Genomic DNA, 55597 nt, shown 5'->3' with positions numbered 1-55597 from the left:
CTGATGCTGTATGACGAAAAAACACGTACTCACCTCAGATGCGCCCCTCTGTGCTTCCATGGAATTCCAGACTTCTCTCTTAAATGACTCCCTTCACGCTATTTAAAAAAAAAAAAATCTGGTCAGGGACGGTGGCTCACCCCTGTAATCCCAGCACATTGGGAGGCCAAGGTGAGTGGATCACTTAGGGTGAGGAGTTCAAGAACAGGCTGGCCAACATGGTGAAACCCCATCTCTACTAAAAATACAAAAATTATCTGGGTGTAGTGGTGCATGCCTGTAATCCCAGCTACTCAGGAGCTGACGCAGTAGAATCGCTTGAGCACGGGAAGCGGAGGTTGCAGTGAGCTGAGATCGTGCCACTGCACTCTAGCCTGGGCAACAGAATGAGAGAGTCTGTCTCAAAAAAAGAAAAAGAAAAAAATTCTTAGGCTAAACTCCTAGAGGACAGGGACTATCAGGTATTCCCAGTCCCAGGAAATGCCTGGCGTTTCATAGTTGCTCCATAACTGTTTGTAGAGTGAACATCTGATTGGCAGTGCCAGGTGACGGTGGCTTGCCTCGGACCCTCTATCTGACAGTCTGATGGGACAAAGTATTGTAGATGCCCTCTGGGTTCTGAATGCAGACCTTAGTGTGCCTAGGATTGCCTGTAGAGCTTAAAACATAGATTTTTAAAACATAGATTTCCTGGCCCCACCCCCAGAGATTCTGATTCAAGAGGTCTGGGATGGGGCCTGAGACTCTGCATTTCCAGCGAGCTCCTAACCGCTGCTGATGTTACAGGCCCTTGACCACGCTTTGTGTAGCAGTGCTTGAGAGAACCCACAAAGGAAGCCCAGAGCATCGGGGAAGAGCCTTTTGCTGGCCAAGACTTGGGCTACCCTGCATGATCAAACAACCCTATTCAAAACCATGCTCCAGTGACTGCTCTATTAACCGAGCATGTTCAAACGGCCTTGCTGGACGGGGCTCGTAATGAAAGAAGTAGACTTTTCAGAACTATCCAGTAAAAGATTTATTCAATTAAAGTGATTCCGTTTTAAAAGATATTTGGCCTTTTGTGAAGGCAAAGCCATGCTTTTCTAATTAAAGGCTAATTGTGGGCTAATACGCAGATCTCACTGCTTTCAGCACAGCGAGGCAGAGGCAGAGGCAGAGGCAGAGGGAGAGTCTGACAGCTGTGCTGGAAACCTAAAGAGTAAAGAAAACATGCACAATTCTTCCACATCCTTCAGAGGCCCTGCAGGATGAAGCTTACAGCTAGTATCTTCATACATTCAACAAACATCTTAAGCATTTTAAAAGAGGTGTATAAAAACACATATATAAACCTGATCATGTCCCCTGCCTAAGACCCTTCAAAGTCTCCTGATTGCATAGGATGAAGAACACAATCTTTAATTAACATGGCCCATAAGTCTTGATCAGGCCCCTTCCTCACCTCTTCAGCCTCATCTCCTACGACCTGCTCCCTGACTTGGAGGCCAGCCACACCGGACTTGTCCCTGTCAGTTCCTCTGATGCACCATGTCTGACACAGACTGATCTATGCCCACCCCCTGCCAAATTCCTAACTGTCAATGTGACAGTATCTGGAGAAACAGTCTTTAGGAAGTGATTAAGGTTAAATGAAGGGCCTTAAGCCAATAGGACTGGTGCCCTTAGAAGAAAAGAAAAAGGCACCAGGGTACCCACTTAAGAGAAAAGGCCACGTGAGGACATAGTGAGAAGGTGGCCATCTGCAAGCCCAGGAGAGAAGGCTTCACAAGAAAGCAATGCTAGCATTTCAGCACTGCATGAATAAATGCTCACAGTGTTACCATTTTGTTCTGATACTGAAAATTAGTACTCTTTTGCTTGTAAGCGATAGGAAACCCAGCCCAAAACTGGCTTAGGATGCCATCCTATGGCACCTCGATCTTGGAGTCCCAGCCTCAAGAACTGTGAAAAATCAATGTCTGTTGCTTAAGCCACCTCGGCTGTGGTATTTGGTTATGTCAGCCCTTAAAGCAAAGCCCTCACACATGCTGTTCCCTTCTCCTGAAAGACCTTGCCACCCTGCCGCGCTCAGCCAGATTAATTCCTCTGCTCATCCTTCACACCTCAGCTGAAAGATCACCTCCTCACAGAGACCTTCCCGATCACTCCCCACTCAGTCTGTTTATCTCCTTTAGAGAACCCACCAATGAAACAGATTTTAGATTCCAGAAACATACTCAAATACAAGTGAAAAATAAAGCTCATGATCAACACAACCTTTCAAATCAGTAGAACAAAGGATATAGGATTCACTAAATGATATTAGGATAAACTGAGTCTCTAGTTAGAAAAAAACAAAAAGCTTCATCACAACTTTATTCTTTACCCCAAAATAAATTCCTGATGGAAGCAAGGTTAATGAACCTTGGAAGTTCATGAACTGAAAGAAGGTTTTACATTCTTGGAGTTGAAATAGGAAACCACACACCCACCCTGCACGGCCTTTTTTTTTCTTTTTTTTTTTTTTTTGAGACAAGGTCTCACTCTATCACCCAGGCTGGAGTACAGTGGTACGATCTTGGCTCACTGCAGCCTCAACTGTCTATGCTCAAGTGATTCTCCCACGTTAGCCTCCTGAGTAGCTGGGACCACAGGCATGTGCCACCATGCCCGGCTTACTTACTTACTTACTTACTTATTTATTTATTTATTTATTTATTTTGCAGAGACAAGGTCTTGCTCGCTATGTTGCCCAGGCTGGTCTTGACCTCTTGGACTCAAGCCATCCTCCCATGTAAGCCTCCCAAAGTGCTGGAATTACAGGCATGAGCCACCGAGCCCAGCCAGAAAGTCCTTTTAAAACATACAATACAAACCCAGAAACTCTAATAGAAAACATTGATTACACTGCTAATTTCACAAAAAGTTTTCTTTATGAAAAAAAATGATAGTTATAAGAACAGTAACAAATGGAGGGAAATATTTGCAACACATATTAAAGACAAAAGGCTAACTTCTATTATATATAAAGAGTGTCTACAAATCCATAAGATCAAGAGTCCAATAGGAAAATGTGGAAAAGATAAAATAGTTAACAGTAACTAAGATAAAAATGAATTTTTAAACACATAAAAGATTCACAAATTAAAATGAGATACGACTTTTACCTATTATGTTAGCCAAGTTGACAAAGCTTAATAACAGATTGTTAGCAAGAATGTGAAGAAACTGACACTCTCACTCATATGCACTCTCAATGCATGTGACCTTTATGGAGGCAATAAACCATAATATTTAAAACGTGCAGAGTCTTTAATCTAGCAATTGCAATTCCAGAAAATTATCCTATGGATAGGCTTGCACATACATGAAATGACATATGTATAAGAATATTCATTGTGGCATCGTTAAGAATCTAAAAGACTGGAAACAAATTATCCTTCAGTATCAGGCTGGTTACATAGATTGTGATACAGTCCATACAACTGAATATTATACAGCCTTTAAAATGAATGAGGCAGTTCTCCTGAACCGATAAGAGTGTACGCTAAGATATATTGTTATGTGGAAAGGCAAGTTATTGAAGAGGGTGTATATCATGCTAGAATGTGTTTAAAAATTTAAAAATATGCATGCATATACTTATATGTGCATTGATTAACTTTGGAAAGGAACGTAAGGGACTGGTAACCAAGGCCGCCTTCCAGGAAGGGAGCTGCAAGGGGAGGCACACTTCTTTTTCACTGCATAATCCTCTGTAACTTGAATTTTGTATGTACTATGTATCAAAATGAATTTCTGATTAAGAACAAATGAATTAAAAGCCATTTCACAGGAGGAAAATACCAAAAGGGGAAAAAAGCAAAAGCAAAATGTTACCAATGACTGCGTGGTGGTTCTAGGAATGCCTTTACTTTTTCTTTGTATTTTTCTATATTTAACTCTATTTCTTTAGTGAACATGTACTGATTTCAAACGGGGAAAAGAATCATTTTTTAAAAGCACTGTGAGAGTCACTAATCAGCATCTTTCCTGTTGAGCTGCATGTGTTCCCAGCTGGAGATGGCATGAAATCCCCCGACCACATCTGTTAATCCTGAGCCATCCCTGTAAAGACCCTCCGAGCCCCTGCATGTGACTTTAGGGAATCAAGTCATTGCAGCTGCTTCATTGGTCCTACTCCAAGCGGGCTGGTTCCAAGCGGGCTGGAGGCGGGACCTGTGCTTAAATGACAGCAGAGCTCCAACTCCAAGAGGAAGGGAAGAAGCACAGCGACCCCTGCAAACTTGGAAAAATCACACACACACACACACACACACACACACACACACACCAGCTAACATTTGAGCAGCACTCTAGAGTTTGCCAGGAGCATCTTATACATTTTATTTGATTCTCACAACTGCCATGAGATGTAGCTCTGAGGATTCTCCCCCTTTTGAAAGCTAATGGAACTGATTTGCTGAGAGGAAAACTGACTCATCCAAGCCTCCACAGCTACATGTTCTGGGGTCAGGAGTTCCATACAGATATTCTAGCTCCAGATGTTCAGTTCTCTCTTCTTCATTAAGTTGTTGTGGTGGACACTAAATAAGTTCAACAGAACTGAGTGTCTCCTTTTTCCTGGGCACACAACTAGATTATATTTCCCTCCCCCTCTTGCAATTCAGTGTGGTTATTGAATTAGTCATGGTTTTTTAGTATGATGTTTTGACATCCAAGACCTGGGGAAACTGCGCCTCCCAGAGTTGGCATATTTCTAGAGATAGTGACCTTCCCAAGAGTACAACTTCCAAACACAAATTACCCAATCCAAAGCCCACACCCTCAACGCCTGCCCTCATACTGTGGTACACGATTTCCCTGCCCTACTTACCCCAGGGCCAGCCATCAGACAACTAGGGGCAGCCCCTACCCCCTACTCCGCTACCCCAAGTCTCAAACTAGCCAATTCTCAACCTACTTACCCTGTCTTGGCTATTCCTTCCCCAGACAACCTCAGTGAAGGTTTTCCCACAGTTCCCCTCACTCCCTCTGCCTCCTTCCACATGTGGCCCTGCATGGCATGGCATGCCCCCTTCTTATTGGGAACTGTCAGTTAACAAATTCTCTTTTCAGTGGTAATTGCCTCCTGATCTGTTGGCCTCACTGTACATGAACAATCATAAAGCTTACATTTTAAAATAGTTATGAGGCTAAATTTCTAGCTAATTGAAGGTGAGCAGAATTTCAAGATGTCACCTTCAGGGCTGGCCCTTGAAAGCCTCCTGTACAGGTTTCTCTCTCTCTCTCTCTCTCTTTCTCTCCTTCTCTGTCTGTCATACACACACACACACACAACTGGCTGGATGTGCAGCATCCAGAAAAATATTTGCAGGTCCTAGGGATGATGGAACTACAAGGGAAAGGAACCTGAGTGCCCGAATTACCACATGGAAACCACCTGCCAAACACCCATATCACACTCATACCTGAACAAAAGGTAAATTTCTATTGTTTTAAGATATTGCAATCTTGAGTTTCTCTGCTACACCAATGGCACTACCCTGACTAATTCAGTTGCCAAAACATGGCTTTGGTGACTTCCCCCTCTTCCCATAGCCCTCTTTGTCTCTCAGACTTCTTTTCTTCCTTCTCCACTCCCCCAGGGCCTTGGGGCTCTACAGTTCTCCTAGATTGCCGAAGGCCCTCTAGAAGAGCGTCCTATTCTATCAAGTAGATTCCCCCAAATTCAATTCCACAAATGTCTCCGAAGTGCCTACCTTGTTGCAGGGCACTAAACAGGATATGAGATAAAAGTCCCAGGCCTGTGGGTGAGCTGGGTACCAGCTACTGGAGGTGAGAAGCTAGGCTGGTTCCAGGGACACAGGGATGAATCAGAGTATTTGCCACTTGTATTATAGACTCTCCCATTGCTAGGTATGCAGGTTTCAACATCAAAGAAAAGAAGGGGAAGGAGGAGAGACAGAATGAGATTGCAGTTAACTGAGACTCAAAGAACCAGGACAAGACAGATTAGGGGCCCCAAGGGGAACCAGGGAGTATCCTGAGAACCTGGGGTCAGGCAAAGAGGAGGCATAGGGACTCAAAAAGGGTAGGTAAGAATGCTGGAGACAGAGAGCAGTCATGTTCCACAGGGTTTTGAAGAAGACTCTAGAGCCACTGGCCTTCTGTTTCTGAAACTAAGCCTCCATTGTAAACACCCCAGAAACACCCACCAGTGGCTCACCCCTTCCCAGTGTTCCTCATCAGGTGAGACAGCATTTGTGTCTACAGCTCTGGGCCTGGGCCCTGGGCTCACTGGACTGCTGAATGTACCTCCATCACAGTCACACAGCCCCAAGGGGCACAGGTACACATTCAACAAACATGCAGGGCTTGCTGCAAGGACCTGGGGAGGCAGCACGGGTGAGACACTGTCTTAGTCAAGCATCACTCGGCTGCAAGAAACAGGGACACTGCTCCCCCTCACCCCTTCAAACTAGCTCAACTAATAAAGAGTTTTATTAAAGGGTTACCAGATAAACTCGAGGAGACACTGAGCACGAAGTGAAAGTAATTCTCACAGGAGCCGGAAAGGCATCTGTGCTTCCCTCTCCCTCTCTCCCGCCTCTTTCTGGGTAACACCATCATGTTTCCAGTTCTCTCTGTAGAAGGGCATCATCTAGGTGCTGTGGTTCTGTTCATCCATAACTTAGGCTTTCCGTGGCTTCCATGAGCCAGGCTCACGTGGCCTCAACTCCACAGGGCCCCCCAGCGCAGCCTTCCAGCTCACCAACTCATTCTCTCTCAGAGTCTTAATTTTGAATTCTTAAAAGAATTGATCTAATTAAGGAACTGATCAAACTAGATCATATGTCCACTCCCAGTCTCATCAGCGTGGAAGAGAGAGCTGCCCTTCCAGCTGCTGGGAGCCTTGTCAGATGAATAAGCAGAGTGTGTAGGCAGAGATACAAACTCACAGAGCCACTGCAGACCAGCTCTGGCTCTCTAAAACCTCATGGTCCAAACTCTGCGAGAGTGTGTCTTCCAGCAAACTCTAACAGGGAATGAAAATGAGACATCAATCCTATTTCCCAGGGAGGAACCATGAATCCAAGGGAGAATGACCTATGGTAGGTCAGGATTTCAACTGGGTCGCAATGGGAGCAATTGTCCTGATTTCACACAGATCCATCCTGTGCCTCCCACTGACCCAGACCATATACCAGCATTCTTGCTCCCTAGGCGCTTATACGCCAACATAGACCATGTGGGTCTAACAGGATCTGACGTATTGCAATGCAAAAATACAGAATGTAAACAAAACGTGTCCCATGGGTGCAAAAGAAACGCAGAGACCTGGTTGCTTATCCTGACCCTGAAACTAGCTTGCCAAGTGAAGGTGGACAAGCCACTTCCTCCTCCTGCACTAGATGACCTCAATTGTCTGCCCTTCAGCTCTGACCTTCCTTGCCTGAGGGACATCTCAGGTAGGGCCAGTGGGGTAGTATGTGAAAAGGAAGATGGTTCCTGCTTTTTTCTACTTAGTTAGAAAAGATTCTCTGGATAAGGCCAGAATTGCATAAAAGAGGGAAGGGAGAGGGCAGTAGACTACAATGGAAAGAGTTTTCAGGCCTGGTGCCACTTGGGAGAAAGGGCTGGGTCATTGTCATAAGACAGATACACCTGGCTGGGCAGAAGATTGGTGTCCTGTTAAAAGATGTTGGTCCTGATGTTGCTTCATGGTCTTCAGCAGGTATGAGTATGCATATGGAGGAGCTGGAGCAGTGTAGGGGCAGCCAGAAGGTAAAATACTTGCTTTCTGTGGTCTTCTCTACAGGGTCTCCAAGGAGCCTCTTGGGGGATTCTTCAGGGCACGCTGGTGTGAGTTATAAGCACTTCTGTCATAAGGGACAGAAACCCCAGCAAATCATCACAAGTCAAATGATAATTCAGTGCCACAGGCAGCTGAAAAGTTCAGAGGTAGGTCTGGCTTCAGGAATGGCTGGATACAGGTGCTCAAAGAGAATCACCAAAACCTGGTTCTTTATCTCTAAGGTCCACTTTCTCTGGATAGCATTCATTCTCAGGAAGACTCTCCTGGTATAACCACAAGATGACTGCAGCAGCTCCACCACATACCTCCAGGTTTAACTCCTATGAGGAAGTGTGAGTCCGCTTTCCTAGCACTTAAACAAACAAAAAACCTAGAATTGAATTTCACTGGCTCTGACTGGTCTCCCTTGAATTATGTCCCACTTCCTGAACCAATCACTGTGAACAGGAGAATAGAATGCTCTGGTTTTGTAAGTCTGAACCTTACTGTATAACCCATGGGCCAGGGGTGGATCCTATTCAACCACCTGGGCTGAGAAAGAGAGAGAGAGAGAGAGAGAGGTGGATTCTCAGATGCTATTACCAGGAAAATCAGGAATGGATGTTTGGAAAGCAAATCACCCACAATCACTATGGTAGGTTATCCTAAACTGGGACTATCGCTAAGAGGACATTCTCACTGCAGATGTCAATTCAGGTGGAAAAGACCTCCACTTCACTATATGCTGACATATCTTATCCTCCTAGGAGGGGAGAATTTGTTTTTTAAGTTCCGGGGTACATGTACAGAATGTGCAGGTTTGTTACATAGGTAAGTGTGTGCTATGGTAGTTTGCTGCACCTATCAACCCATCACCTAGGTATTAAGCCCAGCATGCATTAGCTATTTTTCCTGATCCCCTCTCTCCCCTACCACCCCTCGACAGGCCCCAGTGCGTGTTGTTCCCCTCCCTATGTCCATGTGCTCTCACTGTTCATCATTCTACCCCATGAAATGCCTAATACAGGGCCTCCCTGGTACACAGTAAGTGCTTAGTACCTGCTTCTTGAATTGAGTATCTGCAATGGAAAAAATCACAATGAGCACTGCATGCAGCATTTTATATAACTTACCAAGCACTTTTGTATCCATTTTCTAAATTCATCCTCCCAAAGCCCTATCAGAAAGGCATCATTAGCCTTATTTTACAGGTATGAAGATGGAAGATCAGTGAAACTAAGTAGCTTGTCAACTGGTAAGTGACTTGTCCAGTTGGTGAGTGTTGGAGCAGGGTCTCAAACCCAGGACTTCTCAACCTAAACTATGGGCTCTTTCCTCTCCACTGTGCCGCCAAGCAGTCAAGAAAGGAGAGGACACCAGCACCAGGGTTTGGGACCCTGCTACCCTAGCCCAGAGAGATTCAGCCACAATAAACTATTTCCCATCCACTAAGATGGCCAACAGGGTCTCTTTTCCTATGGATCTGGAGATAGTCCTGTTCCCACATCATGTGTCCTGGGGACAGAGCCTTGGGGGCAGGAATAAATGCTGAGATGAGCACTGTGGTGCCAAGCAACCTGACTGATCCTCTGCCAGAGCCCCCAGCCCCTGACACAGTCTGGTCCTCTACTAAGGCCGGGGCCAGGGCTGAGCTGAGTTCTGAACATCATTTATTGACACATAAAATCCAAAGGTTTGTGTCTCCAAGGTTCCGCTGAGCCTGCATTTTTAAAATAACTACTCCAACCACTGAAAACATGCCTGTCCTTTCAGTTACTGCCTTTGAAAGAATTGATATCTTTTGGAGCATTTGTTTACTTAATATTTTTAAATTGAATTTAGAATTTTTACAGCATTGCTATTAAATGTGTCAACCTATTTTGAACTGTATATAAAAGTGTTTATAAGAGCTGTGTGCATTTCCCAATATTTATTTAATCCTCTAAATTAACCTTTGAATGTCTGCGAAGTGCCTCATTAAGCATGTCACTTTTTTCTCTTAACACAGTGCATAAAAATATTCATAAGAATTGCATTGTTTTTGAGCATTAATTCACTTAATCAGAAATAGGTGTGTGGTTGTGTTCATTTATTTAATTAATTGAGGATTTTAAATTTTCAAGAAGGGTAAAAATGGCCAATCAAATGTAAGGTATCTGAGAAGCCACAAAGGAACTGCTTACCCAACCTTAGAGAAACAATCAAATAAACTCTAAAGCTGACATGAAACAGACACACTAAACATGGGCAGAGGCTCGAGGGTGGAGAAAAAAGACTAGAAGTTGGAGGAAAGAAAATGCTGCAACTAACTGGACAAAGAGAAGTTCCAGATATGCAGCACCAACGAGCTATAATGAGCATGATCTGGCCCAACGTAGGAAGTCTGTAACCAAGACAAGCGTCCCAGTGAACTGGAATATTATTTACCTCTCACTCCCCACGTTGCCCTCTATACTCAGAGGAACAAGTTATTGTTTTTTTCAGTGATCAGCTACAAGCCCCAGAGGAAATCTTTTGACAGAACTTCAAATCCTAGAGAATGATACACTCTCTCAAGAGTCTGATTATTGGGCTCATTATAGGTTTTATTTGAGAAGAATAAGATTAACTGTTCACAACAAAATGGATGAAAAAATACAATTTTATTAATAGTAGGTAAGATCGGTTGAAATCAAGTGTGTTGCACTATGTATACCTCATTTCCCATCAGGTCCTGCTGATTTGCTGCCTTTTAGGTACTTTTTCGAGCTGTTTACTACCTGTTGGGTTATCTGACATCATGATTGACACCTCAGGCTCTCACTGGACTTGGAGAAAGGGCAGCTTGGCATAACATCCAGAGCACTGGGGTTATGTACTATGTTGACCTTGGTAATTTAGACTCCTAGAATGATTAGTTTCTTTAAGTTCATGTACACACACACGCACACACACACACACACACAACCCTGGCAGCCTCAGGGTTCATTCTTTCTCTTTTCCCCACCAGGAGATCCCATTCTCTTTGCACTCAAGGTAAGACTTACTACGATCCAAGAACTGGACTTAAGTAGTTAGAGGGCTGTCAACTATGAGCACCAACGGCCTTAGCAAGCTGCTTGTTTGTTTGATTGTTTGGTTGTTTGTAGAGATGGAGTCCACTATGTTGCCCAGGCTGCCTTGAACTGGGCTCAAGCAATCCGTCCACCTCAGACTTCCAAGTAGCTGGGACTCGCATCCGACTTATCCAGCAGATTCTTAACATTTTCCCCTATCACAACACTTGTGAAAGATGTGAAAAACTCAAGCATGGCATGCTCTCTTCATACAGGCAGATCTTAACAAAAACTTCTAATCATTTTTCAAGGAAGAAAAATATTATAATTATCATCAATAATCGTAAATTATTTTTTTACTAAGGGCCACAAACTTATGGCCAATGGGCTAAAAGCAGCCTATCCCACAGAAGCATTTCCTTTGGTCTGCATAATATTTCTTAAATATTTGACTCCTTTTGCTATCTTGAAAATGGGATTATTTTACACTAAAAGAACAGTGATCTGGGCTTCTAGTTAGTATACACAAGGTCATGAAAGACAGTTACTCCCACTATAACACTGAGAAAACATCAGATAAACTGTAAAATCATGTTTTGTAAACCCACCAGAGAGCTGAGGATTCAGAGAAATCTAAATAAACTAAATCTTAGAGAGAGAGAACCCTTTCATAATAGAATAAAGATCTATGGCTGCTTTTATTCTTGGGATATGCGCAGATAGAGACACACACCTGCAATAGACTGGAGTGCTCTGCTGAATTAAAGAGAGCTAAGAATGACAGACTGGAGTTTGATTGAGCCCTCAAAGTAGATGGTACTCACTAGCCACCAGTTCTCCCCCATGGGACTTCTATTGAGTATGCAGTAACTTATGGACCTGGGCTGGAAACCAGAGCAAGAGCTCTCCCACAGAATAGGAATCTGGGGGCAGGCAGGAAATCAAAGAGGGAGAGAGAGAGAGGTCATATAATCAGTTACTATTTAGATCCCAAGGGTAAGACCTGATCCCATCCACAAAACATTTTTGAAACCAATGAAACCATTATTTTTGCTGCTAAAAGAAGAAAAGACATGACTTTTCTGTAAGTAAATATTACCTACTTCAGTTTCTACCCTGCTTTTGTATATAATGTCTAGCTTGTGATCCAAAGTTCTAATAAATGCAAAGAATTACAACTGTAATCAAGAGAAAAAGTCAGTAGTAGCATACCTACAGATGACCCAGATAATGAAATTAACAGGCAAGAAATTTAAAACAACAATTACAAATATTTTAAGTTATTGGGAAGTAAGAATATAATGAGTAAAAAGATAATTTCATCAGAGAAGCAGAAACTTTAAAGAAGAATCAAATGGAAATTTCAGACCTAAAAAAGTAAATATCTAAAATGAAGAAGTGACTTAATAATGAGCTGGACAAAGCAAGGATCAGTAAGCTCAAAACCAGACCAATAAAAAAAAAAATAGCAAAACTGAAGCACAAACAGAAAAAAATAATTCTTAAAAACCCAGAACATGCCATCAGAGTACTGTGGGGAAAAAAATCAAACGGTATAATATAAACACGACTGAAGTCCAAAAAGAAGAGAAAGATAATTAAAGCAAGATAAACATTTGAAAGGATAATGACCCAGAATTTTCTAAATTTTGTGAAACATATCAACCCACAGATTCAAGAAGCTCAGTGAATCTCAAGTCAGATAAATACATCTAAGCATATTTTAGCTAAATCACCAAAAACCAAAGATGACGAAAAAAATCTTCAAAGCAGAGAAAAAAGAGACATTAAATCTAGAGGAATAACCATGAGATTTACAGATTTATAGCAAACTTCTCAACAGAATCAATGGAATTCAGAAAATAATAGAGTTATATTGTTGAGATCCTAAAAGGGAAATAACTGTCACTCTATAATTCTATATAGTATGAAAACATAATTCAAATATAAAGCAAAATAAAGACATTTTCAGAAAAACAAAAGAAGAGAATCATCACCACCAGCATACTAAACTAAAAGAAACACTGAAGGAAGCTCCTCAAGCTGATGAACATTATGGAGGCCAAAACTTGCAGGAAGGAATAAAGAGCACAGGAAAGGGGTATTGCAAATACATATACATATACCTACTATTTAAAGCAAAAAAAAAATTGAAGTGTTAAGCTAATATCATGTCTAGAAGTAAAATGTATGAAAAATAGTACAAATGGTTGGAGAGGAAATAAAAGGAATCATATTTTGTCAGATTCACAAATTGTTGAATTGTATTACGGTAATTAATACTAATTATATGATTTATTAAATGTGAAAAGTTAAGATGCATATTATAATTTCTATAATATACATTTAAAATAACATACAGAAGTGCAGCTTCAAAGCCGACAAAGGAATAAAGTATCATAATAAAAAATGCCTGGTTAATTCAAAAGAAGGCCAGAAACAAGGAACAAATATATAAAAAGAGATGGGACACACAGTAAGAGTGCAAACTTAAACCCAACCATATCCCTAATTATACTAACTGTGAATACACCAGACACTTAAATTTTTTAAAAAAGAGGTTTTCTGTTTGGATAAAGAAACAAGCTCAAATTATGCTGTTTGCAAGAGACATACTTGAACTATAAGGACACAGTTTGAAAGTAAACAGATTGAGAAAAAACATACCATATAAATGTTAATCAGAAGAAAGTTGATGTGGCTATATTCATTTATATAAGAGACAAATAGACTTCGAGATAAGGAGTGTTACCAGAAACAACGGACATGCTATAATGATAAAAGGATCAATTCATCAGGAAGACCTAACACTCATAAATGCGTATGCACATAACAACAGAGCTTCAAAGTACATGAAGCAAAAACTAACATAAGGGAGAACCTAACAAATCCACAGCCACGGCTGAGGATTTTAACACAGCCCCTCAGTAATGAATAGAACAAGTAATCAAAACACAAGTATGCAGAAGATTTGAACACTATCAACTACCTTGACCTAATTGATATTCATAGAAAACAATATTCAACAACTTCAAAGCATACTTGTTGTTAAATTCACATGGAACAGTCACCAACATAGTCTATATGCTGGGACATAAAGCAAGTCTTCATAAATCTCAAAAGAATGTGTTCTCTGGCTACAACGGATTAAAACAGAAATCATCAGCAAAACATAACCCAAATAAAACATATCTATAATACACAGATATAAAATATAACAGAATAAAATTCACTTCAATTAAAAAGGAAAAAGAAGGGCAAGGAATTTAAAAGGAACTTTATAAAAGAAGATACTGAATGGCCAATAAATATATGGAAAGATGCTCAATCTTAGTATTCATCAGTGAAATGCAAATTAAAACCACAGTGAGGTACCACTACATACCCACTAGAATGGCCAAAAGTGCTCATGAGGATGTAGAGGCACTAGAACTCTCATATATTGCTAGTGAGAATACAAACTGATACAACCTTTATGAAAAATTGTCAGTTTCTAATGAAGTTTCATATACGTATCCTATAGCCCAGCAATACTAGTCATATATATGTATCCAAGAGGAGTGAGTGCATGTATCCACAAAAAAGGCTCATACATGACGGTTTGTAACAGCTTTTTTTCCAGTAGCCGAAAAGTGAAAACAATCCAAATATTCTTCAATAAGAGCATAGGTAAACAAATTGTGATATTTGCTATTACTCAACAATAAAAAGGAATAAACTGCGAACACATGCAACATGGAAAACTCTCAAAAGTATACTGAACAAGGGAAACCAGACACAAAAGAATATAGACTGTAAGATTTTATTAATAGGAAGTTGAAGATCAGAAAAAGCTAATTTATGGCTATAGAAATCTGTGGTTACATGTCCAGGCACAGTGGCTCATGCCTGTAATCCCAGCACTTTGGAGGGCCAAGATGGCTGGGTCACTTGAGGTCAGGAGTTCGAGACCAGCTTGGCAAACATGGTAAAACACTGTCTCTACTAAAAATACAAAAAATAGCCAGGCATCATGGTGCATGCTTGTAATCCCAGTGACTCGGGAGGCTGAGGCAGGAGAATCGCTTGAACCCAGCAGGCAGAAGCTGCAGTGAGCTGAGATCACGCCACTGCACTCCAGCCTGGGTGACAGAGCAAGACTCTATCTCAAAAAAAGAAAAAAGAAATCAGTGGTTACCTTTGTGGGAGGGGGCTAACTGTTGACTGGGAAAGAAACACAAAGGAACTTTGTGGGTGGTGGAATGTTCCATTTCTTTATTACGGATGGTGGTTACACATATAAAATGTATACTTGTGTAAAGATGCATTAAGATTTGTATGCTTTATTGTATGTAAATTATGCCTCAAAAATAAAACCCTATACATATCTGGTTTCTTTGGAAAACATGAGAAAATCAGCCAACAGAGGGCTCACACTCCCACATGGCCACAGTTGGCTAGAGGAAGGTACATGTCACTTCAACACAGACCCCACCATTCTCTATTGCCCACTCCCAGCCTATCACACTCATTTCTACTCCCTGCCTGGCTCCATACTGCCCAGGTCCAACCACCCTGGCACATTGGTCAGGCTGGGAGTCCTGAATGAGAGTACCACAGGAGCCACCCAACTCAGACTGCCAGCTAATGGACTAATCAGACTCTTGTTTTCTGGCTCACATTTGGAAACTGTTCTTCCTTCATACTAAGCCAACAATAATTCAGTGGGGCAGAAGCCTTAAAAGAGAGAGCTTGAACTTCTGAATCATAAAGACTACTCAAGCAATTAATTGGAAAAACTAAAAGAAACGAGATGGTATTTGCATTCCAAGCTGGTGAAGTAGGTCATATTGATTACATTTTTTTAATCATTTGAGTAAATCATGTGCAAACTCTATTTTAACAGTGGTAGACACCTTTTTGTCTCAGTTTAGAGTCCAGTTACAGGGCTTTACCTTTGTCTCGTGGCTGGGCTGGGTGACAATACAGGGAGGGAATCTCACAGAGTAGCTGAGAGTGGTATGCCAGGCATCACACCCACAAGCCAGGGCCACTCAGCTTCCTGACCTGGAACCTTTGGGGCTGCAGACTTGTGATATTCATACAACTTATCTGCTGGTCTGGCACAGCCTTGACCTATCAGAACTGCTACTGGCCAAATCATGGAGCAGATTCCTCATAACTCTCTCAGTTAATGGACCAGTGGGAAGTCTGGGAAGATCACTAGGGGAGAAGCCATGACTAGCAAAGTAGTAGGAGGACTCTTAAGGCATTGACCAGCCAGAATGAACATTTTCAACACTGATTATGCAACCTCATCACACCAGTGGGTGCTGGGCCAGAGCTCTGTTGGAATCAGCTCACCCCAACTCTTGAGAGCCAATTGTGCACACTTCTTCCGAATTCTGCATTTAGTGACACCATAATGGTGGCTGAAAACTCAGCCATGGTGGGAATATTTGCACCACGGAGATGGACAAGTAAGTGCTACAAAAACAACACCCCACCCCACCCCCACACTTCCAAGAGCCTGTTTACCTGTACACAGCTAGTAATGACTCAATTATCAGCTGCACCCACTCACACTCAGGACAGTCTCTACACTCAGGAACACTGGCGACAGGCAATCCTCTAAGGGCTTTAAATATAAACACTCATTTAACCTTTACAGCAACCCCACATGGTACATCCTATTAGTATTCTCATTTTACTGATGAGGAATTGAGGTACAGAAAGATCAACTGACTTGCCCAAAGTCACACAGCTACTAAGTGGCAGAGCTGAATCCAAACTTGACCCTGGAGCCCGAATCCACATGCTTCACCCCACACAGTGCTGCCTTTCTTCTCTTCTTCCCCTTTCAAAAGCTTCAGTGGGTCATGAATGCAGAGCCCAAATTACCAGCTACAGAAAACCTGATTTCCCTTTTCTCAGAACCACGGAAGGCCCAGGGCTTCAGAAACACACTCCATTGCTCAAGCCTCACTTCTTCAAGAGAATGGGCGATGTGTGCATTTAATCTTGAGAAAAATTCCCCTCCCAACACCCTCACCCCAGAAATGTGCCTAATGATGTCTTTTAAAACGCAAGGTTATGTTTTCATTAACATGTGGACTGTCCACATGTAGAATTATTGGTAACTGATGGTTTCCTGCCTCCTGGCTCTAGCTCCTGGCTCTAGCTGCCTGGCCCTGCCCTGCCGTCTGCTCCCTGATACTGGGGGTATAAACCCTCTTGGCCTTCCAGGCCCCTTGGAAAATGCTCGCCTGGCTCCAGGTATCAAAAGCACATCCGGCCCTTGCCCCAACCCTGCACGGGCGCCTGAGCAGACCTCTGGGAGATCCTGGCTAGAGGCATCAAGACCAGATGGCCAGGGAGATTACTACAATTTGATTTCCACATAATCCATGAACTTGGACGAGCAAATGTCTCTTCATATGCATTATCTTGTAATCCCAGGGAGGGCTGTGCAAAGCAAAGAGCCTGGTTCTTCCGCCTCCGCAGGCCCAGCATGCTGGGTAATCCCTGCTCTACTGGACAGGGCTTCTGAAAGCCAAGTAGCTCTGCCAGGAGGCTAAGGAGATGCTGACCCCAGGGTAGCGCTGGCTCCTCGGAAGCCTGGTATTTGAGCACAGGGCTCCCGGTGGCTCCCAGAAAGCATCGGGGATTTGAAACGCTGGGGCTAGGCAGACCCCACATGGCATGTGGGCAAAAGCCCAGGCTTGGAATCAGGACTCCTGGAGTCTCCTGCCTTTGCTTCCACTCTGTGTGAGGTCTAAGACAGGTGACTCCCTGTCTCTAGGCCTGGTTATCCCCAAATGTAAAGCAAGAAGGTAGAGGCAGGTGATTTAAAGAGTCCACCTTGCTTTGCATGTAGCCATGTGTGAGCACACAAGCCCTGGATTGCCTCCCTGTCACACGTCAGGAGCTGCTGACCCAAGACCCTCCTGAGGCAGGTGCCCCACCCTACTGGCTATCTCCAGTACCCAGAAGTGCCCTTCATGAGCCTGGGTCCCTGGCTCACGAGGACTAGATTTAAGTCCCAGCTCTGCCACTCACGAGTGAGGCAAGGCCATGCACATCCCTTCCGCAGCTCCACACCACCCTTACTCCTAGCGAGGTTTATACAACCCTGCTTTCCTCCAGTGTCTTTTGAGGGTTACAAAAATTAGGATGCCAGACTACAGAGAGAATCTAGCCTCTCAGTCTACTCAAAGCAAAAGTACGTTAAACCGAATACATGGGAAAACGATAGGATGTTGCTATCACTACCTTTTTTCCTGGCTCTGTCTACCCTTTCACATTTCACCTCTCCTGAATTCCCACACCCTCTTCATGACTCTGCTTAATCCCATTAGCTCACCCTAATGTGTTAATGACTTGGTTGGTGACTTCTGCCTCCCAATATAGCAGCATGTTTGCAGTGGCCTTCAACGCCTTCACTCAATTTGTAATAGGCAGATGGCCACTCAGTGGTGCTCACATGCCAGGAGGTGTGAGGGAAGGGGGAACGTGGGCTTCAGGACCCGCAGCACAGCTTTCGACTTGGATGGTCTGCGACATGTATACATTTGTGTGTGGTGCCTCCCTGTGGACACCACAGGTATTGCCTGGGACCGACCCTGATTGCCAACATCTATCAGCCCCTGGCAGTCCCCACCAGGATTGTGGATGCAACTTTCTTACATTGTCAGTGAAAAACCTGAGGCCCACATGGGGGTGGATAACTTGTTCAAGATCAAACAGTTCCTTAGGCATTCTGCAAACAGGGATAAGTGATCTGTAATAGCACCTCATAATTCTATAAGCATAAATGCTGAGGCAGAGAGCAGCTTGCCTAAGTCAGTTTCAAAGATAGAAATTTAGATTTGAGGACCAATCCTCAGACCATACATGCACCTAATCTTTTAGGGAGAGAGACGACCTCATTCTTTCCTGTTTATCCCAGGCAGTGATAGTCCCCTTGCTTCTAAGACCACATGTGGTCTACTATTGCAAAATCTGCTTATGGCTGATGCCCCTTGAAGTCTCCACAAGGGCCTGACTCAGCTGAAGGTTCACCGTCCACTCTCCAAATGGGCTCTGCCCAAGACGGCCAGAGTCGTCACTGTTGTCATTTGTAATCCATCTGGAGAGGGATGAAGATGTCCCGGAGCCACTCAGTTCATGGACTCAGGGATGCAACAAGCTCTATCTAGAAAAATCCTGGAAGTGGGGACTGGTGGTGGGTGGGCGGGGGTTGTCACTGTACTCATTCATTCAACAAATACTGAAAACTCTGTACCAGGATTTGGTCCAATAACAATCTGATCACAGCTGGAGGAAAGGCTATAGGTCAGAGTTGAGAAAATTATAAGGTGAGCTGTGGGCGTTGGCTGAGCATCAGTCAGGGTCCAATTAGGAAAAATTTGGCCATGCCAGGTAGTTCAGAAGAGGGAGTTTAATATAAGGAACTAGTTACAAAGGTGTTGGAAAGACTGAAAAATAAAAACGGAGGATGGTGGGACACCCCAGAGATTAGGAAGTTAGAAGTCACTGCCATTCCCAGGGCTGGGGGAAGACATGGTGCTCCCAGGAACCTCGACTACCTGCAGAAATTTGAATCATGAAGGCAGCTGCCAGCAGAGCTGGGCCCAGAGTAGATGAGGAGAAATACCTGGCTGCTCCTCCTTTCAGTCTCTTGTTGGTACCTCTTATGGCCAAATCCAGCTGGAATTCAATTGGCAAAAAAGTTTAAGAAATGTAATTTGCAGTGGTTAGCACCCTCCCCAACATGCACACACACACATACGCACTGCAAAATACAACAGGGAAAGGCTAGGGAATGGATCTGAGAGCAACAGGCAAATGCCCCAGTGTGTGAGGTGCATGTTCAAGCCTATATGTGATGTGAATGCTCAAGAATAAGCATGTGTATTAGCCTCAAAGGTATGTCTGCAGAGTGTGCTTGTGTGTGTTTTAGTGTGACCGTTCAAGGGTATGTATGTATCAGATGGATAACAAGCTTTATACCTGTGTGTGACAGGAACGAACACCCAAGTGTTTTTGTGTGATGCGAACATTCAAGGCTATGTGTGCATGTGATGAGAATATTTAAAGCTCTTGGGGGACGTGTGTGTGCGTGCTGTGAATGTTCAGGAGGTGTGTGTGTAATGTGAATGTTCAGAGCCGTGTGATGTGATATTCATCCAAGGGGTGTGTGTGTCAGGGAGTGTGTGTGTGTGACAGTGTGTGTGTGTGTATGAGAGACAGAGAGAGAGAGAGAGAGAGAGAGAGAGAGAGTGTGGTGAGAAGACATAGGGATGGAAGAAGAGTGCAGAGAAATGTTCCCTATTTCCATGGAAGGAAATGTGGCCATTTGTCTTCGTTGGGGACAGAAATGTATACTAAACTTATCCCTAATAGACAGACTTTTTCATCCAAATGAGTTTCAAAGTAGCCACCTTAAGAAGTTAAATTCTTACTGTATTGATGCAGCCATGGCCCAGCAAAATTTTGGGGTCTGATTTAATAGTCCATCTATGTGCCCAACAAAAAGTCTACAATCATTACTCATAATCACATATTCTTATTCGCTGAGGCTAGAATGACCCAACTTAATCACTTAATCATTCATCATTCCCATTATTGGCTTAACAACTTCTCCAAAACCCAAATCTCTCTCCTTTTAAGAAAAAAAAAAAGGAAATTTGTCCATCCTTGAGGCTAAGCTTCCCTTGCATGCATGCGTTAAAATACAAGCTTCATTGCTGGATAATTAGCTGTTGTGGATGGCAGTGTGCAGGGTGCTACAGAAACTACTAGGAACCAAAGGAATACTATGGAGTCTACAGAATTCCATCATATACACATTTGATTTTTATAAATTCAAACTATTACAGAAGGAATTTTAAAGGTGAGACAAACAATACTGTAAACAGTGCAGGCATTTTTATCCACTATCTTCTTTCGTGGGCTCCTGCTCTGGAGTTAGCCTGGGATGGATAAGGCGACTCCATCTAGGACTCTGAATGTCTGTCTTTGTGCGAACATCTCGCATTTGGTGAAATTCAGAATCCTTTTCATATTCTCCCAAACCGCTCCATTCAAGCCTCTGAGGGATGGGGCACAGACCTGCAGTCAACTGCCCTTCAGGGACAGGGACAGGAATCTTGGTATTTTCTACACCATGGCCCCTGAACACAAGCCAACTGGTTAATCTTGTGCTCATCCAAATAAATCATGATTGGTTCCACCTCTAGAAGAAACACTGGCCATGTTGGATTCCCGGAGAGGCCTGGCCAGTCACCAATGTGTTACATTTCTAAAGGATATTTCCGTGGTAACTTTAGTCATAGATGATTTGTGACCTATACAGTGACTTTAGAATCCACCCCTCAGGTAAGATGTGATTCTGCACAAGACATCATGGAACTCATTCTCTTGCCTTCAGACAAAACTACTCTTGAGCTGTCTTGGACAGTTAAGAACTTACAACACTGTAAAGTAATTCCCATGTGCACTGCACTCCAGCCCCACCGAGTTTCTTCTAGGCTTCTCTGGGCTTTGTGCATGTGATTCCTACTCTCCTCTATTCCCTGACTCCCTCCCCTCTCTTCTGAGGCCTGCTCTGAGGCCCTCACAGGGCTGGAGCACAGCGCAGCTCCCTTTGGCTTGTTGACAGGCGTGGTTCCACCCCTACTCTCAGCACTAAACTGAAGATGTTGGCCAAGAGTATTTTGATCTCCATTTTATTCTGAGTGCTTGGCTGTAAAGCAACCTCCTCCACAAATATTTGTTGAAGGGTTAACCGGGATATTTCAAGAATTCTCTTTGAGATTTTTCCTTGTCATCAAGATGTACTATCTTGTAGAAAATGTGGTAAGGTGATTGACAAATGGAAAACGACTAATCTATGGGACTATTTAGAACTGACCTTATTTTTAATGACATTTGTTCTTTATTTTTAATACTCATGGAGATTCTCACCGACTGTTACCAATTAGCTTTCCCAAATTGAGCTTTAACTGTTGATTTTTGTACTAAGAAGTAGCATCTTCAAAAAAAATTCAGTTTAATATTTAATAATCCTAAATGTCAAGGAACTCTTCCCATGTGTAACTTCTCAAAATTCCTACTGTTGCAATTTAAAGCTTGCTTACTTCCTCTAATTCAGACCAAGATGACTAATCGACGTCCTCTGTATAAGTCATATACAGACTCAAAAACCATGACTCTCATCATTCTCTTCTCCAAGTTCAAATAATTTCAATCCCTTCAGCCTCACCGTTCTCCATGTCAATCCTCTTCGTGTTCTCACAAATCACCCCAGTTCAGGCTTTCCAAGGGGTCCACGAGCCTGCAGATTGCTCCTCCATGACCAGTTCAGGAATTCCATGATCCAAAGGCAGGGTCCAGGCAACATGGGACAATGGGTGGCTTTAGAATCACATAGCTCTGGGTTCAAATCCTGGCTCTGCCAAGCATTGACTGAGATCTTCACAGGATCTCCTCCCCTCCCCAAGTTTGTCTGCGGATCTAAAAATACCACACAGGACCAACATAATTCTTAGGTGAGTCAGATTATGTTGTGGACATGCAGGCCTAGCACAAGGCTACATTAAGTGGTCATAACACATGGCAGTCTGGGTCCCCTCCCCTTCCAAGGGCACAGCGTCTATCTGTGGCACTCCCTGGAGCTGATGCACGGAGGTGGATAGCCATGAGTGCCCCACATCTATCTTGGTTGGCTGCAAGCCAGCTCCGGGGACTCTGCTCAGCCTGAGATAAGAAGCTTCTCCAAGGGCAGCAGCCTAAGGCCAGGTGCCATGAAGGTTTCCAGAGACAGCCTACTTCCAGAAGAGCAGATGCCAGGCAAACCCTGCCACCTTGTGGTGCTCATGTGTATGAGCCTACTCCAGCTGTCCAGCTGCCTTCCACTCTGGACCCCCATCTGGTTTCTCAGTCTGGGGATATCCTCTCTCTCCTTTTCTCAGCCTGATCTACCCCAAGGCTTTCTGACCTGGAGGTGTGTCCCAAACCCCTTAGACCCAGGGCGTTCTCAACTTTGTCTATTAGCCCTGTCATCCCCAAAGGCCCTAGCCTCAGTGCCCTCATCTGACTGTATTAGGAAAGTTTTACCCTACTGGGCCAAAGGAGAACCTGGGAGTCTCTCTCCCCTACCCACCTTAGCCACTTAGCAGCTACCTGGGGCCTGGTATCTGACACTTGGGCAATCACTGCTCTGTTTGTACTGCCAAAGCCTCTGAATAAAACCTGGGGCCAGCTTCTCAAGCCCACTTCAGAGTGGCTTAGGTTAGGGTGGCTGGGATGTATGTGTGCACATGTGCACCTATGCCTTGCTCTAGGCTAGTAAGACCCTCCCTGGCGGTGCCTACCTCCTGACTTGCAGGGGACCTCCCAGCCCCAGCCCCTCAGCTACAGCAGTGATTCAGCTATCTGGACCTATCCCTGAGCCTTTAACAGCACCTATTCTGGCCACAGAGAGAACACTTTCCTCCTTCACTCCCTGTTTTAAGCACCGAATTGCCAAGGCAGGTGAAAGGTAACTGATAGCCTAAAGTGACTGGCCATAATCCAGGCTCTGTGGGCTTCTAGAAAATAAAGCGGAGAAGGGCAGAGGCTGAGGTTACCCTGAGATTTCAGGCAAACAGGCTTTATCTTGCTATGTGTGTTTGAAGCTTAGTGATCTGTGAGCTTTCAATAATTGGGTTGCTGACCTTTCAGCTGCACTCCTTTTCCTCTGTTGGGGTAATAGAACGGGTCAGCAAATCCATTGTTTTTAGTGCCCATAAGCCTGTGCTTAACAGTGGCTCTGGATTTCCTGGCCCAGGGTGGGACAGAGCTAACATGCCCAACCAGTTGGCTGCGGCTGGCTATGGGACTGACCTGCCACACATCCATTTTGAGATCAGCTGATGGAATCCATTAATGTCCAAATTACTCACATCCCTTTCCAAATAGGTCAGAAATACTTGGTTGCCACAATGTATAACCTAGAAAAGGTGAGAATGGGAGCTGTAAAAGCTAAAGATGTTACAGCTAAATGAAGAATTCAGGAGCCTAAGTATGTTGGAATGAGTGAAACATTTACTGAGTGTTTATAACAAGCGACACATGGTGCTAAGTACTCTCACATAACTTATCACATTACCTGAGTAGTATCATCTTCATTTTATAGATGAGAAAGGTAAGGTTAAGAACTACCTTTGGGCCGGGCGTGGTGGCTCAAGCCTGTAATCCCAGCACTTTGGAAGGCCGAGACAGGCGGATCACGAGGTCAGGAGATCAAGACCATCCTGGCTAACCCGGTGAAATCCCGTCTCTACTAAAAAATACAAAAAACTAGCCAGGCAAGGTGGCAGGCGCCTGTAGTCCCAGCTACTCGGGAGGCTGAGGCAGGAGAATGGCGTAAACCCGGGAGGCGGAGCTTGCAGTGAGCTGAGATCCGGCCACTGCACTCTAGCCTGGGCGACAGAGCAACACTCCGTCTCGGGGCGGGTGGGGGGTGGGGAAAAAAAAGAACCACCTTTGTATATTTGTATACAGGTGTAGGTTTGCATTCTGGCCATACTTCTTACTAGGAAGTAACTCTAAGTAAGCTAACTAACTTGAATTTATTTCTCATGTAGAAAATAGGGATAAAGATGCCTGCCCTGCTGGTTTAAATAACAACATAGGTTGTAAGTAAGGGTGCTCACACGGCTCTTGGCACTCAGGAGTCACTACACTGTCATCAACAGTAGCAGTAACTTAACTGAGGTCATAAAAATTCAAATCCAGGTTTTTTGACCCCCAAGTCTAGTGCTCATGGGGAAAGGAGCTAATTAGTACACAGTTTCTGAAGTCCAATAGGTACAGATGAACATTCCTAACCCCAAAATCCAAAATGCTCCAAACTCCAAAACTTTTTGAGGGCCTCAAAGACACCACAGGTGGAAAACTCCACACATCAAGTACTTAACACAAATCTGGTTTCATGCACAAAATTATTTAAAATATTGTAAAAAATTACCTTCAGCCTGTGTGTATAAGATGCATATAAAACATACATGAATTTCATGTTTAGATTTGGGTTCCATTCCCAAGATATCTCATTATGTACAACGCAAATATCCCAAAATCCAAAAAAACTTGAAACCTGAAACACTTCTGCTCCCAGGCATTTCAGATAAGGGATATTCAACCTTTATAAGAGCCAGATTAACAACTAATTATCCTATAAAGTGTTAAGTGTAGAAGCACATACAAGGCATGGAACTGGCCCAGCAGGAAGTAATCCTTAAAAATAAGTTACCATGAAAACAAGTTTGTAAGCAGGGCAGTAATTTTCTCTGTAGAACCAGCAAAGGTGAAAACCAGGAGACTGGAAATCATTTGTGAAAACGAGGACCAAGAGGTGGAGGCTAAACCTTAACAATGGAAGGATCCTTACAGTGAACTGGTTGGTCTGTTGTACATGTTACACACACACACACACACACACACACACACACACACACACAGAGTGGCATTTCTCCTCTTAGGTTGTACAAACACACTTCAAACTGGAACTCCTAATCCCCACAGCACCACACACATTACGCTCTCCTCCCACACTGAGAACATCGCCTCTTATTTTGTTCTCTGGCAATCTTCCCCCAAAGGATACACTAGAAACAATTTTTTGGTCATGTTTGGCAGCCAGTAGAAGATTCAAGCTGGCACTCGGCAAATATAGTTATTTATACTATAATGCTAAAAATCTTGCATTCTGCAATATCACACTCCAAAAATAACAGCAAAGGGGGTTGGGGCAGACCACTCAAAACCTATGGAATTCTGTAACCAGAGCAATAACAAAAGAGAATGAAACCTAATGATGATGCTAATGCAGTACCCCCACCACCTGTACACCAGTCCCCAGCAGCCTTATATCCTGGGGCTTATACTGCTTCCTGAGATGTAGGTCCTTTGAGATGTAATCTTAGCAGAGATGCATTCCATCAAAATTAAAACTGTGATCCAGGACAGGGCCTTCTTCATCAATTTTTTAAAACAAGGTGGGTGAGGTGTCTTCACAGCTTCTTCCATTCCACTCTCAGTTTCCCCTGAGAGCTGAACATCATGGAAAGGCTAGCAGTGCTTCTAGAAGCTACTAAACCAGTCCCTACTTGCAATAAAGGAAGGTGCTTCTAGAAAATTTTCAGCTTTTTTCTCAAGCTATTCAATTTTGTCCCTGATTATTTAAAAATATTAATGTTCGGCAGAAAATCTAACATAATTGTGGGTCATCCTGACACCATTTCCCAATTGCATATATGCTACTTCCCACCAAAAAAAACAATGTTGTTACAGACATGCGTGGTCACGAAAATAGTCACCACTTCACTCTGGTGATTCCTTCCCTTCTAGGTCAGAGGTGCCCGTGGCCCTAAGAATATGCAATACATTTCACACACACGTCACTCCAAAACCCAGAAAGTGCATCCCGGCCCTATGGCCGCACCCAGGCTTCACTCCAAAGGTGCCACTGCAGCTCACCACCAGTGCCTATGCCAGGGCACATCTCCCCTCAGTCACGTGGGGGAGAGAACACATGCAGGAGGAAAAAGATTAGCAGAGGAATATCAGAACTAGGCTCCTCAATTTTGATCACAGAAGGCAACTTCCCCGATCCTGGGCAAGAACATAAGGCTGCAGCTGATGCAGAGAAATCCCATTTCACATGCTCACAGCCTGTTTAACCCAGGCCGTCTGAAAGGAAACCAGGAAGCATCTCATGGGAATCCAGGACTGCAGACTAAAACCACTATTCTGGGCAGACAAAGGTATGCCTGAGGTCCCCATGCTCCTCCACTCACTTAACAAGTGTTTACTGAGTGCCTTGTATGTGCCAGGCACTGGGGACCAGTGAGGACCCAAGCAACACACTGAAGAGCCAAGAGCCCCAAAGAGGCGAGGGGCATGGGGTCAGCGTTCTCCTCTAGCACCAACAGGCACATGCAGTATGACTCTGGGCTAAGTCACAGCCTGGCCATGATTCCTCCATCTGTAGAACGGAGATAAACTAACCTTGCACATTTTACATGACTGTTTCCAAAAAGGTAAGACATGACTAAATTCTTTTTAAAATAAAATGTTTTTAGGAAAGGAGGGAAAGAAGGAAGGATTATTTCCCAGGCTAGATTAAAACACCTTCATATCAAGCACAGAGGGAAGGAAAAACAAACTGGAAATGGCTAAGAAACTACATAGAACTAGTGTTTTCACAAGGGCTTAGAGAAGCTTTCACAGAACTCAAGGCTTTGGGGAAGTCAATTCATTTCCTTCTGTTCTTTCTTCCTGGGCCCAGTAAGTCAGTGAGGCACTGTAATATAATCCAGTATTCAATCATCACCTTGGGGAAAAAAATGGAAAGACACCCTAAGACATAGCTCTCTTCACTGGACCATCAAAGGGCAAATCAGCTGAGACAAACACAGTAATAGACTCATTTATTTCTCAGAATTTAGTTTGCTGCTTGATATTACCTGCAAATGTGAGGCAATCACACAACGTTCTTGAGGCTCTAATCTCAGACTTGTCTGGGCACCGTCCACAGGCAGCTCAGCCCATCAGAGGTCCAAAAGAAACCTCCTAACTTGGGCCAGGTATTTTGGTTTCAAATAGTCACCCAGCTCGTCCTTAGTGACCCACACATGATGGCCCTTATTCCTGGCCTGGGAAAAGTCTCCAGTTAATAGCAGTGCTTTGAAGAAGAACACCTTGGCCCCGAGGTTACTCTCTGTCTGCACTGCCTGGGGGAACTTGAATTTGTAGTACCCACAGGGTGCATTTCCTAGGAACTTGGCTTCCATGTTGTTTTCTGAGGAGGGAGGAAAAGAAAAATCACAATTGGAAGGTAAGGATACAGACATCTGTTTACTCTGGCTCCCAAAGTTATAGGGGGTCTCTGCAAGATCTGGCCCTGAGGTAAAATCAATCCCTAGGAATAGGACTAGAGCCATTCCTGAAAAGAGCCTCCTCCCCTCTCAATCCAAATGCTTCCTGGCCCATGGAGCCCAGATTCGCTGGGTTCATTCCCATGTGCCAAGCTACTGTGTTTAGACTAAAAGTCAGCAGTGCAGTTACAATCACATCTGGGAGTCAGAGCACCTAGTTTCTACGTTCAGCCCAGCCACTATCTGTTGGTGAAGGACCAGGACATTTGGTCTGTAAAACAAAGTTCATCCACCTTTAAAACAAAGTTCATCCACCTTTAAAAAGGGTGTCACATGGAAAGCATTAAAAAGAACCCCAGTTTTAACTCCTACCAGGTGAAAAAAGTCATAAACAAAGTTAAAGACAAAAACAGATGAGTAGAAAATATCTGTAATCTATAACTAAGGGTTAATAACCCCAGCATTTCAAAGGATGGGAAAATGATGGACTGATTACTAAATGGCATCTGAAGAACTGACTAGCCAGACAGGAAAAACCAAGCTGGATCCCATGCTCAGTCCTCACATTAAAATTGATACCACATAGATCAAAGATTTAACAATAGACATTTTCACTTTTCATAAAAAATTTGTTCATTCTGGATGTTTATTTCATGGACATTTAATATTTTCCAATCTTTTCTGTATTTTTTTTTTTTCCCAAGACAGAGTCTCGCTTTGTCACCCAGGCTGGAGTGCAGTGGTGCAATCTTGGCTCACTACAACCTCTGCCTCCTGGGTTCAAAGGATTCTCATGCCTTAGCCTCCTGAGTAGCTGGGATTACAGGCATGTGCCACCATGCTCAGCTAATTTTTTTGTGTATATTTTTAGTACGGACGGGGTTTTGCCATGTTGGTCAGGCTGGTCTTGAACTTGTGGCCTCAAGTGATCCGCCTGCCTTGGCCTCCCAAAGTGCTGGGCGTATTTTCTAACTACAATAAAAACATATGAGCATTAAAAGAAAATGTAGGATGCTTTCTTAAACCTTAACATATTATTTGAGAGGGCAAGGCCTTTCTAAGAAAGAAACAAAATTTTTAAGCCCAAAAAACAAAAGATTTATATTTGTCTACATAAAAATTAAATCTTTCTGCAAGGAAAAACGAAGCACAAAAAAAGTCAAAGACAAAATGACAAACTAGGAAAAATATTTTCAACATATTCAACAAAGGAATATCTTAAGGTATAAGAAGCACTTAAAAATCAATGCAGATACTCAGAAAGCTGAGGTAGGAATTTAAGGCCAGCCTGGGCAACACAGCAAGATTCCATCTCTAAAAGAAAAAAAAAACAATGAGGAAAAAAAACAACAAATTAAAAAGAAAAATGAACCAAGCACATGAATAGTAAGCTTACATGAAAATAAATATCACTGGCCCATAAATACATTAAAAGGTGTTGAATCTTATTAACAATTTAAAGAAATAAACAACAGCATATATCATTATTAGTAGAAAGTTCAAAAACTGAGCTGTACACTGCTTGTGAAGGATAAGGAAAAAACCTGTACTTTCACACATATTTTGGAGGGGCTATAAATTAGTATAACTGCTATTAATTGGCAAGAGGTGTCAATTTAATTGCACATGTCCTTTGACCTAGCAACTCCACTTCTAGACTTTTATCCTACCAGATATACTAATTTGCCCATATGAGCAAAGATGAGTGTACAAGGATATTCACTGCAGCTTTGTTTGTAAAAACAGACTGGCTAAACAAACTGCAGTACATAAATATTATAAAACAGTATGCTGGTGTTAAAAAAGCTTCAGATAGGTCTTAATAGGCTGATCTGAAAAGATGTTTAAAAGCGTATATGAGAAAAAAGGAAGGCACATAACAGTGTACATACATGCTGCCGTTATATGGAAAGAAAGAAAACAAAACATTTATGCATTTGTATATGCATAGAGAATTTCTGAAGAGATACAGAAAAACACTATTAGTAGAGGTTGCCTCTGAAAAAGGAAAATTACATCTTACACTACATTTACTAGACACTGGTAATTTTTTTACCACATACGTGAATTGCTTTTCTCATATTAAAAAGTAAAAAAAAACACTACTAGCATTAGACAAAAAATGTATAGACAGTGTGAGCTCACATAAAATAAAAAATGTTAGCAGTGGGTATCTGTGAGTGGTGGAATTGTACTGGCATATTTCTTTACACTTCCCTGAATTTTCTAAACTTAATTCCATAAATGTATGTTACTTTTCTATAATCTGGAAGAGATGGATTAAAAATATAAACAAACTAAAAAGAAAAAAAACAGCTTATTACAAAGATGAGCAAACGATCTAAATAGGCAGTTCACAAAAGAAGTACAAACAACCAATAAACATATGAAAAGATAGTGAATCTCACTAGCAAACAGGAAAATGCTAATCTTAAAGAGAACATTTTGACTCACTAGATGGGCAAAATTTTAAAAGCAACTATTTCATACGTTGGTGAGGTTTACACAAAGAGGCACTCTCAGACACCACTCCTGGAAAACATCAATTGTTATATACATTCTGGAGGGCAACTGGGCTGCACTTACCAAAAACTGAAGTGTGCACACCTTTGAACCATTAATTCTACCTCTAGAAATTCCATCTCGCAGAAATACTGGAGCCAGTGGGGAGGAAAGGAGTGCACTTTCACTTTTTCAATATACAGTATATGCTCTTAAAGTGCTTGGGCTTTTCTTTGACATTTTATATTGTCAGATTAGTAAACGTGTAATAAGTCAATACACTATTTTATATGCATCTATTAAACATAAATACGTCTTTTAATATATTTGATATATTTCTTTTACTTTTTTTATTACAATGGCAATGTTTAAAGCAAAGCATAGTGCTCAGGCGGAACCCCTTTCCACATTGCAAACAGAAGGGGGCGCTGAGCAAGGATCAGTTGTGAATGTTCCACGGTAAGAGAGGCTGAGCACCTGAACACAATGATCCTTGCAAGAAACTCAGCTGCTGACTCCTATGTGATGGCTGAGGAGACAGCAGCAACCTCTCCTCCTACCATATTCCATTCTGTCTTGATGTCTCTCCTGCAGGCCACACAGGCCCCTTGGGAGTCAAGGGAACACACACTGGCTGCTGACATTTCGTTAGCAGGTACTTGTGCTGATGGGAGGGCAGGTAAAGTGGCTGTGCACCACAAAAATCCATTTAGTCAACATTCAACAAATGCCTATGTGCCAGGTATTTTGCTGAAAGCTATGATCAGAGCAAGGAACAGATACTGCCCATATGTTCAAGGAAGTCAAAATTCTGACTAGGGAGAAAAATGTGTTAGTAAACAATTACAGTGCAATGGCATAAGTGAAAGAACGTATTCTCCACTAGAACACAAGCTCCTAAGGAGTAGGGTAGTGTCCTGAGTAGGGTAGTGTCCTGTTATCACTGAGACCCTATATGTCTGTTGCATAAATGGAATAAGGACACACACCAGTGCTATGGGAGCTTAGAGAGGAGTAGCTCTGTCTTCCTGAAGGCTCAGGAAAGGTTTCACCATGTAACATATAATTTATAAGCTGTTTTAAAAACTGAGCAGTCAGGCCAGGAAGGAGTAAAGTATTTCATAAGGGACCAGCAGGCCCCAAAGCAGAGACACATGAAAAACCATATTATTCAAGGAATGCAAAAGGTTTGTTAAGTTTGAACTTGAATTTTACATTAATGAACAGCAAGACAGAAGACTGATGAGACTGGGATCAGGGCAAATAAGATTTGCAGGCCATGCTTGACACTTAGAATTTTTATGGGAAACCTTTTAAGAATTCTATGCAGAGAAGTGACAAGGGATTTGTGTTTCAGAAAGCTCATTTTGGCAGAATTGAAGGACACTCCACAAAACCAAGGTTAAACTTACTCGGCATCTAATTCAATCACTCAGTATAGTGCTTCTCAACCACTGTAATTTACTCCCGGGTAATATCTGGCCATGTCTAGAGATATTTTTGGTTGTTGCACTGGGGGTGGGGTTGGGGGATGAGGTAGTGCTACTGGCATCTAGTATGTAGAGGCCAGAGATACTGCTAAACATCCTGTAACGCAAAGAATAGCTCCCCAAACTTATCCGACCCCAAACACCAATAATGCCAAAGATGGGAAACCCTAGTCTAGTGAGAAGTGAAGAAGGTCACAGCTAAAGCTGTTAGAACAAAGAGAGGACTATTTAGAACAGATCACGAGGGACTCAAGGACTTATGGATGTAGGAATGAGGTCAAGGATAATTCTGAGGTTTCAAATTGAGTGAACAGACAAGCAGTGATGCCAATAAGCAGTGCTGCAAAGATAAGACAAGCAGGCTGAGAAAATGGTAGAAACATCAATTTTGAATATACTAAATTTTAAAATCTCAGTGGAACAAAGGATTCTCACCTGGTCTTCAAAAAAAAAAAAAAAAATCCTTACCTGGGTTTTTCTGCCTGAAATTTTCATAAACTTCAAAATTTCCATTAACCTTCCCACCCCCACCCTTAATCCAATTCCCCAGTCAGCCTGTAAATCCTCTGGCTGAGTCTGAAGTGAATTTTGCGGAATTTAGAGGAAGGCAGAAAACCCACCTGAGAGTGTTGCCAGGGTTCGTTCAGCTGTTCCTCGAAGGGTCTCCCCAGGCTGCCACTCTGCCTGGGGCAGTATCCAAACATCCTGGTCTCCAAGCTTCTCTCTGACTAACAGGACAAGGTTCCTGTCTAGCTTCCGGTTCAGGGATGTTCGGTCATTCTTTTCATCAGCTTCTACAGCAAAGGGGGTCAGAGGAGGTAAGAAGACTGTGATCTGCCAGAACCAAGAAGCCTGGAGTTTTACAATCTTCCTTTAAGATCTACAATCCTTGCCCTCAAAGAGCTTAGAACCAAATTACACCTCTGACCCAGCTCTCTAGCTCTGACCTCTTCCAGGGAAGAGTCTCACAATCCTGAGGAAACTAAAAGGTAAGAAATCAATAGGTAAACTTATTTGAATAGCAAACCATATTTTGAGTCTTCAAAAAAGAAACAATGATCATACTAATTCAAACACAACTACTTCATTGGTTTTTATACTATTACTGACTTAACTAGCCCCTACTCTCTCTGTTCTTCAGTCTTCATCTGTGAAACAAGGAAAATGGAACTCAATCTCCCGCTTTAAGAGGGATTTCACATAAAACACAGGAATTAGTGGAAAAAAGCTTCAATTGCCCCATTCTCAGTCTCAAACTTGGAGTTAAACACAGATAACATTCACAAAGTTTAACTGAGAGAAAAGTCTATTCCAATACCCTTACCTCTCACTCGAAAACAAGACAGACTTCTAAAGTCATATTATGGTAGATATGAGCAACAGAGAAAAGAATATGAAATTATTTGTTACTTAAAACACAAAGCAGGGGCTAAGCAACTGTCTTTTATTTGGGAACCCAAATACCCCTTTTCCCTTCCTTCTTGCTGGCCTAAAAGGATCACAACCTGTTATGCGAGCTCCAAGTTTGAACTGTAGAAATGTCTGCTCCCACGTGTCTTCCAAATCTTGCACCAGCAATATATCCTGTTCATCTTGTTCATCATAAAGGTCGGCTTTCTTCTTTGCCAATCGCTGGTTTTCATCAAGAGCACGAAGCTCATGGTCTGAATACACGCTTCTCTCTATCTCAATCTGGGAAAATTAAAAGGGCAAAAAACTACCTTAATCTGGCAAAACTAAAAGAAAAAAACAAACAGGAAGAATAAAATAAGAGATATGTCACACTTGGCAGGCCGAGAAGTTTATCACCCAACATAACTAGATATACAATCAAAACACCATGCAGAAAGGAAACAGAGGGAAAAAAAGGTCCTCTGAACTTTGGGCTTGAGTTACATTTGCCAAAAATGTTAGAATATCACTGGGGGTCAAGACTGCTACAAAAACAGATAGCTAGGTTGGGCAATGCCTGCTCACTTACCACAATCCAGTCATGTCAGTCTTTGATCAGAATCTCACTCACCAAGGACTTTCCTGTTCAGGGACCTTCAAGAGGCTGTTCCTTCTTCCTAGAATGTTTTTCCTCACATTCTTTCTTCTGGGAGAGTCCTACTCATCCTTCTGACTTCAATTTAAATAGGACTGTCTCAGAGAGATATTTCTCATATAGAGAAAAACCTGTATTCAGAAAGCCTGAAACATTCCTTGACACTCACCATAAAATCAAAATGTGATGTATTTGTTAAACACTCTTGTAGTGTCCTGTATTTTCCTTAACAACACTTATCAGGGTCTGCATTTCGTTGTATGACTATTTGCTTACTGACTGATCCTCTCACCCAACTAGACTGAAGTACTCTGAGAACCAGAGCTACTTCTGCCTTACTCATTACAGCATCTCTATCACTTAGCATACTCTCTGATGCACAGTATGGGCAGACTGAATATCTGTAGGGTGAGTAATGAATATTTGTCAAGCGAGCGAATAAATGAATAAATGAAGCAAAAAGCACAGAAGTTTATCGTTCTCAATAGACCAAGACAAAAACATCTCACCCTTCAATCACTTTCTGTAGCGACTTCACACCCTCACAGCCACTATACTGTTTTTGCCCATGCTTCCTCACTTGCCCCTCACACAGATAGCTCCATGAGGTAAAACAGAGCAGGCTTATCATAGGCATCTTACAGATGTGCCCACCGCCTCTTGTATTTCCTTCTTAACATTCATCACATCATAAACACTTTCTCCCTCCAGACTTGTAAACTCCTAGTGACAGGGACCGATTCTTCTTCACCACAGGATCCCTACTGTGTTGCATGAACAAGAAGTAACTCTCCAAAGAGTTGCCTAAAGTGACAATAAAGACGGCCAATGAAAAGAAACCACTTTTTGTTGAACATCTATGTATCAAACCAAGTCAGTAAGGTAGGTACTATTCTGCGAATAAGTACCGTATACTTAAGTTCAGAGAGGTGAAATTACTCGCTCAAAGTCACGCAGAATAAACGTCACTCTGAACCCTGCATCTCAGTCCCACCTGCTGCAGTAGAGACGCCATCTCTTCCTGCAATGGGGTCAACGGCTTGGAGACTAGAGGTGGCCGCTGCAGGCACAACGCGCCCAACAGGCGCCATGGGGATCCGTTGCTTGAGGATGCGGCCGCAAGAGCCAGGCTGCGAAAGTTTAGACTACCGGCCCAGAGCCTCTCGAACCGCCGCCAGCTCCCCGCCACCCCTAACAGCGTCCGCCTTACGGGCGCCGCCATCTTTCGATTTCCCACAATGCGCCGCGGCTCCCAGGGAGCCCTCAGCCGCGGGAGCGGCAAACTAGGGGAGAGTTCAGTCCCGGAACTGCTAGAACGAACCATTCGCATATGGAGTGATAAGCCCACATCTCAGAACATTAAAAAAGGGAAAGAATCCCCTAGTGAACCACAATGAAAGTCTTATTGAGCATTTAAATGGAAATAAAAAAATTCAGTGGACCTGATGAAGAGTATGATGACTTTCCCTTCTGTCTCCTCCCCGACACTCATGGTACCGGCGCCACCGGCGCCGGCGCAGCTATGACTGACGCTGCCAACGGAAGCTGACTGGGGTCAATTCAAGTCATGCAGGCTGTAAGAAACGTGCGGTCGTGGTTCTTGCGGTCCTGGACTTGGCCCCAGACAACCGGGTAACAAATGACTGCCCTCTCGAGCCCACCGCCACCTCCAGGGCTATGCTCCTACTCGTGTCCCTTGAGCCACCCGGGCCCCAGTGACCGTTAGTTAGGTCGTGGTCCTCACAGAGCTTTTCTTCCCGGCAGGGTCGTGGCCAGGACGCCAGCCCGGACAATCCACACAGACGCCCGGCAGCTCCAAGACGCTGTGGCCAAGCAGAAAGTTGAAGAGAAGGCGGCGGCTCCCAGCCACACCAGGTTCAGGTGAGCCTCACTTGGACCAGCCCTCTGGAGACCCGCAACCCCTGCCTCTTGCCCGACACCCTCCAGAGTCAGAACCAGTGAATTTTCAGCTCTGTCACTTGCTATCCGTGGGACCTTCTGCAAATAAATCTGAGCCTCAGCCTTCTCATCTAAAAATGCGGATAATGTTGAGAGAGGTGGTGAGAATCAGATGAGCCGTGGTACAGAGTAAACGTTCAGTGAACATTCGTTAAATCAATGAGTGAATGTGAGATGTCCATAACATGTATCAGCGTTCTTTCCTTCTGAGATGGAGATCTTTTCAGACTAACAACCTTCCCTGCCTCCAACACAAAATGGGGAGGTGGAGGGCGCTAGCGATGGAACAGATGCTCCTGCACATCTTACAGATGGTCCAGGGTGTGTTTTGTGCTCAGCCCTAGGAACTGGCATCTTGCTTCCCACCAGTGCCACCACCTCTGTGTGCTCTGTACACATCCACTTAACTTCACATCCATTTAACAAACATTTACCAAGAATCTACTATGAGTGAGACACCATGCTAGGTGCCGTGAATACAGATACAAAAGGTCATTCCTCCCCACAGGTAGTTCATAGTCTTTGAGGGAAGACATACATGCAAACATTTTCACCATAATTTGCTCAATAGTATAACAGAGGTAAGCATTCTTTGGAAGTATGAAAACGTAAGTGCCTAACTCCTGGCCGAGTGCAGTAGCTCATGCCTTTAATCCCAGCACTTTAGGAGACCGAGGTGGGCGAATCACTTGAGGTCGGGAGATCGAGATTAGCCTGGCCAACATGGCAAAACCCCATCTCCACTAAAAATACAAAAACTAGCCAGGCCTGATGGCTGGTACCTGTAATCCCAGCCACTCAGGAGGCTGAGGCAGGAGAATCGCATGAACCCGGGGGGCGGAGGTTGCAGTGAGTCAAGTACACGCCACTGTACTCCAGCCCACTGTACTCCAGCCTGGGTGACAGATTGAGACTCTGTCTCAAAGGAAAAAACCAAAAAAAACAGAATAAGTGTCTTATTCCTGAGGAAATCAGGCAAGACCATGGAGAAAAGAACATGGGAGCTCAGAAGCGAATGGGAGTTCATCTGGACAAGTTAAAGTGGGTCACTGGAGACAAAGGTAACCATCTGTGTAAAGGCATGTGGTATGAAAATCATGGTGTGGCCGGGCGCGGTGGCTCAAGCCTGTAATCCCAGCACTTTGGGAGGCCGAGACGGGCGGATCACGAGGTCAGGAGTTCGAGACCATGCTGGCTAACACGGTGAAACCCCGTCTCTACTAAAAAATACAAAAAGCTAGCCGGGCGAGGTGGCTGGCGCCTGTAGTCCCAGCTACTCAGGAGGCTGAGGCAGGAGAATGGCGTAAACCCGGGAGGCGGAGCTTGTAGTGAGCTGAGATCCAGCCACTGCACTCCAGCCTGGGTGACAGAGCAAGACTCCGTCTCAAAAAAAAAAAAAAAAAAAAAAATCATGGTGTGTTCAGGTGTGTATGTGATGGCAGATGAGGCCAACAAGACAAGAAGGAATCAGAATGTCAAGGGTCTTGTCTGTCACACTGGAGCTTTTACACTGTCTCCACTGAAGGCAGTGAGGAGCTGCTGAAAGGATCTAAACCAAGATTCTGTTGTAGTCATTTCTTAAACAATGCCAGGCACTGTTCAGAGTATTGGGGATATATCCCTGACCAAACAGACAAAAAGCCCTGCCCTCATAAAACTTAAATTCCAGTGGGTAGAAGACAGTAAATAGAAAACAAGTAAAATGTAGGAGTATAATGATTGGAAAGGGGAGATGGGGGTCCAGCAGGCCTGCATAGCCACATTCTGTAGGACCTTGTCGGCCACTGTGAGGACTTCAGCTTTTACTCTGAATGAGATGGGGGGCCAATGGAAATTGCTGAATAAAGGGTTGACATGATCTTGCTGACAAGATCTTGTAAGCCCTTTGGCTGCTGTGTTGATATTAAACCATAGGAGAGCAAGAATGGAAGCTGGGAAAAGTCCTCTAAGCAGTTAGAAGACTATTGAAATAATCCAGACAAGAAATGATGGTGGCTTGAACCATGGTTATTGCCATGGAGGTATTATAAATGGTCTGACATATTTTGAAGGTAGAACAAGCAGGATTTGTTAATATACAGTGTGAGAAAAAGAGAGGAGCGAAGGAAGACCCCAAAATTTTTTGGGCTAAACAACTGGAAAGATGGAGTTGTCATTAAGATGGGGAATACTGCAGGAGTTTGGATGGGGGTTGTTGAGATGCTTAATAAACATTCAAGTGGCGATACAATGTAGACCATTAGAAATGGAGCTCAAGGGCCGGGTGTGGTGGCTCACACCTGTAATCCCAGCACTTTGGGAGACTGAAGCAGGCACATCACCAGGTCAGGAGTTTGAGACCAGCCTGACCAACATGGTGAAACCCCGTCTCTCCTAAAAATACAAAAATTAGCCAGGTGTGGTGGCACAAGTCTGTAATCCCAACTACCCAGGACACTGAGGCAGGAGAATCGCTTGAACCTGGGAGGTGGAGGTTGCAGTGAGCCAAGATCGTGCCACTGCACTCCAACCTCGGCGAGACTCCATCTCAAAAAAAAAAAAAAAGAAAAGAAATGGAGTTCAAGGGACAGATTTTAGCTAGAGATATACAGTTGGGAGACATCATAGAGATATTTAAACCATGAGATGACAAAATAACATTAATAGCGTAAATGTAGATGAAGAGAAGAGGTTCAAGGATTGAACCCTGGAGCACTCTCACATTTAGAGATTTGGGAGACTAGGAAGAACCATCAGAAGAGACAAGGAACTTCCGGAGAGATAATAGGAAAACCAGGAGAGATCATTTGTTTTTTAATTTGGCTCAAAGTAGGGAGATCACTGTGTCAAATGCTGCTGATGTGATAGGTTGCTAGATCAATAACAGAATTGTGTATTGTATTTAGCAATGTGGAGTTAGTCGGATTAAAGCATTTTTGGTGGAATGGTAGGGGCTCATATCTGATTGAAATGGGTTCAGGGAGAATAGAGGCAGAGGACAGGAAGAAACAGTAAGTATAGTCAGTACCTTAAAGTTCCTTAAGAGGGCTCTGCTCTAAGGGAATAGAGAAATGGACGGTAGCTCCCAGGAGGTGGGTTCAAGAGGTTTGGAGGGTTGTTTTGTTATTTTTTCAGTTTGGAATATAACAATATGTTTTGCCATTGGGAGTAGTGCAGTATACAGGGGAAAAAACAAGTGATACTGGAGTGGGGACATTGTGGGAACAGTGTCCTTCAGGGGCTAATACACAAGTGGAGCACTGTAACAGGAGAGAGCACAACGGCTGTGGGCACAGATGTTCGGTAGCGGGAGTTGGAAGAAAGTCTGATTGCTTCTATTCACCCGTGGAGGTCATCCACTCAGCAGTGAGGAAGCAAGGAGTTGGAGGTTAGAGGAGACAAAAGAAGGTATAAAAGAGTCATCTAGGAGAATGGAAGGATAATTGAACTGGGGATGTGCTGTACGATTGCCAGGCAGTTCTAATCACTTATAAGGTCAAACCCACAGGAAAGAATATACTTGTAACCTTTGAATACCAGTGTGTTTTTGTTTTGCCTTTTAAAATACCTCTAGAAAAGCAGGTAGGGCTGGGGTGAGAGTAACCCTCAGATTATAATATAATTTCTAAAATGGAATCTATTGTATTTCAAGTGGCTGTGGTGGGTACAAACATGAATCTGATTTATGTGTGTAGGCCTAGTGGAACAGCAAGTTTATTTCCAGTTCCATTGCTGAAGGATGGTTGTGTGTGTTCAAATTTTAAAAATCACAGCTTTGGGAGGCTGAGGCAGGAGAATGGCGTAAACCCGGGAGGCGGAGCTTGCAGTGAGCTGAGATCCGGCCACTGCACTCCAGCCTGGGCGACAGAGCGAGACTCCGTCTCAAAAAAAAAAAAAAAAAAAAAAGTCACAGCTTGGTGAGGAAAGCTCTAGACTGAAACAGATCTCCTAGGTCCAAGACTTGGCTTCTCTTACTAACCCTATTTCCCTATTGGTACCTAATTTTTGCCATCTGAAAATAAAGAGTACTTTAGCTAGAAATAGCCAGAAAGCAGCTTGGACTAAGACAGTGGAAGATCTTGAATGCAAGACAATGTGTTCACATCTGATTCTATTGGGACATTAGAAACATTGATTTCCAGACCCCAATCAGAAGTCCAGGGTGAAGCTTAAACATCTGTATGCTTCACAGCTGACTGATGTTCAGCCTGCATTGAAAACCACTGGTCTAGGGTAGAGGTTGGCAAAGTGGTTCACTGGGCAAATCTGGCCAGTTGCCTGTTTTTCTAAGTAAAGTTTTATTGGAACACAGCCTATTAATTTACTGTTGTCTATACCTGTTTTGGGGATATAGTGGAAGAGTTTAGTAATTGGGACAGAGACCTGTTGGCCCGCAAAGCCTAATATATTTACTATCTGGCCCTTTACAGAAAAAGTTTGCTGTCCTTTATCCCAGGGGATTCTGGATTTTTTTTAATGGTAATGATATGAGTATTATTTTTGTCTCATTTTGTATAAAGTAGAGTCCAGATATTGTCGATGGTTGATGAAACAAGAAACAGGTTTGACTGTATTTTTTAAATTGTGAGAAGAGGAACCTACAAAAGATCTGAAAATAACGATATGGGTATACTAGCAGGGACAAGGAAGATGGGGAGTATGAATTAAAATCTCTTCTCATAGCAGAAAGTCCCTGGATGTGTCTGAAGTCAACAAGTCAAGAAACAGCCTCATAAGCACAGTAGTCACAGATGCAGTGGTGGCACCAGAAGGACTGAAAAGGAATGGTGGGGGCAGCCACTTCAGAAGCAGCAGGGGGCAGAGAGCTGTTGTTTTTTAACCATGTGTTGTATTTCTTTGACTTTTAAAAAGTTGAGACAATTTTAAATAAAATCTTTCTTCTAATTGCAGCATTTACCCTCCCATTCCAGGAGAGGAGAGCTCTCTGAGGTGGGCGGGAAAGAAATTTGAGGAGATCCCAATCGCACACATTAAAGCATCCTACAACAAGTAAGTGGGAAGGGAAACACTGGGCAGGTCTAGCATGAGATTCTTTCTGCTTCAAAGGGAAAGTCAAGCTTGGCCCTGAATACCCTGGGGTAGAAATGAGGGTGCTAAGTGCTGCATGATGGCACCAATGTAGAGCAGCATCTTCCTCCTCATTTGAGGAACCACCTGCTGTCTTTACAAAGCTTATTCAAGTTTTGTCAAAATGTGAAATAGGGTGGGCATTTCCTAGTTACAAGATTTCTTTGCTTTCCTTGAAAATAGTTTTGCTCAGTAGTTGGAAGAAGTGTATTAGGGGCATATGGTCCCACCATGAAGGTGTTTATTAAGTGTTGCTGATAGGGAATGGATGATATATAAATTAAAAGAAATATGATTCAAGATATTAATATGATTTATTAATACACTAACCAGAATCTAAACGTGTAAATAGATATTGTCCTTACTGTGGGCCACTGTGCACTGGCCTCTGCCTTGTAGAGCTAAATGTGGATGGTGAGTTTAAAGTGACAAGACTAGTGTTCTTGTGTGGCTTACAGACGGGGGCAGTGCCAAGGGAATTCCTAAACATATGTTGGCAACAGAAGCATTTCTGGTATTAGTGACAACTTTGCAGGTTGGCCCTCACTTGGAAATTAGATCAGTATTTGGTCACAGCCAACCCACCCAGCAATTTAGAGACCAGCACAAGAGACTAGAGTCATGGGCTAAAGTGTGTGGCACAGATGAAATGCTCTAGGATTCATTTCAGCATTTGTCAGGTAAACGTAAAGTGACAGCAATTGGATTTCCTTTTTTTCCCCCTTTCAGGCTAATAAGGACATAGGCTAACTCTGCATTTAAGTGTCTATGGTCTACTCTGTACAGCACTGTTTAGGCTGTCACAGAGACAAGCAATTATGCATCTATTCAGTATGGAAAACTCTAGAAACTCTGGTAGGGGGAATGGCAGAGCCATAGCCAGGATAACAAGCGGATGACCCAAGCTCAGGGCTGACTCCAGCGGGCCTCCCCTTTAGTCACTTCTCCTGCCTCCTTCTGTGAGCTCTCAGAGCTCTCCAGACCAGAAATAGGATGATGATGACTAAAGGGGAAATCGAAAGCATATCTGAGGATTTCTTAAGGCATAATCTTAATTGTATTAATAAGTTAACTTATTAGAGACGATTAGGAAAAAGCTGTGGGTGGATGCAGTGGCTCACACCTATAATCCCAGCCCTTTGGGAGGATCACTTGAGGCCAGGAATTTAAGACCAGCCTGGGGAACATAGTGAGACCCAGTCTCTACAAAAATACAAAAATTAGCTGGGCGTGGTGACATGCACCTGTAGTCCCAGCTACTTGGGAGGCTGAGGTGGGAGGATGGCTTGAACCCAGGAATTGGAGGCTGCAGTGACCTGTGATCATGCCACTGCACTTCCAGCCTGGGCGACAGAGTGAGACCCTGTCTCACAAAAAAAATAGAAAAAAAGAGAAAAGTTTTACTTGTTTAAAATAATTTTTGATCATGAAATACAGTGTCATAAGCATCAAAAGTATCCAATATGAGGCCAGGCACAGTGGCTCATGCCTGTAATCCCAGCACTTTGGGAGGCCAAGGCGGGGAGATCACCTAAGGTCGGGAGTTCAAGACCAGTCTGACCAACATGGAGAAACCCTGTCTCTAGTAAAAATACAAAATTAGCCGGGTGTGGTGGCACATGCCTGTAATCCCAGCTACTTTGGAGGCTGAGGCAGAAGAATCGCTTGAACCCGGGAGGCAGAGGTTGCTGTGAGCCAAGATCATGCCATTGCACTCCAGCCTGGGCAACAAGAGCAAAACTCCGTCTCAAAAAAAAAAAAAAAAATATGGTAGTGTTGCTAATATTTTTTTAAGAGTCCTTTTAGAGCTATACACTGAAATATTTACAGATGAAATGATAGGTCTGGGATTTACTTCAAAATAATCCATTGGTGAGGGGAGTGGGGTGGGAACAAGGTTTATAAATGAAACTGAATTGGATATGAGTTGACAATTGTTGAAGCTGGTTGATGGGTCCATCAGATTTCATAAGTTATTCTCTTCACTTTTGTGTATATTTAAAACTTTCCCCAATAAAGTCATTTTCTGGGTGATACTTATAACTACTCTCAGATTATGGAGCGCCCTTTAGATTATGTGACTTACCAGTTTTCAGTCAGGTTTAAGGGAGAATTCTGACCTTTCCTGATACTTCTTGTAGGAGTTCAAAACATGTTCATCTGATAAGCTCAAAGTAGAAGCAACTGAATTCCTTTTTCTTTCTCACCCAGGCTTCTAGGGGCATAGATTAGCTCTCTCTTATTTCCCTAAAGAAGAGTTGTATCCTGTGTGTTTCTTCTGCTTTTCTCAGCACACAGATCCAGGTAGTCTCTGCCAGTAATGAGCCCCTTGCCCGTGCTTCCTGTGGCACAGAGGGATTTAAGAATGCCAAGAAGGGCACAGGCATCGCAGCACAGACAGCAGGCATAGCCGCAGCGGCGGTAAGTGTGTGTTCCTTTGGCTTCCCTCTGTAGTGTGTGTTTACTTTCTGCATAGCTCATCACTGAGTGGAGAATCCTCATTATACTACCCATTCAGAAGCAAGGGTTTGTCATGGCAGCTTAGATGTCCTGACATTGGGGCACTGGTTTGAAAAGGTTTATGTGAAAGACTCCTCTTTTTTCTTTCTCTCAGCTTCATTAGAGGTGAAGCCCCTGTTTGTTCATTCTAGGATGTAAGAGCCAAGATACCAAAGGCTTGAGAACCAAAGACCCCTCAATTTAAAAACCATTAGCCAGGTGGGGTGGCACCTGCCTGTAGTTCCAGCTACTTGGGAGGCTGAGGCTGGATGGCTTGAGCCCAAGAGCTTGAGGCTGCAGTGAGCTATGATCTCACCACTGCACTAAAGCCTGGGCAACAGAGAGACCCTATCTCCAAAAAAAATTAAAAATAGGCCGGGCGTGGTGGCTCACAGTTGTAATCCCAGCACTTTGGGACGCCAAGGCAGGCGAAGAGATCGAGACCATCCTGGCCAACATGGTGAAACCCCGTCTCTACTAAAAATAGAAAAATTAGCTGGATATGGTGGTGCACGCCTGTAGTCGCAGGTACTCAGGAGGCTGAGAATGACTTGAACCCAGGAAGCGGAGGTTGCAGTGAGTCGAGATCACGCCACTGTACTCCAGCCTGGTGACAGAGCGAGACTCCATCTCAAGAAAAAAAATAAAAGAAAGACCCATGGTTTGGGGTTGGGGGAGATATGATAGTCTATTTGGAGAGGATATAGTATCGTGAGGACTCATACGATACCAGTTCCAGTATGAACTGTTGTAGACCTTTTTTAGAAGCAAATTGGCAAGGTGCTGCTATTGGTATAGTTATTGAGCATCTACATGTGCCAGACACTTTACATTTATTATCTTGAATCTTCAAAGACCCTCAGAATTATCCACATTTTCATAAGCCATTTGAGATTCAGAGTGTGTGACTTGCCCAGAGCCATGCACTGATTCAGTTCACTCATCGGAACCCAGATTGGTCTGGGACCAAAGCCTGCACAATTTCTACTATAGCACAGGCCTTACAAATGTTCAGACTGCCAAACCAGATGTATTTCCTGAAGGAAAACCTTGACCTTCAAACAAGGCAAGGCACCCCAACATATTGATTGCATGTACTATCATCAGAAATCAAAATGCTGTAAATACCCAACCATGGACGGATCATATACTATGAAAAGAAGTACGTCAGTGTTCACAGTGGCTTCTGCATGGTGGGTCATGAGTGAGTTCTGTGTATTTTCCCATTTTTGTAATGAACTGCCTTTATTATCAAGAAAGAAAATTTCAACTCTAACTACTTAGAGATTTTAAACAATACTTTTGAAGTGGGTATTTAGGTTCAGCCTTGAAGCCTAGGGTGGTGCCTCATGGTCTGAAATTCTGCATGTGCCCACCTGAGAAAAACCTGAGCAATATTTAGAAATCTCCATTAGGTGGCGGTGCTGTCCTAGGCTAAACAGATCACAGTCACGTGAATTCTGCAACCTGCCAAATTCTGTGTTCTCTGCTGGCGCTTGTCCTCCACTATAGCCATCTGCCCTTTGCCTCCCTGTTTACTTTTCTGGGTGCCCTTTCCCTGAGCTCATATACCCCCCTTGCTCTAGGAGGCAGTAACAAGAGATTTGGATGCAGTAGTTCTCTCTCCAGGGCACTAACCGCTCATTGCTTCTCTCCAGAAAGCTACACAAAAGGGTGTGACCCATATCCGAGTTGTGGTGAAAGGCCTGGGGCCAGGACGCTTGGTAAGCTACAGTGATTTCTGTAGTGTGTGTGCCTCCTAGTAAGTGAGAATCTGGGGCTTGAGAGCAGAGTACAGAGAGATTAGAAAACACCCTTTAGTGGATTTCCATGTTTGCTTGAAGTTCCCGTCTGTTGTTTCTATAATCGACTAAGCCCCTCAGAGCAAGCCTAGATCACTTAGTATAATTCATCAGACACTCACTGAGTGCCTGCTGTGTGCCATGCACTGGGAATTTGAAGGTGGTTCCTGGGGGAACTGTCACACATCTCTCAGAACAGACTGGTGAGTGCAGTGGTAAAGCATGTGCCAGAGTGCTGGGAGCCCATCAGGGGATCCCGTACCTAGCAAGGATAATCTTTCCTGATGATCATTAGCACAGATAATCTTTAGCTTCCTCAAAGAGGTGACATCTGACTTTGCAGGAATAATGAGGTATTAGGGAGGTGGAGGCACAGCGGGTGGTGGGGGACATTGCAGGCAGAGAAAACTGCCTAAGTAAGCTACAGAAGTATGATACCCAAGGTGTGCCAAGATCTACAGGAAATCTTTGTTCAGACTGTAAAGCACAACGTGGAAAGTGGTGAGTATGATTTGAGAGGGGGACAGTGAAAACCTGACTAAAGGGTTTGGGTGGAGACGTTTGTGAGAGTAGAATAGGATTGGGATTATAGGTATCAAAGCCAGTGGGCATCTCACCCCTCCCTTCCCTTCTCTACCCGACCCTGTCCCTCTCCGAACCCTGCCTGGAAACACTGGATCATCATTTCTGGGACCATGCCATTCTACTTTTCTTTCTGCTCCTTCCAGTCTGCCATCCACGGACTGACCATGGGGGGCCTGGAAGTGATCTCAATCACAGACAACACCCCAATCCCGCACAACGGCTGCCGCCCCAGGAAGGCTCGGAGGCTGTGATGGGAAGGAAGCCTGCACTTGGACCTGACCTCAAGCCTCAGCTCCAGTGGAACCTTGTAAAATGCTCCCTGTCAGAGCTCTCTCCAGAATATGCTTGTTAGAGATCCTTCAAACAGTAAGGGAGAGCTTTGCCTCCTTACACAGTGTCCTTTGCTTGCATCTCCAGCTGGAGATGGGTGTGCCCAGAAGTAAGCTTTGCATCTCTTACAAGAGGGGAGCTACAGGGGCAGCCGTGGCCTAGGCCCAACCTCTGCTCAGAGAAAATAAATATCTGTACCATCTGTCGTAATTTTGAGATTTTTGTTTCAGAGTTACATAATTCCTACTTCCTCCTGAAAAAGTGTGATTTGAGGTGAGACCTTGGATGAAAGGGTTAAAATGTAAATGTGAGTTGCTATTTACCAGACACCTTTGGTTTCAGATATTTCTTTTCTAGCCCCTTACCCAAGATGTCCAGAGCTAATCCTAGTAACTTTTCTTATTAATGACTTGTAATTTAGCCCAGATTGAGAACTTTTCGCCACCTACCTCTGGATTCTGATAGATTTCACCATTATGGGCATGTTTAAAGTTAGCCCTAAACACAGGATTTTCTACAAGTGGACAGTCAGACTCCCCACACTAAAGTGGCAGTCATCGTTTACACTCCATGGGCTTCAGCAGTCCCAGCACTAACGAGAGAGTGCCCTAAAAGCGGGGAGGGTAGAGTTGTCTAAAACATGATTCTTGGCCAGGAGCAGTGGCTTACACCTGTAACCCCAGCACTTTGGGAGGCCAAGGCGGGTGAATCACTTGAGTCCAGTTTGAGACCAGCCTGGGCAACATAGTGAAACCCCATCTCTACCAAAAATACAAAAATTAACCAGGCATGGTGGCGTGTGCCTGTAATCCCAGCTACTCTGGAGGCTGAGGCATGAAAATCGCTTGAACCCAGTAGGGGGAGGCTGCAGTGAGCTGACACGTGCCACTGCACTCAAGCCCAGGTGACAGCGAGACTCTGTCTCAAAAAAAAAAAAAAACCTGATGATTCTCTAGAAAATAGGGTGGATGGCAGGATGGGCTTGAGTAGAGCCCAAATCTAGAAGTGCAGAAGGCAAGTTGATAAGGAACCTGGGTAGTGCTGGCAGTGGGGCGCAACTCAGGACCCCCAGGCAGGACTGACTGCTCCTCTGCTGGGGCTCTAGGGTTCCTGGATACGGCACAGAAGCCAAAGGTGGGGGCTCTATAGACACGACCAGAGAGGCCCCTCTTCCATAGGCAGAAAAGACCAAAGGTAAGAGTATCACCAGAAGCTGAGAAGGAGTGGTCAAGTACGCAAAAGCACTGTTCCTTCCAGATGAGTGCAGGAAGGGCCTGCTGACCAGAAGGGGAAGGTACTGTGGGGTTTTACTTCTGTGTCCAGCCAGCTAAGCACTGTGATCTGCCTGAACTCAGTATAGGAAAAGACACAGATGCCCCTTAAATAGGCAAGAAGCTGTGTTAGGGCAAAGAAAGGAAGATCATGAACCAAGACCTGAATTTAGAAGGAAAAATGCCTCCCTACTGCCTTCTCTTTAATCTTTAGCAGGACCTATGAAGGTCATCTTGTGACAAGTGACCAAAGAAGCCCAACCGGAGGCTTCTTGGATCAAAGCCACTGTCGGAAGGAATTAGACCATTTGACCACAAAACTACGTATAAACACAATGCATAAAAACATGGTGCGTTTGAAAACTGCACTTTGTGCCGGGCGCGGTGGCTCACGCCTGTAATCCCAGCACTTTGGGAGGCTGAGGCGGGTGGATCACGAGGTCAGGAGTTCAAGACCAGCCTGGCCAACATGGTGAAATCCCATCTCTACTAAAAATACAAAAATTAGCTGGGCATGGTGCCTGTAATCTCAGTTACTTGGGAGGCTGAGGCAGGAGAATCGCTTAAACCCAGAAGGCGGAGGTTGCAGTGAGCCAAGACTGCGCCACTGCACTCCAGCCTGGCGACAGAGCAAGACTCCATCTCAAAAAAAATTAAAAAATAAAAATTACACTTTGTGATTTGATATGGTTTGGTGGATAGAGGGCCCATAGCAATCAGACAGTTCATCAGTCAGGGCCTGAGCAGGAAACAGCTCACAAGATTTAAGAGAAAAGCTCAATGAAAGCTCTTTGCAGAGGCGTGGGCAAGGTTAAGGAAATAAGGTGGAGTACAAAGCAGCTGCCACCCTAGGCTAGAAGAGGCAGGGGAAGAACAGTTCCTAGAACCTGGCAGGAGCTGCCACAGCAGCAGAGTACAGCTCTGCCAAAACTGTGGTCTGAGGGAGAGGGAAGAAATGCCTGACTGTTCCCACCCTATAGTCCCTTGCTGGGGTCCCCCTTGGCTGATCCCAAAAGGAAGGGAACTCAGTGTTGTGGTACTTGGAGGCTTATCCTCCCAGGCTGCAGAGTGATCTGGAGGGGCACCTGGAGGATAGCAAGCACAGGAGGCTTCTGTGGCTCCTAAAAGTCCTTCATACATCATAGCTTTTTATTTTGGTGTTGGTTTTTGAGTCTCGCTCTGTCACCCAGGCTGGATTGCAGGGGTACAACCATGGCTCACTGCAGTCTCAAACTTCTGGGCTCAAGCGATCCTCCAGCTTCAGCCTCCTGAGTATCTGGGACTACAGGCACATGCTACCACACCCGGATAATTTTTGTATTTTTTGTAGAGACAGGTGTCTTGCCATGTCGCCTAGGCTGGTCTTGAACTCCTGGTCTCAAGCAATCCTCCCACCTCGGTCTCCCAAAGTGCTGGGATAACAGGCGTGAGCCACCGCACCTGATCCACACACCATTGTTTCAAAAATGTTATTTTACTCACAAGAGGGCTTTGGAAAGGAAGATCCTGCCCAGCAGAGCCTACATGCACAGAGAGGACAGAGGACCTTGAAGGATCAATGGTCTTGGGCCCGGAAATGGATGTCTGGCGCAACCCCGGGAGCAACAAGGGAGGCCGCCTTGTTGACTGTGCACTGGAAAATGCACGTTCCTTTATTGTGAGCTCTCAGTGTACAGTGTTGTTTCCAGGCTCTGAGTGGCCAGTAAAGCTGGTGCTGTCTTAAACTGTACTGTCTCTTAATCATTTGTCTTGGCCTCTAAAAGACTGACCCTCCCACCCCTGTGAAAGACAAAGGCACCTTCACCGAACGCTGACCAATCTCGGCGGTGATTATTTACCTAAAATGCTGGACTGCCCTGTCCCTGCTGCCGCAGCCCCTCTCAGCAGCAGGTCTCTCCTTCCTGAGGAAACAGGTGGAAAGTGTGCTTGCACTTCCCACAGGTGGAAAGATGCAAAGCCCAGCATGTGGGTCCCAAGTATTTGTACAAGCAGGGTGTTGGCATCAGCTTGTGTGACACACTTTGTTGTCTTCTGGCAGCACAGCCTCAGATTATTGCTATGGGTGCATCTGCAGTTTTGATTCTAAAGCTGGCTGCACAGGACTGGCTACATAAGGAAAGCCTATCCTCCTACACCAGCAAAAAAAATGCAATTTCTTTCCTTTCAGCATAGACGTGATGTTTTCACATCTTTCTGCCAAGGCTATCACCTGACAACGAGATGTACGGTCACTGCCAAAATAAGCCTGTTTACCACTAGAGTCCCTGAATGCTAGCAGAATTTCACTGGCACCTTGGGAGAAAGCATTTCCCAACTGTATTTGCCTGCAACCTGGCTCTGACATGTCTCTTTAAAAAAAAAAAAAAAATGCATATATACCTTACTGCTGGGCTTTACTCTTTTTCTCTACTCATTTTCTCCTGTTCTGGAAAGACACATTGCTTTTTAAATCTGAGTACTATCAGCCCAAGGTGATGAAGCTGTCTCTTGCCAAAGCAGAAATTATCCAATCACCAAATTAAGCCAACATGAGCTAGCCACAAACATGGAGGCCGGGCACTGGGAGAATGGAGCTGGAGCTGTCCATACTCTGGAGCTCACACTCTGAGGAGGCAGGACAGGTATGTGGCTGAGTTAGAATGGAGTTCCATAAAAGAGGCACAAATGGTATTGGCGTTGGAGTGAAAGACCCATCCCCTCAGCTTCAGGGCCGGAAGGGAAGTCTTGGTGGAGAAGAAGGCGTGCAAGAGGAACCATAGGTGAATGAGCATCCTCAGGAGCTCAGAACACATGGCAAGGCTGAGGGGTGAGAGGTCATCAGGTTCCCGGTTCCCGCTGAGTTGGCATGGTGGGTCATGCAGTTTGAACTGGATAGGGAGACTGGATGGAGAGAATAGCTTACCAGAGGATTACAGGGAAAGGAAGGGGTCATTAAAACTTGCAGTCAGGCCAGGCACAGTGGCTCACGTCTGTGATCCCAACACTTTGGGAGGCCGAGGCAGGCGGATCACCTGAGGTCGAGAGTTTGAGACCAATCTGACCAACATGGAGAAAACCCATCTCTGCTAAAAATACAAAAAATTAGCTGGTCATGGTGGCAGGCGCCTGTAATCCCAGCTACTCGGGAGGGTGAGGCAGGAGAATCGCTTGAACCGAGAAGGCAGAGGTTGCAGTAAGCTGAGATCGTGCCATTGCACTCCAGCCTGGGCAACAAGAGTGAAACTGGGTCTCAAAAAAAAAAAAAAAACTCACAGTCACACCAAGGATAAAGAGCAGGCTCCACAGATGGGATGGACAAAGGGAGGTGGGTGTGTAGACAGCTGCGGTCAACAGGAACTTCAGAGTTAGAGATTCAAGAGAGAGCTCAGTCACAGGAGAGAAGTGAGGCACATGGGTGTCTAAAATAGTCGAGCTATAAGTCACTGAGGTTTAAGTCAAGTAATTATGTGGACAAAGAAACTTACCTTGATGCTGCAGCCTGGAAGAGCATGTCAGGGAAAAGGATAGAGAAGTCTATGAGGTTCAAAGTCCCTAAACAAAGTGGAGTGGCCCATAGTGTAGGAAGCAGACCAGGAGTTCAGGAAGGCGGAAGTAATAGATCGTACGCACTTCAAAAGAGCAGGGCTGTCAAATGGGGGTGGTGGAACAATATCCCTGGAGGGGCTGAGGAGGTGGGAGCATGCTGACACCTATCCCTGTCCACTGGGTGGGAGGTAGGGAGGGAGTGCACAGTGCTGGGGAAATGAAGGTGATGAGACACTGTGTTTCCTCAGTAGACTGAAGGTGTAGGGACCATGGTGGGAAGGGAGGGGCGATAAAAGTGCAGCAGCCGTGGACACAGATGCCCAGAGCGTGGAGAATCAGAAGAGCCTCTGGGGGCCAGAGCCCCACAGTAGCCAGAAACTGGATTCGAATCTGTCTAATACCCATTATCTACTCTGCTTCCACCCTGACTTTATAACAGAAGAATTTCAAAAGCTCAAAAACTGTGAAATGATATTTCATCTTACTAGTAATCAAGGACATAGAAGCTAAATGCCTTAGCATCATTCCCCAAATGTAGAGATGCCAATCAATGCCATAGCAGGATGAGACAACCCAGGAAAACTGTAGAGTAAGGAAAAGAAGATGGCCAAGATCATAAATGCAAGTAGGAGAGACTGTGAAGGAGGCAGGACAAAGGGCTTAGTCGGAGTGCAGGTTGCTGTCCAGAAGTCTGATAGGAACTCTACCAGATGAGGTGCCCCTTAGGTTTAGCCACGTGGAGGTCATGATTCACCAAAGGGAGGAGGGTCAGAGACAGTGGGAGGTGAAGAAACAGAGGTTGGGCCAAGGGTGCTGAATTTTCTGGTAAAGGCTGTCTCATGGTGATGGAGAATAAATGGGATCAGCAGTTTGCCCTGCACCATGATGAATCAAGAGTCGGAGTATGCAGAGGAGACGAGAAGAGGCTTAGAGCTATGGAGAAGCAGACCTCAGCCAGATGGCTATCTCCCCTCTGAGGGAGATAGCAGTGTGGGACCCCAGGGACAGGCATGCCCATTGTAAATTGGGAACAGCAGTGTCTGATGTGAGCAACGTGAGCACCGACAATGGAAACAAAATGTCCTTGGAATCAGTACACAGGGAATGTTTTGTGTTCTTTCCAACATTCTACACCAATTGTTCAGAAACAAAAGAGCGTGTGCTCTCTCTCAGCTCTTACTGGGGGAAGGTAAATACCCAGAGCCTCTTCAGAGGGAAATTTAGCAATATCTGTCAACACAAGATTCAAAGACCTGTGGCTTCACAATTCCCTTCTAGGAATGTACCACATAGAGACAGCATCACTGTCCACTAGAACTGCTTGCACAACAGAAATGCCCTATATCCTCCCTGCCAGAACGGTAGCCACTAGTCCCACATGGCTCTTAAAATGTGACCAGGAACTGCGTTTTAAATTCTATTTAATTTCAATTCATTTACTTTGAAATAGCCACATGTGGCCAGTGAGTATGGGACCACAAAGCTATGGATATTCTTTACCATGTGTACCAAGTAGGCAAAGATATTTTTGAAGGTACTGTAAAAGATTGGAACCTAAATGTCCATCAATAGGGGGCTAAATTACAATACAGTACATCCGTATAATGGAATGTTAGCCCTGAAACACGCCAAGATGCTTGCTAAGTGAAAAACGAGTGGGGGCAGAACATTGTGCATAGTATAGTTGCTAATTTTTGTAGAAAAGGAGAAAAGATGTGTACATACATGTTTGTGTATGCATTGAGTATCTGGAAAGACATACCCCAAACTGGCAGTGTGCTCAGCTCCAAGGAGGGAAACTGGGTGACAGAGTAGCAGGTGGAAAGCAGACTGAACTCTTTACCTTCTTCATCTTTAGAAGTAGCTGCCATATTGATGTTATTCAGATTAATTAATGAACCAATTAAAATAAAAATAAAGAACTGTTTTTCAAAAAATGTATAGATGCTGCAGTCAGGCATTACATAAACTATCTGCTGAAATGTGCACATACATTTTTTAGTATATATTTGGACACACATGGACCCTGTAACACTCCCCATCTCCATTGTTGGTCCAGTATTTGGGGGAAAGACATCTGATTTGGCTCTCAAATTTGTTCTCGTAATTAATCTGGCTTCTCCCCACTGCCCACCCAGGTTCAAATCAAACTATGCACATGCTCCCAAATTAGCATAACAAGTCTTGCCAGAAAAGTCAGCCTCAGTGTCATTATTGCTTGGCTGGGAGGAGGAGGCAGAGAGAGCAGGGCGATCTGTTTCCATAGTGCCCTGTGGCAGCTTAACCGCCTAGGATTTACGTAATCCCCTTGAACTAAAAAGAAATGTCAACTGAGGGGCAGCGTGGTGTCACAGGGGGCCCTGGCTGGGAGGACACCTGTTGTCTAGACCCAGCTTGAGAACAGACTCAGCATGCAGGCTGTCAGGCCACACTCCCTCCCCAACACCAGACCTCAGTTTCTCCCTCAGGACCATGAGGGGGTTGAGTGGGATGCAGCTCCAGCATCTAAGGAGCCTACAGCTCCTTCGTGGCTGGAAAGAAAGCCTGGATCCTGACTCACTAAGCTGCTCTGAGGGAGAGCCTCAGGGATGCTACACAAGCCAGATTCTATGCCCCTGGAAATCCAATTAGTTCTCCCCTGGACTCTAGGCCAGGCCTGCTCCCTGCCCATGGCCCCCACCTGCCGCCCTACTCAGTTGCCCATTCCTTGTAGCCTGCTAGGCTGAGAAGAGCTTAGGCTTTGGAGTCACAAAGACCAGGGTTTGAATCTCAGGTCTACTGTGTGACCTTGGAGAAATGGCTGCATCTCTCTGAGCCTCAGCTACTCCCACCTCCACAGGACTGGCAGGGGGATTTGTAAGGCAACTGTGTACTCTGCTCGGGCACAGCGAGTGTCATCCAGGCTGGCCCTGCCTTTCCTGCCCTGCCCTCCCGATCCTCACACTGCTAAGGTGGCAGCTTCCATCCTCACAGGGCCTTGGCTGATTCTGTGGGGCCCTGGTGGGGAGCACAGTGGTGAATGCAGATGTATGCCCATCTTGTTGCTGCTGTTATAATTATTAATTATTTTCAAATATTTTTCCTGTAATTTTAATCAGAAAAGCTGTGGGAGCCAATCACCCATCTTCCTACTCCCTTAAATTCATCCAACTGTAGATAAAGCCCAACTGTTTAAAAAAAAATTGCAGCCAAAAATGAAATGAAATGAAAATGCCAAATGATTGGAAAGTCTATCCCTCGAGTCTTTCTTCCCTCCCTCCTTCCTCAAGCACCTATCAACACTCAGATTCAGGATGTCTAAGCCCTGGTAACTGGCCTAAGCAGCCTAGGAGGCTAGCTGGGGAGACAAATTCAGAAAAAGTCCATTGTGACACCACCTGGTGCTACCACAGAACAGGGACACCTGTGAGTGAGTGAGCGCGACAGAGAGAGCACACGCCCTAGAGTGTGTGTGTGTGATTGTGGTGATGAGAAGATGAATCAAGGAACACTTCCTAGAGGAGGTGACACAAGCTCAAAATCAGAGTAGAGTCAGGAGGCAACTATGGGTGATGAGGGGTGATGGGGGAGTTTGCAGCAAAGAAGATGGCATGAACAAAGGGTAGAGTGCAAGCGATCCTCCTTCCTCGACCTCCCAAAGTACTGGGATTACAGGTATGAGCCACCAGGCCCAGCCTTAAATTAAAAATCTTGAAAGCCAGGCACAGTGGTGCATGCCTGTAGTCCCAGCTGCTCAGGAGGCCAACACAGGAGAATCATTTGAGCCCAGAAGTTCGAGTACAGCCTGGGCAACATAGCATGACCCCCATCTCTTAAAAAAAAGAAAAAGAAATATGAGGGCTCTTGAGATGGGGAGATTATCCTGGATGATCTGGTGGGTCCTAAATGCAGTCACAGGTATCCTTGTAAAATGGAGCCAGAAGATTTGACTACACAGACAGAAGAAAGGCCATGTGACCACAGAGGCAGAGACTGGAGAGATTCAGCCATAGGCCAAGAAATGCCAGCATCCACCAGAAGCTGGAAGGGGCAAGAACAGATTCTTCCTGAAACTGTGATGGTTCGTTGCCCAATGTGCACAGCAAGTCAATATGCCAAGACACCAGGTTGCAGTAGAGAAAGGAGTTTAATCGTAGAGTCACTGAATGAGAAGATAAGAGGAAACCTTAAATCCATCTACCCAAGGAGTTTGGGGCGAGGGTTTTTAAGAGTCTTGGAGTGGGCCGAAGTGTGGAGATCATTGATGGGTAGAAGAGTACAGGGTGAAGTCATGGGACAAGGAGCTGAAACAGCTGAATTCTCATGCCGATCCCATTTCTGTGTGGGGGTCTCCAAACTGGTTCCTGGAATTCATGGCCTGGAAAATATCTTAAGCCATCCTTACACAAAAACTCTATGATTCTAATGTCAGAGATCCTGTCTATAGGAACAACGTGGATGCAATCAATTGTTAAAATATAGTCTCAGGATCCTAATGTCAGAAATCCTATCTGTAGAAACAATGGGGATGCAAATGGTCAGTAACCAGCGCTACATGACTTTTAGCAACAAGGAAGAGGGCCAAAGTGCATCCTGATAAATGCTTAATTCTAACTATATTTCTGTCCAGAACTGGGTGGGCAATTCTTGTCAACCCTGTGCAGATGGTTCCATTCCCTAGAGCCTCTGAAGGAAGCACAGCCCTGCTGCCAACTTGATTTTGGCCCAATGATACTGATTTGGGACTTCTGGCCTCCAGAACTGTGACAGAACAAATGTCTGTGGTTTTAGGCACCCAGCCTGTGGTCATTTATCACAGCAGCCA

The 55597-nt window shown here is 44.3% G+C and overlaps 2 protein-coding genes across 5 annotated transcripts; one reads left to right on the top strand and one right to left on the bottom strand.

The window, feature by feature from the left end:
- Positions 1–27252: 27252 nt before the first annotated feature.
- MRPL46 (mitochondrial ribosomal protein L46) lies at positions 27253–35181 on the bottom strand. 2 transcript variants are annotated; one of them, XM_011948338.1, is made up of 4 exons: positions 34750–34989; positions 33214–33400; positions 32329–32499; positions 27253–27640 (listed from the first exon to the last, which is right to left on the bottom strand). In XM_011948338.1, the coding sequence occupies exons 1-4, from the start codon at positions 34975–34977 to the stop codon at positions 27390–27392; spliced, it is 837 nt and encodes a 278-aa protein (XP_011803728.1). In that variant the 5' UTR covers positions 34978–34989; the 3' UTR covers positions 27253–27389. The 2 variants fall into 2 exon arrangements, with proteins under 2 accessions (XP_011803728.1, XP_011803727.1); XM_011948337.1 differs by having other exon boundaries at positions 27254–27640; positions 32329–32502; positions 34750–35181.
- Positions 35182–35306: 125 nt separating this feature from the next.
- MRPS11 (mitochondrial ribosomal protein S11) lies at positions 35307–46203 on the top strand. 3 transcript variants are annotated; one of them, XM_011948340.1, is made up of 6 exons: positions 35307–35387; positions 35520–35636; positions 40605–40703; positions 43073–43202; positions 44939–45004; positions 45811–46203. In XM_011948340.1, exons 1-6 carry the CDS (start codon positions 35323–35325, stop codon positions 45916–45918), a joined length of 585 nt encoding a protein of 194 aa, XP_011803730.1. In that variant the 5' UTR covers positions 35307–35322; the 3' UTR covers positions 45919–46203. The 3 variants fall into 3 exon arrangements, with proteins under 3 accessions (XP_011803730.1, XP_011803729.1, XP_011803731.1); XM_011948339.1 differs by having other exon boundaries at positions 35323–35387; positions 35502–35636; XM_011948341.1 differs by lacking the exon at positions 40605–40703 and having other exon boundaries at positions 35323–35387; positions 35502–35636.
- The last annotated feature ends 9394 nt before the right edge of the window (positions 46204–55597 follow it).

Source organism: Colobus angolensis, unplaced genomic scaffold (assembly GCF_000951035.1).
Source record: "Colobus angolensis palliatus isolate OR3802 unplaced genomic scaffold, Cang.pa_1.0 Scaffold278, whole genome shotgun sequence".
NCBI lineage: Eukaryota > Metazoa > Chordata > Mammalia > Primates > Cercopithecidae > Colobus > Colobus angolensis.
The sequence above is the reverse complement of the archived record's forward strand: the minus strand, read 5'-3'. Positions and strand labels throughout refer to the sequence as shown.

Coding starts and splice junctions, on each gene's coding strand:
- MRPL46 (XM_011948337.1), bottom strand. CDS start 35,085: ATGCGAATGGTTCGTTCTAGCAGTTCCGGGACTGAACTCTCCCCTAGT. Junction 32,503..33,213: donor ACTTGGAGCTCGCATAACAG/GTTGTGATCCTT, acceptor CCTTTGCTGTAG/AAGCTGATGAAAAGAATGAC. Junction 27,641..32,328: donor AACCCTGGCAACACTCTCAG/GTGGGTTTTCTG, acceptor CTCCCTCCTCAG/AAAACAACATGGAAGCCAAG.
- MRPS11 (XM_011948339.1), top strand. CDS start 35,323: ATGCAGGCTGTAAGAAACGTGCGGTCGTGGTTCTTGCGGTCCTGGACT. Junction 35,637..40,604: donor CCCAGCCACACCAGGTTCAG/GTGAGCCTCACT, acceptor TTCTAATTGCAG/CATTTACCCTCCCATTCCAG. Junction 43,203..44,938: donor CAGGCATAGCCGCAGCGGCG/GTAAGTGTGTGT, acceptor GCTTCTCTCCAG/AAAGCTACACAAAAGGGTGT.